Source organism: Balaenoptera musculus, chromosome 10 (assembly GCF_009873245.2).
Source record: "Balaenoptera musculus isolate JJ_BM4_2016_0621 chromosome 10, mBalMus1.pri.v3, whole genome shotgun sequence".
NCBI classification, from domain to species: Eukaryota; Metazoa; Chordata; class Mammalia; order Artiodactyla; family Balaenopteridae; genus Balaenoptera; species Balaenoptera musculus.
In genome coordinates this window covers 87,574,980-87,647,068 of record NC_045794.1, presented here as the reverse complement: position 1 = coordinate 87,647,068, position 72,089 = coordinate 87,574,980, and the positions used below count along the sequence as shown (strand labels likewise).

At 41.6% G+C, this 72,089-nt stretch overlaps 1 protein-coding gene and 1 long non-coding RNA gene across 2 annotated transcripts; one reads left to right on the top strand and one right to left on the bottom strand.

Annotated features, from left to right (window-relative positions):
- Nucleotides 1-22,514: 22,514 nt before the first annotated feature.
- LOC118902676 (growth hormone-inducible transmembrane protein) lies at nt 22,515-23,873 on the top strand. The gene has a single exon (XM_036867292.1). The coding sequence runs from the start codon at nt 22,632-22,634 to the stop codon at nt 23,667-23,669; it is 1,038 nt and encodes a 345-aa protein (XP_036723187.1). The 5' UTR covers nt 22,515-22,631; the 3' UTR covers nt 23,670-23,873.
- Nucleotides 23,874-29,372: 5,499 nt separating this feature from the next.
- On the bottom strand, nt 29,373-68,005 carry LOC118902303. The gene is made up of 6 exons (XR_005021544.1): nt 67,742-68,005; nt 53,057-53,081; nt 35,208-35,243; nt 34,307-34,386; nt 32,923-32,958; nt 29,373-30,238 (listed from the first exon to the last, which is right to left on the bottom strand). It is a non-coding gene; the product is annotated as an uncharacterized LOC118902303 (long non-coding RNA).
- Nucleotides 68,006-72,089: the final 4,084 nt, after the last annotated feature.

Here is a 72,089-nt window from a genome sequence, read left to right as displayed (position 1 = left end):
CACACCGATTTGCCAAAAGTTCAGGAAGTGGCAATGGCGGGGATGAACATCCAGCTTCTGCTTCCTGAGCCTATGCCCTCAACCACTCTGCGACTCTTATGCAGATGAGGAAATGGGGCTCAAAGGAGATTATGCAGCCCCAAGAAATTGGAGGAGAAGGGAACCCCTGCACTGAGTGAAAGCCAGAGAGTGTGACTTGTGGCCCGAAAGTCTGGCCCCGGTTCCTCTGAGGCCCAAGCATCTTAGTTTTCTGATGAAATAACGGTCGTAGCCCTTGAGTGAGCCCCCCTCATTTTTTTTAAACTAAAGTCTACACTTTATTCAAATTTCCTTTGTTTTTAGGTAATGCCCTCTTTCTACTCCTAGATCCCATCCAGGATACCACATACTTTTAGTTGTCATGTGTCCTTAAGGCTCCTCTTGACTGTGACAGTTTCTCAGACTTTTACTGATTTTGATGATTTTACAGTTGTGAGTACTAGCCAGGTATTTGTAGAATGCCTGTCCATTGGGATTTGTGTGGTGTTTTTCTCTTGGTTAAACAGTGCTTATGGGTGTGGGGAGGAAGATCACAGGATAAAGTGCTATTTCATCACATCATATCAAGGTTACATGCTATCGATGTGATTTATGACCATTGATGTTGACCTTGACATGGTGCTTTTTATTTATTATTTAATGCTGTTCTAAGTAAAGGAAAGTTGAAAATTTTAACTATTAGCATAAATTATAGTCCATCTTTATATTGTACAAAGATGTACAATCTAAAGAGCAAGTATAAGAGCACTTGACTCATGCAGAATTACTAAAATTGCGTAATTCATATTTTGTAGCTCATACATGCATGTGTATTTATTTCTTCCCAGAACAGTGGAAATGCTGCACAAAGCCGACTCAACTGTTTTTATTTTACTTCTTGGTACGTGCACATGTGCACATTCTGCACGTGTAGAATGGAACTGGAACTGTGGGTTGTTCTATCTTTCCTTCTTTGTCATCATTTTCAACATAAGTGGTTGGCAACTACAAGGAAGTAACACATATCAGAAAGGATATGATTGGGTTTCTTGGTCATTTGTGTTTCTTGGAATGTGCCTATGGGTTGGAAGTTCCAAGTGGAACAAAAAGGGTGGCCTCTCCCGAGCCCCCGCTCAGTTGAGTGAAGTGTTCTGTTCTGCGTTCTGACTAAAACAACAGGAATCTCGATGTGCTTCAGTCACCCACAGGAGAATCCTCTGTACTAATCTGCTGCTTAAGGGGTCCCAGTGCCAGGAAAAACATCGTGTCATGGGTTTAATCACTCAAATGTCTGGCTATTCTAAGGGAGGTTCATTCCATCCCTACCCCATCTAACGGTTGCTCCTATATGGCATCCCGTTCACCAGAGTGAAGCCTCCGCTGCCCCGCACAGAGAGGGCCTTGACTGAGAGACAGGGGGCAGTACATGGCCAGAACAAGATGTAGTGTGGGGCATTCTCTTTTGAGAACATGTCCCCTCAGGCACGAGTCACAAAATAAACTGAGACAGGGCAAAACCACTAACAAGAGAAAAGTTGGAAAGCCAAAACGTTGAAGAGAGTGCAAAAAGAGCTTTTTAAATGAGACCAGACTCAAAAATAAAGACTTTCTCCTCTACCCTGCCTGTTTTTCCACCCATCACCTCCAACCTCAAATTTTGTAAAAAGCCATTTTAAAAAAACTATAAATTTTTCCATCTGAGACAAAAGTTGTTAAATGGAAAGAGAAAATGTGGCAGAGAATACCAGCTGTCAAACATCTGAAGCTGACGGGTAGACCTTAGCCATCTCCAATTTCATCAGAAGGGAAACTGCCAGCACCACAGCCAGACCCGAGAATCAACAACTGGGAAACTATATAATTGCCCATAAAACTTGAAAAGCCAACATGGACTTTAAAAGACAAAAGAAAAGTGGATGATCCTCTTTAAATAAGGCAATAGCTAAGAGTAACGAAGGCATGCTGGTTGCGTGTGGAGAGAGAAGCACAGCAACTCCAAAATCAGAGTGCTCTGGGTCCATATCTGGACACCGCCACCAAGCAGCTAGTGACCTTGAGCAAATCCTTAGCTTCTCAATGCCTCGGCCTCTTCATCTGCATAAGGAGGGTGATAAAGATAGACCCTACCTCAGGGGGCTGCTGTGAAGATTCATGCACGGTGCCATAGTGGACACATGCCATAGGTGCCTATTACTCTTTATAATAAATGTAATTATAAAAAGAATGAAATGATGCCATTTGCAGCAACATGGGTGGACCTACAGATTATCATACTAAGTGAAGTAAGTCAGAGAAAGACAAATATCATATGATATCACTTATATGTGGCATCTAAAAAAATGAACTTATTTATCAAAACAGAAATAGACTCACAGACATAGAAAACACTTGTGGTTACCAAGGAGGGGAGGGATAAATTAGGAGTTTGGGGATTAACAGATACACACTACTATATATAAAATATATAAACAACAAGGACCTATGTATAGCACAGGGAACTACAGTCATATCTTCTAATAACCTATAAGGGAAAAGAATCTGAAAAAGAATATATATATATATATATATATATATATATATATAGACAGAGTTTTATATACATATATCTGAATCACTTTGCTAGAACACCTAAAACTAACACAACACTGTAAATCAACTATACTTCAATTTTAAAAAACGTAATTATACAATTTTTGCAATTATTATGACATAATTATAATAAGGAAAACCAAAGTTGTCCCAAGCTTATGCAGCAATATGTGACCATGGGAAACCTGAAAACAAAATGAGGGTAATTCCCAGGTCCTCAAATTCCAGAATCATGGGCATCGTGAAGGGGAAGGAGTGGGGCTCTGCTACAGCTCCCCTGGGTGCTGTGAGGTACGCTCCCAGCAAGGGCGCTGAATAGATGAAGAAAAGTGAAGGGAATTAGGGCAGAGGGCAAGCGTTAGAACTGGTCGAGCACTGCCTCGGTTGCCAGGCTCTGGACTGAGCGATGCACACACACACACAACCTCATTTAATCCTCATGACTCCACGAGGAGTCAGGCACTACTGTCATTCCCATTTTACAGAGACGAAGTCGAGATTTAAGAGCACCCCATGATTTACTCAGGGTCACAGAGTGAAGGAACCGGATTTGAACCTGAGTCGGCTTCCTGACCAGCCTGCATTGTCTTCCTGTAACACACAGCCATCTCCCTTCTCCCGGCCCTCGTTTTCCTCCTCTGTAAAATGGACTTTGCACTGCAGGCCTTTGTAGCGCTCACTTTCCATGGTTCTCAAGACTGTGAAAATCTCTTTCAGCCAGGATCACCCGTTTCCAGCAAGGGAAAGAGGAGATGGGCCCTTTCACAGGCACGATCTTGTCTCTCAGGTCATTACAAGTGAACTACTGCTTGAGGATGATAATGTCGCCAGCACAGCACAGGGGCCCCACGAGGGGTCATGTCGGTGTCACACACTCGTCTCCGAGGCGCGGAGCTGAACGGGGAGGGCGGGGGCGGTCTCACCAGGAGGATGAAGGCCGGTGTTGAGCCCACTGAGTCCTCAGTGCTGACTCAGACCCTGAAGCCCGTGAAGGAAGTGAGAAACCGAAAGGGAAGCACCTGTGAAACAGCACGTAAAACACTGACCAGCTAAAATGAGTTTTGCCTCCTTAATAGGATGATTGATTAGTCAAACTCTGAGTTATTTTACCGAGACAGCACTGCACATGTGCAAGACGGGAGGCCCGGTCTCCAGGATGACCCGGGAATCTTCAGTCTACGGAGCTCAAAGAATAGAAACGCTGCCACCAGAGCCTTTTACGAAGCAAGAAGTGCTTCAGTGAGGAAAATCTGGCTCCAGCAGCCCGAGTAGCTAATACGGACGGATTGGAGACTAGCCAATCAGCCTCCAAGTTTGAAATTCCCCTGACCCTGTAAATTTCTCCTGGACCCTGGATCCGGGAGGTAGATTGGTGAGCCTTGCCTCCTGTCTCTTCGTCAGTCGATCTCACAATACAACTCCTTTTCTCAAAGCTGGCTCCGTCACGTTGGCTTCTCTGAGGTGTCAGGCAGTGAGCCCTTGCTGGGTAACACCCGGGTTCACCTGAAGCCACAGCCTGTCCACAGTCTATGAGAACCGAGAGCCCTGAGGACCCTGAGCTGCTGGAACATATTCCCACTGACTTCAAGATATGATAGCGATAAAGAAATGATGATGTTTGAATTAAGGAAAACATAAAAAGGCCTCCGTTTCCTAGATGATGCTATCTACTAGCGCTTACGTACATCATCTCAGTTACTCTTCACTGCTAGCAACGGGATGGGTACCATGATCTCTACTTCACAGATGGGGAAGCTAAAGTTCAGAGGGGTTAACCAACGTGCCTGAGGACACACAGGGAGCAGGGAGTCAAGCCAGGAGAGCAACCATGGCAGCCTGACCCATAGACCCTTGCTGAGCACCACACCATCCTGGCTCTGGAAGAGGGGCATTCACGCTCTCCAAAGGCTGGTAACTGCTAGAGGAGCTCAGCAGAGACATAGATATGAGGGGTCCCCCTCAAAGCTTTAAAGGAGAATGCCCTGTGCTGCAGAGTGAGTGAAGGTATTGGCAACATCCAATGGGAGTGGCCGGCGTACTCAGGCTGCAGAGCACTATTGCAGGTGGAAATGATGGTGTCCAGGACGTGCCAGGGACAGGGCCGGGAGAAAGGAGAGCTAGCTGGGATATTTGAGACAAGGCCTCATATATGCACCCTCACACTCAGACACACACACACACACTCTCCAAGATGATGCAGTGCATCAAGTCTCCTCGATACAGACTTCCCCGAAGGAAGATAGAATTTGCTGAAAGACCTTTGTTGTTGTCATTGCAGTCATGGGTGTACTGATCAGTTTTTAAGTCCTTCCAGGTGGGAAAACAATGCTTGGTGTCGGGTGACCTGCTAAACCCCCTGGGTGAGGGTCTGGGCCAGCAGGTAGCCTCTGCTCTGTTCCCCTCAGCTTTTCCAGATGCCATCCAGGCAGAAGGCTTCCTGGCATAGCAGGGGTGGCCTCCTGGTGCTGTGTCAAACAAACCAGCTTTAGGATCCCACTGGCCTGGGGTCAGTTCTCTTCCCTTGCACTGACTACACGACCTCAGACAAATCACTTCACCTGTCAGTGTCAGCTGCCCCGTCTACAGCACAGCAGTGGTGGTCCTCACCACACAGCTTTGTGGTGGGTTCGATAAGATAATACAAACACACCACTGAGCATAGTGCCTGATTTGTGCCTGACCCAGAGTGACCACTAAGGAAAGGGCGACTCTTATTTTTATTGGAAGACACAGAGCATTTTAGCATAGAAACTATCAAGCCCATCACACCCCCCCTAAAACAAGAATATCAAAAGTAGAGACTTTGAGATCAGTTGGAGATTAGAACCTGCACTCTCCTCACATAAAAAAAAAGTCCAGATGTTGAGGCTAGGGTGGGACAAAATGCTGATCCAATGAACATAATATTCCCAACCATCAAAAAGGAACAACTTAGACAAGGATTTCTGGGTGTCCAGTAGAACTCAACAGGGGACAGCCTAAAATTCAAGAGGAAGGACACAAGTTCATTAGAATGTCCTCAAGTCGCCAAAAGCCTCTTCTAACAGCTTGACTCTCAACCACACATCCTTAGTCAAAAGAACATCATTTAAAAAGCCATCTGAGGGCTTCCCTGGTGGCGCAGTGGTTGAGAATCTGCCTGCCAATGCAGGGGACACGGGTTCGAGCCCTGGTCTGGGAAGATCCCACATGCCGCGGAGCAACTAGGCCCGTGAGCCACAACTACTGAGCCTGCGCGTCTGGAGCCTGTGCTCCGCAACAAGAGAGGCCGCGATAGTGAGAGGCCCGTGCACCACTATGAAGAGCGGCCCCCGCTTGCCGCAACTAGAGAAAGCCCTCGCACAGAAACGAAGACCCAACACAGCCAAAAATAAATAAATTAATTAATTAATTAATTTTAAAAAAATTGTTCTGCCGTAAAAATGTTCACCATAACACATATCTGATAGCAGCAAACACAAAACCTTAAAAAAAAAAAAACTGAATTTCACATCAAAAAAAAAAAAAAAAAAAAACACCATCTGAGGAGACACAGGCCAGGAAAGGAAAGTCACTGTGCACGGGTCGGCAGAGAAGAATCTCCTCTCTGCAGCCAAAGCCTCCCCGCTACTCCTTTCCCCAATTAGTGGAAAGTGCCTTGATCTTAAAGCCAAAATGAGCTGCTTCCATTCGCGTGGCTTTCACCAGTGATCGAGCAAGACCAACACGTCAGTCTCCTCAGGTACACCCTCCCAAGGGATGGGCTCCCAGGCCACCTTTAACTCTGCACGTTAAACTCCCTGTGCTGTATCTTGGGAGAAGAATGAACCAGTAGTTTAAAAGGATCTTTCTGTACTGAATCCTTCCCTGAAACAGGCAATGGCAGAAAGGGCTCAATAAAGGCCAAGAAATGTCAGCCGGGGAAAGGATTCAACTACACGCATGCGCACCTGAGAGCCATATGAAGGCAAAGGGGGGAAAGAACTTAGGAACTGAAACAAGGATAGAGAACAGTGTATTTACATCTATTGCAGCATAACAAATGACTCCAAAATTTAGCAGCTTAAGATGATAACAGATGTTTGTTATCTCACAGTTTCCGTGGCTCAGGAACTCTGGGGCACCTTAGCCGGTAGTTTTAATTTATCTGAGCATGTGGTCCTCTGCCCCAGGATACAGCAACCTCCACCTCCACCTTCCCCCCTTCCCCACCCAAACCTACAGTTCAAAGCAGCTGTCCATCTCCCAAGAGCTTTGGGTTGGATGATTGCTGTTGTTTTGTTTGGGGTTTTATTTTTCATTTATTTCCTGTATTCCGTGTTTTCCTCTAAAATTTTTTCTGAATTGATTGGGGTCTGGGTTACAGGTAGAGCTTTTGAAACCTGTGCTAATTCACTATCTTGGAAGGATCTGGAAATCTCTTGTAGAACTTTATATTTACAGTAAAGACCCTACGACCTGAATGACTCCAGAGACTGTCAACCAAAAAAGATGGCTAAAGCAGGGAATCTTTTTTTTTTAATGATACATACATACCTTGAGTATTTTATTTTAACTTAAAAACCAAAAAAAAAACACACAAAAATTCCTGAAATATTCTGTTATTGCTACTGAGAGGAAATCAGTTCATTTCTTTTTATCATTAGAAAAGAAGGAAGGAAGGGAGGGAGGGAGGGAGGGAGGGAGGGAGGAAGGGAAAGGAAGAAAGGAAACAAACTAGTGCAATGTTAAGATGTTTGGGCCAAGGGTTTTTCTTTGAATATGGATGGGCTGATTGGAGTTCCAATCTTTCTTTCTGGCATAAATCACCACCGTTTTGCATTAGCTAAGATATCCTATTTCTGTTTCTTTAAAATGGAATAAGAACTTAAAGGTGCTTGTAAGTAATCTGATTGAAGAGTCCTTCTAAATTTTTGATAAATTTTTTCATCCCACAACTATTTTAATGAGTTTTTTTTTAGTATTTTTTAAAATTTATTTTGGCTGTGTTGGGTCTTCATTGCTGCACACGGGCTTTCTCTAGTTGTGGTGAGCGGGGGCTACTCTTCGTTGTGGTGCGTGGGCTTCTCATTGCGGTGGCTTCTCTTGTTGTGGAGCATGGGCTCTAGGGCTCATGGGCTTCAGCAGTTGTGGCACACGGGCTCAGTAGTTGGGGCATGTGGGCTCAGTAGTTGTGGCACACAGGCTGATAGGCTTAGTTGCTCTGTGGCATGTGGGATCTTCCTGGACCAGGGATCGAATCCGTGTCCCCTGCATTGGTGGAGGATTCTTAACCATTGCGCCACCAGGGAAGTCCCTTAATGAGTTTTTTAAGCATCTCATTTTTACGTTTTGAAACAGTCTAATTTTCATAAAACAACCCTTTTTCTACACTCATGTTTCATCTATTTTTAACATTTAAAAAATATTTTATTGGTAAAGAATTGCATTAAGTATAATTGGCGGGATAGTTCTGGAAACAAACACAATTCCCTCTTGGTAAGAACACAATAAGTTGGGAGAAAAAGTGCGGGGTTCTGTAGAGTAGCCCAGTAGCCACAGCTATTTAACACACCTTGAGCCTCATTCAGTAAGTTTTAGAGAGAGAAAGGAGAGTGTGGATGTACTCACATCCTCTGGCATGGTCAGAGGATGGCAAGACCATTAAATGGACATCAGTTAGGAGAGGGTCTACGCTACCTCTACCAAGGTATGATTTGGTAATCAGTTAATAAGTTAGAGACCTCAGTGCAAGACAGCCACTCCTGTAATTGAAATACTTATCCCCTATTACAATTCAAGCATTTCTGGGGAAAATGATACATTAGGTGACTATCATCCAGAAACAACTTAAGTCAAACATCAGGGACTGGCCACAGGTGAGTTCTGAAAGCCAACCTCATCTCCTTTACAACGATGCCGCTTCCACTCTGTCCACTCCAGTCCTGCAGATGCCCATCAATTGGTACAGGATTCTCACCCTAGTTACTCAAATACAATGCCGCTTTAACTACACTGGACACGGTTGCTCCCCTGTCCAAGACGGCATCAACAGAGGCAGCCTGGAAAGTAGGTTTCCCTCCTGGGAGGCAAAGTAATAAGAACATGGATTCCAACACTGGCTACACTGGTTGCTAGCTATGCAATCTTGAGCAAGATACTTAGCCTCTCTGAGCTTTCATTTCTCCATATTAAATGAGGATTTATTTGTTCAACAAGTGTTTCCTAAGTGCCTGCTACATGTCAGGTACTGGGTTAGGGCTGCACATCCATAATTAATAGACATAGTTCCTGCCCTGGTTAAGATTACATTCCAGTGGGGGAGACATAAATAAGTATAATTTATATTATATAAAATTGAGGTAAGTGCTCTGAGGGAAAGTTACAGAACATCATACTAGAGTATGGGAGAGGCAAATTCAGCCTGGAGAGGTCATGAGCGATAACTGTATTTACCTCATGGATTCCTGTGAGGATGAAATGAGATTGAGAACCTGAGTAGTGCCGGGCATGTGGCCAGAGATCTATAAATGGTCACTACTTCCGTTATTCAGCCACGGAAGATGTCAGCCTTGGGGGGGGGGGGTGACGAGGGTACAGATGCCACGTTTCCTGCTCAACATGCCATTTCCGTCCTGTGGGTCTGTGGTTCATTCTACCTCAGAGCTGATGGGGGATGGAAAACCAACTGCTCTCCAGAGAGAGCAAGTAGAAAGAACAGCAAGTAGAAAGGCGTCCTGGTGTTTAAATGGAGCCAATAAAGGAAGGCTTCAGAAATATCCTGCTCATGAGAGGAAACCAGTTCATTTCTCTTTATCATTTAAAAAAAGAAAGAAAGGAAGGAAGGAAGGAAGGAAGGAAGGAAGGAAGGAAGGAAGAAAGAAAGAAAGAAAGAAAGAAAGAAAGAAAGAAAGAAAGAAAGAAAGAAAGAAAGAAAGAAAGAGAAAGAAAAGAAAGAAAGAAAGAAAAGAAAACTAGTGCTGAACAAATGAGCACACCTGTCCTTAACCAAACAACTCTTGCCAAGAAGAGAGCTCTGAGCAACTTGGGTAAGAAGTAATATAAAGGGGAGCATCTCAAAAATCTCCATTTACATCCTTCCAAAAGTTCTTCTGGCCATTTTCCCTGAGGATCCATCCCCACCTCAGGCTCCAATGAATCCACGTATTCCCCTAAGGGGGCCTCTTCCCTGGCTGCACAGCCCAGCTGAGGACCAACGCAGACTGGTTAGTTCAGAAAAAAAACTAAAGGAGACTAACATTCCTTCTCCATGAGATTTTTCTCCCTTTTCTCTCTTCCATTCAATCTAGAGAAGGATATTTGAATCTCAAAATCTCAAGGCTAGGAGAGCTGTGAGGAATGACCCAATATAGTCATTTTCAAATCATTTCTAGCAAGAGAACACTTTTTTTTTTTTTTTTTTTAATGGCTGTGTTGGGTCTTCGTTTCTGTGCGAGGGCTTTCTCCAGTTGCGGCAAGCGGGGGCCACTCTTCATCGCGGTGCGCAGGCCTCTCGCTATCGCGGCCTCTCTTGTTGCCGAGCACAGGCTCCAGATGCGCAGGCTCAGTAGTTGTGGCTCACGGGCCCAGCCGCTCAGCGGCATGCGGGATCCTCCCAGACCAGGGCTCGAACCCGTGTCCCCTGCATTGGCAGGCAGATTCTCAACCACTGCGCCACCAGGGAAGCCCAAGAGAACACTTTTGTCCAATGAAATTTTATCCAAAACCATAATGCAGAAAATGGGTAAAGTAGTATTTTTTACATAAATGTATTATTTTATGTTTTTCTTCCAGTTTTATTGAGATATAATTGACATTCAGCATGGTATAAGTTTAAGGTGTACAGCATAATGACTTGACTTACATACATCAGGAAATGATCACCACAGTACATTTAGCAAACATCCATCTCATATAGATACAAAATTAGAGAAATAGAAAAAAATATTTTTTCCTTGTGTTGAGAACTCGAGGATTTGCTCTCTTAACTTTCGAATATAACATACAGCAGTGTGAATTATATTTATCATGTTGTTAAAGGTATCATTTTAATTTCAAGTTATCTGCCATTGAATTTGATTGAGGTTCTTTGGATGAATCCAACAAATTATACTGTGGGATTCTGCATAATGTAGGAGAGTTCGGTCCTATATTAGCTTCAGCATCTAATTTGTGTTATTGCTGTTGCACAGTTCCAAGAAGATCTTGATTTTCACAGTTAGGCAAGGTGCCAGTAATTATAATTACAATTCGCCATCTTTACGTTGCACATGACAGAAACACAGTTCAACTCAGATTAAGGAAAACAAAATAGAGGGAGCATTTATCAGTTCCCATAAGAAAGAGTCAAGGACTTACAGAGCTTCAGCCCTGGCAATCTTTTCATCTCCCCCTCTCTCCACCTCTCAACCCTGCTCTCCCTCAAGGTGGCTTTATTCTCAGAGAGCATCCCTGTATTGGAAGGAAAGTTGGCCTCAATAGCTGTAGGCTTACATTATAGTTAAAGCTATGATCATAAAGGGAAAAAATTTTCCCTAAAGTTCTGGAGAAAATTTCAGGGCAGATGCACATGCTCTTCTCAGAAGGGATGACTACAGATAATGACAATAGGGAACTCTTCTTGACCAGGTTAGGGTCACATTGTCATCTCGGGATGAGGGAGGGTGTGAGATCAGCCCTTCCCATCCATGAAGAATGGGTTTCCAAGGGGGAGGAGGGCTTCTGTTAGCAGAACAAGGGGAAAAGGAAAGTGTGCTAGACAGACAAAACCCATAGTACCACGGCTCACTTAATTTACATAAGTAGCTACACAGGTAAAAGCTTTCATAGCTCACCTTCCAATCTCAGTTTACTGGAACAGACTCAGAGCTTGAGAGATAGTAGGAATTAATTGGTCTAACAATGAATCACTAACATGAACAATTATTCACATACCTTAACTACTAACTGTTGTCTTAGGAGGGATTTGACGAACACGTCTTCAGCCAATTTTGATTTTCCTTGTTTCGAAAAACCAGAACACTTTTCAAACATACCTTGAAACATTCGATGACAACATTTTTAATTACTAGAAATCTCAATTCCTGTCCTGTCAGATTGTTACAGAATACTTCAAAACTAATTTATTTTGTTTTGAATGTTCAGTCCACAATTGTGTTATAAGAATTTATCCACTAGTAGTTTCAGGCAAGCAGATGAGTGCTGGCCTAAATTGTTTCTAAATTTTAGTGTAACACTCCAGCCCCGTCAGTTAACGAGACTTCCACCAGAATTTTAAATATGTGCAGAGCTCTGGTCCAAAGTTGCATAAACCATGCAACATACGTTAAAAAGCAAAATGGTGGTGATCCCCCCCTTCGCTACATGGTAGGATATGATACATTTGAGTCTTCCTGTTCTTTTTAATCAATTTTATTGAGGGATAGTTAACATGCAATAAAATGAACCCATTTCAAGAGTGTATTTCAGTGAGTTTCCTAGATAATTAAAATTAACTTTAATAATGGTATTCTATATTATAATCTTTAGCATTTACATGAGATCTAAACTTTCCCATCTTAAAAATAAGAACCCTGGGATTAACATGACCAGATATTTTTAAATATTATAAAGCTATAATAATCAAAACAGTCTGAGACATTGAAGCACTGTATTAGCTTGCTAGGGCTGCTATAACAAAGTACCACAAACTGGGAGAAATGTATTGTCTCACAGTCCTGGAAGCTAGAAGTCCAAAATCAAGGTGTTGGCAGGGCCATGCTCCCTCTGAGACATTCTGGGGAAGGATCCTCACCTCTTACTGACTTCTGGTGGTTCACAGGTACTCTTTGGCATTCCTTGGCTTATAGGTACATCAACCCGGTTCTTCTTCTTCATACGACTGCCTTCCCTCTGTGAAGGGAGACATCTATCTCTGTGTCCCAACGTCCCCTTTTTATAAGGACAGAAATTATATTGGATTAAGGCCCACCCTAATGAACTCATGTTAACTTGATTACCTATGTAAAGACCCACTTTCCAAATAAGGCCACATTCTGAGGTCCTGGGGGTTAGGACTTCCACATGTCTCTTTCGTGGGATACACTTCAACCCATAATAACCAGGAATAGCAGAGGAGGTAGAATTTTACCAGAATTGACCCAAACACCAAAAAATTAGAATGTGATAAAGGTGCCATTTCAAACCTGTTGAGAAAAGATGGATTATTCAATACATGATGCTTGAACAACGAGGCAGCCTTCCAGTTCTATCAACAACTAAGTTGTATACTTTGCACTGTGTACCTGATCACTTCCCAGTTCCTGGCTCTAGTCCCTGGGGAAGCCTCACTGGCCTTGGGTTCTATGAAATACTCCATTGTCCCTCCAAATAAATTCACATTTTTACAAGGACTGGCTTGAGTTGGGTTCTGTAGCTTGCAACCATTTCAGAGGCTGATGGCCTCCTAACTGGGCCTTCCTTCTCACAATGAAAAGTTTATATGTCCTTCATTAAAAAAAAAAAAAAAAACAACCTTTCCTTTCTGTCACCCTGCCTCCTTCCCAATTCCATCTGGCTTCTCGCCTCCACCTGGAAGTAGGCTATTTGAAGTCAGTTGGTTCCTTCTGCGTCTTCCATCATTCCAGGCCTCCCAGGAGAAGTGATCAGTCCCAGCAGAAGCTGTCCTTTGAGGGCCACTAGGAAGTCTGCAAAGCCAGCTAAGATCGCAACTATTTTAAAACCCAGACATCAAAGTATTTGGATGGGATCCAGAGTTTCCTGCCTCCCCAAGACCTCCTTCCAGAAGAGAATCAAACTGTCGAGGAGGAGGAAAAAAACACCTTAATTGGACCTCTGATTCCCAAAACTGCTATTGGACTTCTTACTACAGAAAGGAGCTCCTTGGTAGCTGGCTTATTAAAATATTTTTCTGAAAATTGGTGAGACGAGGGCAGCCCTAAAACCAGACAAAGCACACTTCACGTCAGAGGCTTTCTCTCTGTGAGGTTTCCTCTTACAATGTCCGGTTTTGCTTTTCAAACAGCAGCAAGAGACCCCATCTGTTGGGCACTTACGATGTGTCTGGCATGTGTAAGACTCACATGATTATATTCTTGAATCCTCTCCATGGCCCCATAAGGTAGGTTCTATTTTTATTCCCACTTTACATATGAGGAAACTGAGGCTCAAGGAGGTGAAGTAAATTGCCCAAGCCCACACATTTAGGAAGTAAGGAGCACAAATTTGAACCCAGGGTTTGTCTGACTTGAGTCTGCTCTCAACCACTAATCTGAGAATCCTAAGCCAAAATGTCGAAAGGCGCCAAGTGGGAGCAGAGAGGATGGTGTGGACCAGGGGTAAGACACGGGGAGTGGCAGGCAGAATGGGGAGCCGGAGGGCCCCCATCTGAAGAAGGCACCAACTGGCAGCAGCAGCCAGTCCTAGCCCCGTGGGAAAGTGGCCCAGTGTGGCCAGATTTTCCATTTTCCAAGAGAAGCTTGAAATCTGGATTTTATATGAAATCTCCCAACTTTTATGGGAACTGATTCAAATATTTTTAGAAAAAACATGGTGCAGCCTGGAAAACTGGCATCCGCAGTCCACTGTTAGGCAGGAACTCTTATTCCCCACTCCTCGTGTTTCCTGTGGGAAGAACTTTACCTGGACTACCCCCAACCCCCCATCCTTCCCCTCTGATTGGTCAGTTTCCAGGAAGGAATGGGGCTTGCTCAGCTAATCTCCATCCTCCTCCTGAGCCAGCCTGCCCTGGGGTAAAGCTTCAAAGAAAGGCTGGGTGGGAAAGTCCATCTATTCAGGGATGCGGCACTCACAAACCCACTTCCTTGAGAGCAGAAAGTCGTGTTCTCCAAACTGCTTTTGTGGTGTTTTAATTTCCTGTGGCTGCCATAACGAAGTACTACAGACTGGTACTTAACAGAAATGTAGTCTCTCACAGTTCTGGAGGCCAGAAATCCAAAACTAAGGTGTCAGCAGGGCCATACTTCCTCTGAAGATTTTAGGGAAGAATCTTTTCTTGCCCTTGCTAGCTTCTGGTGCCTTAAATGGATTTAAGGCCCATTTAATCCGGTATGACCTCATCTTAACTAATTACATCTGCAAGGACCCTATTTCCAAATCAGGTCACATTCTGAGGTGCTGAGTGGACATGAATTTTGGAGGGGGATGCTATTCAACTCAACAGATTTTTTTTAAGAGTGATATTTTAAGCTCTACCTGTCTGATTCCTGTGTCTATCTCTACACTGGTTCCAACTGGGAGAGGAAGAAAAGACTGTTGTTTCTTTATCTCCTAAAAGTCCAGCTGTCATATCTAACACGAATGTTGCCTATTTGCAATCTCTAAACCAGCGGTCCCCAACCTTTTTGGCACCAGGGACCGGTTTCGTGGAAGACAATTTTTCCATGGATGCGGGGCGGGGGGGAGTTAGGGGGTGATGGTTCAGGCAGTAATGCGAGCAATGGAGAGTGGCTGATGAAGCTTTGCCTGCCTCTCACCTCCTGCTGTGCGGCCCGGTTCCTAACAGGCCGCGGATCGGTACCAGTCCGTGGCCCGGGGGTTGGGGACCCCTGCTCTAAACCACACAGTAATGAGGTCATTTCTCTCCTGCATACTTTTTTCTTTTCTTCCCTGTCATTTCCTCTTATCTCTCTTTCTTTTTGCTTTTTAACCACTCTTTTGTTAGTTAAGTCTGTGACAAATATTGCCATGCTGTAGTAGAAAGTCTTTGAGGTTGTACAAACCTAGACTCAAGCCCCACCTTGCCATCTACCAGCCCTTCGGGCCTGACTCCTCGTGGAGTCAGGGAAGGCTTCCTGGAAGAGGTGGCTGAAGACAGGCAGCAGTGGCAGGACTTCCGGTATCCAGTCTCAACAGCATGAGTGTCCAGTTCCATCACCATCAGTGTCTGCACTGAGCAGCAGTGGCAGCGGTGGGATCATCACTGGGGCAGCCCCCATGGGATGGCCTGGGCGTTGCTTCTGGCTGAAATAGCCTCAGAGCCTGACACTCTCTGCCTTCCTTCTTCTCCCTCACCCCGGATTCTTGCACTCCTAATATCCTTTCATTAATTCATTTTATGCTAAAATTAGTTAAGGCAGACTCTGCTGTTTCAACAAAAGCCCTGACTGTTATAGTAAATAGTGTCAGAGGTGGTCACCAGCCACAGACACTCGAGGACAGGGGCATCAAGGATGGATTTCTGGCTCGACTGGCTCTGGAGTTGGGAGATTACAGCTAAAATTGTAAGATGGGACTCTAGTAGTGCATGGCATTTCATCGGTAAATCCAGCAATTAAATTATCACCTGTGATCTCTGGAAACAAAATGTCCTTGAAAAGTGAAGCTTAAGCGGGGGGCCAGGGGTCACATGGCCATTATCCTGAGCAGTGCGATGGGCTTGAGGGATTCAAGGGCTGTGGGTGGTAGAATGGATCATGGTCTCCACTTCTGTGTTCCTGTCTAAAAGGATTCCCCATCCTGGCAACAATAAGAAAGAAAGGATGGAGGGATGGAGGGATGGAGGGATGGAGGGCAGGAGGGAGGGAGGGAGGAAGGAAGAAAGGAAGGAAGGAGGAAAGAAAGAAAAAGAAAGAAAGAAAGGAAGGGGGGAGGGAGGGAGGGGGAAGGAACGAAGGAAGGGAAGGAAGGAAGAAAGGGAGGGAGGGAGGAAAGGAGGGGGGAGGGAGGGAGAGGGGGAAGAAGGAAGGAAAGAAGGAAGGGACTTAGATTCTAAAGTCTTCAGGTTAAGTTGAAAGACCATGGATGAGACTTCACTCTATGCTGGGTAGAAAGCTGGACAGATTCAGTATGTACTTTCCCAGCAACAGTATTGGTAAGAACTGGCAGTTTTAGGTAACAGGCATTGCAGGGCAGCTGCCTGTTTCCCACAAAGCAGCCATTCTGTCATTATACCACTCATCTTCAAAGTGAAATGGGCACCAAGCCCATCTTTCCCTGGAACGTCCTACGTGCTGGTCATTCCCTAGCACATTCTCTTAATACTCCCTCAGCTTTCTATGTGCTGTCCTCTAGTGCTCTATTTGTTTTTTAAAAAATCAAGTTCCAAAATGTACTCTCTCCCACCTTCAATTATCTGCCTCCATTAATATTGGACTTTATTTAAATTGTCAGAAGTTCAATTTTTAATTTTGCATGAGCAGCCCTTTGATCAAGAATCAAATGTGGGACTTCCCTGGTGGTCCAGTGGCTAAGACTCCAAGCTCCCAATGCAGGGGGCCCAGGTTCAATCCCTGGTCAGGGAACTAGATCCCACATGCCACAACTAAAGATCCCTCACGCTGCAACTAAAAAGATCCTGCAAGCGGCAACGAAGATCCCACATGCCGCCACTAAGACCTGGTGCAGCCAAATAAATAAATAAAATATTTTTTAAAAAAGAATCAAATGTAATGTCAGTTGTTGAATGTTCAAATGTTCACAGTACATATATTGAATTTCTTGACACAATACCTATTTTTTCTTTTTAAGATGCAATGTAAAAAAATTTGTCTGGAACTTCCCTGGTGGCACAGTGGTTAAGAATCCGCCTGCCAATGCAGAGGGCACCGGTTTGATCCCTGGTCCAGGAAGATACCACATGCCGCAGAGCAACTAAGCCTATCAGCCTGTGTGCCACAACTGCTGAGCCTGCGCTCTAGAGCCTGTGAGCCACAACTATTGAGCCCGCAGCCACAACTACTGAAGCCCATGCGCCCTAGGGCCCCCGTGCCGCAACTACTGAGCCCACGTGCTGTGACTACTGAAGGCCATGTGCCTAGAGCCCGTGCTCCACAAGAGAAGCCACTGCAATGAGAAGCCCACACACCGCAATGAAGAGAAACCCTCACTCGCCGCAACTGGAGAAAGCCAGGGCACAGCAATGAAGACCCAACGCAGCCAAATATATATATAAATAAATAAAACTTAAAAAAAATTTTGTCTATGAGAAAATCCATATGTTGGCTGTGTTCTCAACTTGATCTGTGTCCCCAGGTCTTTAATTTCTGTTGGTATCAGCAGCACGATGAATTTCGCAAAGGAGAATTGAGGGAGAGGCCAGTGCTTAGAACAATACAAGACATGAGGGGACTCAGTACGTATTTTTTGAGTAGATGAATAAAGCAATGGGCAGCATAAGGAGCTACATGAATAGCTTTGGGCACCATCCTGGTTCCCTCATTCTCACTCCCCATTCTCAGACCTGGGAAAATATGTGGAGATCCCGTTTACCTGCAGACAATCACAAACTAATATAAATACTACATCTGCCCTTTTATCCTTTCTTCCCCTCCCCTGAATTTCCCAGGGCAGTCAGCAGTGAAATAGGCTGACCTCACATCAGCCCCTGGAGAAATAAGAAGGAGTTATGTCCTGACTTAAGAAAAGTGTCTAGAAAAATATGTATAAATAAACAGTTTACTCTTTGATATAGTGTATGTTTCATTATGCAAGTGATTGGCATGTGTTACAAATGGGAGTAATCCAAACATAAATAAGGATCCATGTGGTCCATGGCAATGTCTTTGGCACAGATCCAGTCTTGTAATCCTCATAATGTTGATGACGTTACTGAACACTTACTCCAGTCAGGCCATCTTCAAATCACTTTACATATATTAACTCACTTGATTCTCACACCTCTGAGAGGTAGAAACTATTTTTCTCTGGGCCTTTGGTTTCCTTGTTTTGTAAAACGGAAATAACATTTGTTCCTATTATGATAGGATTATTGTGGAAACTCAATGAGTTAATGCATGGCATGTAGGAAACACTTGATACCTATTGCTTTTTAATATTTTATCATAGTTACTTGTCTCCATTTTACAGATTAGGAAACTGAGACACAGAGAAGTTAAGTAAATTGCCCAAGATACATAGCTAGTAAGTGGCAAAGCCAGGGTATAAACTCTTGGCCATTATGAAGAAACTGATGAATCCTTGAATCCATGAATATATTAAGGAAAGTAAGATAAGGATTACTTCCCACCAGCAATAAAGGGGAAAAAATTAAGCTGCTATTAGAATTTGATTCCACCAGAGGGCAGTAAATGTATGCATTACATAGGCATGATCCTAGCCCATGGAGTTTGTCTTTTTTTTTAAGACGTTAAACTCTGAAAGTTATCGCAGATTTTATGCCGATCGTTAAGGAAGAAATCAATTCAAACTATGTTCCTATCACCTTAAAGTGTAGAAGATTGCTGTGAGGGTTAAATATAATATAGTTAAAAATGTCTTATAAACTGTCAAGATCTGGTAAACTGATGAAAGGACTTCATCCATCAATATTCACTTCATTTTTTATTCACGCCTGTGAGCCTAACACTGCACTAGTGCTAGGGGTCAGGGTGTACCCGGCATAAAGGTCACTGAACAGTGAGAGACAAGGACCCTCCCCACCACTGCACTACCCCCCACTCACCCTTATTCTGTGTGTACACACACACACACACACACACACACACACACACACACGGGATAATTCTGTATATAATTTTAATCTCTGCTTTCTGAAATATACTATGCATATTTTCCCATTGAATTACATATTCTTCAAAAGCATGATTTTTCTGACTACGTAATATTCCTGTGTAGCTGACTCATAATTTTTATGTATTCCTTTATTGTTGAACACAGCAAAGGAAACAATCGAGTGAAGAGAAACTTATGAAATGGGTGAAAATATTTGCGAACCATATATCTTTCTGATAAGGGGTTAAAATCCAAAAAATATAAACTCAACTCAAGAGCAAGAAAACAAATAACCCAATTAAAAAATGGGCAAAGAACCTGAATAGACATTTCTCAAAAGGAGACATACAAAAGGAGACATACAAAGTACGTGAAAAGTGTTCAACGTGACTCATCATCAGAAAAATGTAAATCAAAACCACAATGAAGTATCACCTCACACCTGTTAGAATGGCCATCATCAAAAAGACAAACAGTAAGTCCTGGAGAGGATGTGGGGAAAAGGAAATCCTTGTACTCTGTTGATGGGAATGTAAATTGGTGCAGTCACTATGGAAAACAGTAAAGAGTTCCTCAAAAAATTAAAAATAGAACTACCATAGGATCCAGCAATTCTCCTTCTGGGTATATAGCTAAAAGAAATGAAATCACTAGCTCAAAGAGGTATCTGCACCCCCATATTTACTGCAGTATTATTCACAATAGTCAAGACATGGAAACAATCTCGGTGTCTGTTGATGGAGGAATGGATAAAGAAACGTGGTGTACATATACAATGGAATACTACTCAGCCATAAAAAAGAAGGAAATCCTGCCATTTGCAACAACATAGATGAACCTGGAGGACATTATGCTAAGTAAAATAAACCAAAGAGAAATGCTGTCTGATCTCACTTGTAAGTGGAATCTTAAAAAAAAAAAAAAAAAATGAACTCATAAAAACAGAGAGTAGAACAGTGGGTACCAGGGTCTGGGAGAGTGGGGGAAATGGGGAGATGTTGGTTAAAGGGTAAAAAGTTGCCATTATGGAGGATAAATAAGTCTGGACATCTCATGTACAGCATGATGACTATAGTTAATAATAATGTATTGAATACCTGAAATACGTTAAGAAAGTAGATTTCAAGGGATCTCATCACACACAAAAAAATGTATGGGAGATAATGTGTTAGTTTGACAGTAGTAATCATTTCACTGTGTATATCAAATCATGTTGAACACCATAAATATATACAAATTTTATTTTAAAATACATTTTAAAAAATTAAAAAGCGAATGGTGGGCTTCCCTGGTGGCGCAGTGGTTGAGAATCTGCCTGCCAATGCAGGAGACACGGGTTCGAGCCCTGGTCTGGGAAGATCCCACATGCCACGGAGCAACTGGGCCCGTGAGCCACAACTACTGAGCCTGCGCGTCTGGAGCCTGTGCCCCGTAACAAGAGAGGCCGCGATAGTCAGAGGCCCGCGCACCGCGATGAAGAGTGGCCCCCGCTTGCCGCAACTAGAGAAAGCCCTCGCACAGAAACGAAGACCCAACACAGCCAAAAATAAATAAATAAATAAATAAATAAATAAATAATTTAAAAAAAAAAAAAAAGCGAATGGTCTGTAATAGTCTTGATCTTCCTCCAAAATCCCCCTTCCCAGCAGCCCTCTAACCTCTACTATGACTCTCCTATTTGCCATCCTTTTCCAGCCACACTGAGTTCTTTACTCTTCTTCAAATATTCCAGACACACTTTTGCATGGGGCATTTTAACTTGCCAATTCTCCTTAAAATGTCCTTCTGCTGGAACCCACACGGGTAGTTACTTCTCCGTCATTTCTTTGCCTTCAAATGTCATCTTTTCGGTGAGTAATTCCCTGATTGTCCTATTTAAGATTAAAATTGCAATACCCACCTTCCCAACTAGCTCTCTATTCCCTCTTATCTGGTTTAGTTTTCCCCATAGAACTTATTACTCTGACAACTACATATATATTTATTCACTTAGTGCATCTCCCCTCTGTAAAACCTAAAACACATGATATCAGGGACCTTTGTCTGATTTGTTCACCACTGCATCTCCAATGCCTAAAACAATGCCAGGTCTAGAGTAGACACTCAGAAAATAATAGTTTGATGAATGAATCAATGAATTAATTAATTCTGCTGATAATCCTAGAGGAAAATTAGAATAGATTTTATACCATTCATTGAAAATTTCCAAGGCACAGAAAAGCCAAATGATTTACCAAAGGCCTTAAATCTGTTCCAAAGATACTACTGCTCTAGAGAAGACACCACAGTCTGTCCCTGTCTGAGAGTCACAAATTATCTTGCTTTCACACCATTTCAGGCCATTTCTTCATAGTACGTTCCTGGGACCCAATTCTAAGAAGAATGGAAAAGAATATACAAGGCACCTGCATTCTAGGAAGTCTGCAGTACTTTGCTATTAAATATTTAGGGGATAAGCAAAATAGGTAATCGAGTGCTACATTATCTAAGTGTTACAGACTCTACTGGTGGGGAAAGAAGTTTGTCTTCATTTAAGGGATTGCTTTAGTGGAGAGAGAAGTGCGAGAGCAATGTGAAGAAATAGGATGGCTTCAACATTATCAAAAACCCAATTACTAAGCACCTGGTTATACCTGGTGCTAGGATAGGCATGGCCCTGCCCTATGGAATGTTTCTGACCTTCCTAATGGAATGTTTTGTTTGGAATATACACTTCTGTTTCTTCATTTTCCTTGACTCTCTGTGTTGGTTTCTATGCATTAGATTAAACAGCCAGCCACCTCTCCAGTCTGGAAGGAGTGTCTCGTACAGGAGATGGACCTCATTGTTTGTCTAACAAACGTTTCTACAAATTGCGCTGTGTCTGAAAACTCCAAGTCTTTTGTATTATGGATTAAATGGGAAAGGCCCACCTTCACAAAACAGAACTGCAAATATTGGTCATGCTTCCTACAGAGAGAGACTCACAAACCAGGAGTTGGAAGAGACCATAAGACAAAGCCTTCTGATGGCCCCCAGGTGACAGGTGAATGGGGGGACCCAGCAGGTAAACCTCACAGTTGCTTCTCTCCACAGTGGTTTCGCACAGGCTTCAGGAGAAGCTCCAGCACGGCCCATGATGCTCCCCGCAGCTCACCTTGCCCACCTCTCCCACCCCATTCCCACCTCCTCCCACCCACCCAGGTTGAACACCCAGCAGTTCCCCGACCACGCTGAGGGTCCTCAGGGCTCTGCGTCTTTGCACCTATGGTTCTCTGCCCAAACTTTTCTTCTTCTCCTGCCTATAGTTGGCTACCTGGTGCTCCCCCTTGTGGCTCTGCAGGGGACTGCTCTCTGGGTAGTCTTTCCTAAGCCATGAGTCTGACATAGGTGCCCCTACGCTGTGCTCCCAAAGTCATCATGGTCCCCTGGGCGTTGCTCTGTGTTTATTACAGGTTAACCAGTGTAACCCCACTATTCTAAAGAGCCCCGAGAGAGGTGAGCGGAGGGCGCGAGAGCTGGTGGTCGTTGCTCGCCGGCCCGGAAGGGGAACTGCGCGCTTGGGTTGACCAGGGACTGAGCATTTCAGATCTGCTTGGTAAACCTGGTGCACCACCATGCTGGCCGCAAGACTTGTGTGTCTCCGGACACTACCTTCCAGGGTTTTCCACCCAGCGCTCACCAAGGCCTCCCCTGTTGTGAAGAATTCCATCACGAAAAATCAGTGGCTCTTACCACCCAGCAGGGAATATGCCACCAAGACAAGAATTGGAATTCGACGTGGGAAAACTAGCCAAGAACTCAAGGAGGCAGCTTTGGAACCATCATTGGAAAAAATATTTAAAATTGATCAGATGGGAAGATGGTTTATTGCTGGAGGGGCTGCTGTTGGTCTTGGAGCTTTGTGCTACTATGGCTTGGGAATGTCTAATGAGATTGGAGCTATTGAAAAAGCCATAATTTGGCCTCAGTATGTGAAGGATAGAATTCATACCACCTATATGTACTTAGCAGGAAGTATCGGCATAACAGCTTTGTCTGCCCTGGCAGTGAGCAGAACTCCTGCCCTCATGAACTTCATGATGAGAGGCTCTTGGGTGACAATTGGTGCAACCTTTGCAGCCATGATTGGAGCTGGAATGCTGGTCCAGTCTATATCATATGACCAGAGCCCAGGCCGAAAGCATCTTGCTTGGTTACTACATTCTGGTGTGATGGGTGCAGTGGTGGCTCCTCTGACAATATTAGGGGGGCCTCTTCTCATCAGAGCTGCATGGTACACGGCTGGTGTTGTGGGAGGCCTCTCCACTGTGGCCATGTGCGCACCCAGTGAGAAGTTTTTGAACATGGGAGCACCCCTGGGCGTGGGCCTGGGTGTCGTCTTTGTTTCCTCACTAGGATCTATGTTTCTTCCACCTACCACTGTGGCTGGGGCCACTCTGTACTCAGTGGCAATTTATGGTGGATTAGTTCTTTTCAGCATGTTTCTTCTGTATGATACACAGAAAGTAATCAAGCGTGCAGAAGTAGTACCAGTGTATGGAGTTCAAAAGTATGATCCCATCAATTCGATGCTGGGAATCTACATGGATACATTAAACATATTTATGCGAATTGCCAGTATTCTAGCAACTGGAGGCAACAGAAAGAAATGAAGTGACTCAGCTTCTGACTTCCTTAATACATCAGATATCTGGCTTGTTTATTAGGGGCAGATATTCTTTAAATAGTTTGTGCAAGCAGCTTTCGTTGAAGTTTAGAAGATAAGAACTTGTCAACATGTTTCAGGTGTTCCAGTAATGTGATGCTTCAGGTCTGCTTTTTCTTCTGGAGAATAAATTCAGTAGTTCTCTTCCAAATAGCACACACATTTTCAATTCTTGTGTTTGAGTAATTCTAAAATGTTCAAATGAATATGAAAACCAAGTTTTGTGTTGCAGGAATTTAAGTTATTTTATCTATTTTTAAATTTATTTGGTTAAGTGAAATTTAGCAAACTTGTGTACCTGCATTTTTCATTTTGGATTGCAGAATATTAACAAGTAATGTCATAAGTGATGTAGGGGTTTGGTAAAGGGACCAGAGAGGAGTAAAGCGACACCTGCAGTCTTTCTGTGAATACTTAGAACTTAGCACTCGTGTAATTGTGGTGAGCCAGTGAGGGGGTCTGGATGTTTGGAAACAAGTCATGGCTGTACGTCTGCTGAACTTATCAGAAGCACTGAGCAGAAAACAAAGACATAGGTGATTCTCCAGGCTCTCCTTATGATATGGATGTGATCATGTTTGGCTTCTCATTGTTTGACACTGTTAGGAGAGTCCACAATGCTAATCATGCGGAGAATTCCTGTTATGTGTATTATGTGTGTAAGTCTTACTTTTGAATCGTCTAGTAGAACAAAATATCCGTAAAACACTCAGGAAAAAAATATTCGAAGCATGAAAATTGTTGCATTTTAAGTATACAAACAATATGTGCATAGTTGCTGAATATTTTTGCAAATTAATTGAAATGTTTAAAGGAATACATGCTTGCCTTTCTTATCTCTTCAGGCTTTAACTTTTATCAGAAAAGCCTATTCGTGGTTTACACTTGAGATTATGAAAGCAGTTTTCCCCCTCAGATTTAGTTTCTTGCATTCCCTCTCAGAGGAATCACTAAAAAAAGGAAGGCAGGGCTTCCCTGGTGGCGCAGTGGTCAGGAATCCGCCTGCCAATGCAGGGGACACAGGGTCGAGCCCTGGTCTGGGAAGATCCCACATGCCATGGAGCAACTAAGCCCATGTGCCGCAACTACTGAGGCTGCGCTCTAGAGCCCGTGAGCCACAACTACTGAGCCCACGTGCCTAGAGCCCTTGCTCCACAACAAGAGAAGCCACCACAATGAGAAGCCTGCGCACCTCGACAAAGAGTGGCCCCCGCTCGCTGCAACTAGAGAAAGCCCGCGCACAGCAACGAAGACCCAACGCAACCAAAAATAAATTAAATAAATAAATTTATTTAAAAAAATAAATAAATAAAAATAAATAAATAATAAAGAGCCCCGAATGCAGGGGGTGGGTCTTCCAGCAGTACCCTTGGTAACTAGTGTGCCCCAAGTGGGGCACAGCAAGAACTCAAGTGGTGACGATCGATAAACAACTAAAAATCAGAATGGGGTATCAGAACCCAATCTATGGAAAAGCACATCATTTTGTACTGCTGGGATTTATCATGTGCATTAAGTAAAAGTAATGTAAAGAAAATGTAAAATGAAATGTAAGAAAATGTAAACTATCTTCCTGGGAATGAGTTCCTTACATAACTTTTCCCTGCTGAAATTCTTCACAACTTTGGGCATAGATATAACATGACTACATAAAGCTCCCATTTGCAAAATGGAACCTGTTTTCTCCTCCTCTTCAAGCTCTTCCCAATTCAAAAGCCCAGAGAGATAACTTCCCAGTTGTACTAACTTAGCCCCTTCTATCATTCTGTTCCTCTCCCCAAAGCCTAGTCCAGATCACTTTTGAGAACTCACTTCATCAAGCCAGCCACTTTTCCATAAAATCCCAGAAGTTAGTTGTACTTGCCAAAACCAGATTTCTACATTCCAGAGACTGAAACAGTTCTTCCAAAACTAAATTCTAGCAGTCTCCTTTAACCAAGTCTAGGAATAAATGTCTCCTGATTTAGATTTCTTAAGAAAACCTTTTCTAATCAAAACAAACAATTTTATTAATCAGAAATTCTCTGAAACTCATCTCTCCAGTACACATACATTTCAATAACAATCTTACAAAGAACAAGAATATAGTTTGAAAAGCTATTAACTCTTAAATTTCAGGCTTTTTTTTTTAAATAAATTTATTTATTTATTTTTGGCTGTGTTGGGTCTTCGTTTCTGTGCGAGGGCTTTCTCCAGTTGCGGCGAGCGGGGGCCACTCTTCATCGCGGTGCGCGGGCCTCTCACTGTCGTGGCCTCTCTTGTTGCGGAGCACAGGCTCCAGACGCACAGGCTCAGTAGTTGTGGCTCACGGGCCCAGCTGCTCCGCGGCATGTGGGACCCTCCCAGACCAGGGCTCGAACCCGTGTCCCCTGCACTGGCAGGCAGACCCCCAACCACTGCGCCACCAGGGAAGCCCAAATTTCAGGCATTTTAAAGGCTTCTCCAATCTCTCACTTTTCTTTTGAAAGCTCCTAATGTTAGTAATTATTCTTTTCTAAGACTTTCACTCAAAATCTTTGTAATACTTAATAAAAATTATAATCATTAACCTTAAGACATAGGTAAGTGGGTGGTAAGTATTATTAACTGGTAAGAATCACGAGGTTCTAAATTTAAATGATGTCTAGTTGAAGGAAAATGGTAAGACTTGTCATAATATGGAAAACACTATTCATTTATAATAAAATTTGATGAAGTTTTAGGAATGCGTTTTAACTAACTTTTGAATTGGATTTTTATTCTGCTTGCTATTAAAAGTCAACCTAAGAAGAAAAAAAGGATGGGGTTTGTCAAGAACCAACATGAAAAAACTACCAATGGGCAAAGCTTGAACAATTTGAGCAATAAAATAATGACTATAGTGTTGGATTATAACCTAAAGAAATTAATATCTGAGTCCATATGGATATAAATAAATGATTGAATAAAAAGTAAATTGGGGAGATAAGACAAATATTCCTTAGAGAAGAATTCCAAGTAACACATGTAAAGGAACAAGGGAAGTAGAAAATCAGCATTGGAACACCACAGTATATGCTACAGGCAAGGTCCAAAGGTGAATGCTAAAATTAGTGGACAAATCTTTAAGGAGAAACAGGACATGTGCAGAGTCTCAAAGTATCTCCCCCAAAATAATTAATAATTACTGTGGTGCTTGGGTTTTCCCCTTTCCCTCTTGCTTTGAAGTATAACTGACCTACAACATTTTGTTAATTCCAGGTGCACAACATAGTGACTTGATATTTCTATACATTTCGAAATGATCACGAGTCTAGTTACCATCTGTCACCGTACAAAGATGCTACATTATTATTGACTATATTCCCCACAATGTACATTTCATCCCCGTGACTCCTGTTTTTGTAACTGGAAGTTTGTACTTCTTAATCTCCTTCAGCGATTTCACTCCTCCCCCCACCCCCTCCCCTCTGGCAAACAGCTGTTTATGTCTATGACTCTGTTTCTGTTTTGTTATGCTTGTTCATTTGTTTTGTTTTTTAGATTCCACATATAAGCGAAATCATACAGTATTTGTCTTTCTTTGTCTGACTTATTTCATTTAGCATAATATCCTCTAAGTCCATCCATGTTGTCACAAATGGCAAGATTTTCATTCTTTTTTATGACTGAATAATATTTCATTATATACATAATATATAATGCTTATATATATAAGCGTGCGCACACATACGCACACACACACATATAAAAAATGCTTTTAACAAATTCCAGGGACTTCCCTGGTGGCACAGTGGTTAAGAATCCGCCTGCCAATGCAGGGGACACGGGTTCGAGCCCTGGTCCGGGACGATCCCACATGACACAGAGCAACTAAGCCCGTGCGCCACAACTACGGAGCCTGCGCCCTAGAGCCCGCAAGCCACAACTATTGAGCCCGTGTGCCACAACTACTGAAGCCCGCTCGCCTAGAGCCCATGCTCCGCAACAAGAGAAGCCACCGCAATGAGAAGCCCGTGCAACGAAGAGTAGCTCCCACTCGCCACAACTAGAGAAAGCCCGCGTGCAGCAACAAAGACCCAACGCAGCCAAAAATAAGTAAATAAATATTTTTAAAAACGGCTAAGATAGTAAATTTTTTAAAAAAAAAGACAAATTCCAGAAATTTCTTGATACTCTTTCTTCCAGGAGGTTGAGCTTAATTCCCCTCTCCTTTGAGTGTGGTCTAAACTTATGATTCACTTATAAGGAACAGAGGATGGAAACAGTAAACAAGAAACCTTACAGTGGAAAAACCTGACAGACACCCCTATCCAAGTGATCGTGGTTAATATCACCAACAACAAGTTATGTTGAAATCATGAGATATTATGATATGATGTGATGAGGGGGGCACTTCACCTCTTGGTGAAAAACAAAGAAAGACTGAGAAAAATGCCAGGAAGAGGAGACTCAGGAGACAGGATGACTAAATGCAGCAGAATGCAGTGCGATCCTGGGTTGGATCCTGGAAGAGAAAAAGGACATTAATAGAAAAACTAATCGAATCCAATGAGAGGCTGCAATTTAGTTTATAGCATTGTACCAAAGTTCAATTTCTCAGTTCTGACAAATGTGCTATGTTTTGTAAGATGTTATTTAACATTAGGGGAAGCTGGTCAGACATAGAAAGACAAAGAAGGACAAATATCATATGACATTGCTTATATGTGGAATCTAAAAAAAAATGGTACCTATTTACAAACAAAAATGAACCTATTTACAAAAAATGAACCTATTTACAAAACAGAAATAGAGTCACAGACGTAGAAAACAAACTTATGGATACCACGGGGGAAGAAGAGAGAGGGATAAATTGGGAAATTGGGGTTGACATATACACACGACTATATATAAAATAGATAACTAATAAGAACCTGCTGTACAGCACAGGGAACTCTACTCAATACTCTGTAATGACCTATATGGGAATAGAATCTAAAAACAAGTGGATATATATGTATATGTATAACTGATTCACTTTGCTGTACAGCAGAAACTAACACAACAACATTGTAAATCAACTAAACTCCAATAAAAATTAATTTTTTAAAAATGAAGGGCATATAGGAACTCTCTGTACCATCCTTACACTCCTCTGTAAATCTAAAGTTATTTCAAAATTAAAAGTTTTCAAAAAGTTAATCTGTTATCTCTAATGGGATAAACTGCTGATGCTTCACCTAAATTCCATTATGGACACGTGGATATGGGACAGGAGTAGGTGTATCGTAATCATTTCTCGGTGACTCTAATCTCCAGCTTTATTTTTCAGATCAATTGGATGTCCCTCTAGAGGGTTGGGATAGGGAGGATGGGAAGGAGGCTCAAGAGGGAGGGGATATGGGGATATACGTTTACATATAGCTGATTCACTTTGTTGTACAGCAGAAACTAACACAACATTGTAAAGCGATTATACTCCAGTAAAGATATAAAAAAAAAAATTTGATGTCCCTATGATAGTTGTATGGACCAAATATATAAGATAATGCTTTCCTTCTTGTGAAAAATTTTAGTTTTTCATAGTAATCTATTTATACATTATTATTTTTATACTGATTTATTATATCTATATATCACAATGTGTGACTTATTTGAAAGTGTTCTTTTGAAAAATAATGAAGAAATCCAGGTAAAGAGGGATAAAAATGTTTTAATTGTTGAAATACACTGGTAAATTGAGTGATTTACATTTCAGTACTAAGTGGATACACATGATCACTATCAAATTAAGAACTTTCCAAATATCCGACTAACCATCAGTGACAAGTCCTTGAAAACAGTGTAGAATTAACATGATGAGATGTTCTGATCACACACAGGTAGAATGGGAGAATCAATGGCTATTAAGTATTTGTGGTTACATAAGCCTTTGACTAAAGAAAATAGGAAATTAATCAAAATGTACATACGGCATGCAAATCTCAACAGTTTAAGTATTGCCATGTAGTACATTGCTCCCAATAAAGAAACTCCTCTGATATTTAAATAAAGCTGAAAACCAAATAGTAAAAAAGGAAAGAGATAACAGTAAGAATCAATTTAACAATTTTACAGCTAAACATTAACATGAAGTAGAAATAGTGAAAGATAACAGACAAATATATTACTTTGGGTAATTCATCGATAGTGCCTTATTATTGTAAGTTATAAATAGATGAAGGATTTTGCTATATAAAAACTATCAAAAAAGTATCAGTGAAAAGACATGATCTTCATGAGCTGTGGGGATGGCCAGGGTGAGAACGCAGCTGGGGCACAGCAGCCAGCTGGGCAAGAACCCTTTGTAAGCTTGCCTTCCCCGCAGGTGGACCAAATATAGTTCCATATACGTGTGTTGTTTAACCAATTCCTTTCTAGTACCACAACATTCAATATGTACCCATGGTTTTAACTATAAACTAAGAATTTGGGGCTGGGGGGGGGGCGGCGAATGCTTAGAATTTCCTTGGAAATGTCTGTGCACGTTACAAAATCCCACGAAGCAAAAATTCCATCCAGATCTTGATGAGGAGGCTATGACGGCAGCAAACAAAAAAGGGAAAAGAGTTAACAAGCGTGAAAAGGCGCCACTTAGATGAAAACATATCAGCGTTAAGCCTGCAAATTATTTACTGATTTTCTTTTCAGTAAAACACACGTTCAACATCCGTCCAGTATTGATTTGAGACTGAACACGTGGCCAGCACAGTGTGAAGCACTGATGACACTTACATGAAGAGACAAAGTCAGGTGGAGAGAGAGACTTCTAAACTTAGAACCAAAATACAACAGGAGGATGCCTGAACCAAGCTACACGGCAACAGCACAAAGATACCAACTGCCCAGCCACAATCTGTCCCTTCCTTGTTTGGTCAGACCCTCTTGGGAAGAGGGGCGAGCCACCCACTTCACCTCGAGCTCCCCCAGGGGATCTGATGCAGCGAGCCCATCCACTGGCATTGGACAAGCATCACTGCGCTGGCAGCACTCCGTATACCTAAATGGGCGTAACTTTCACCCTTGGGTCACCTAGAGAAGAAACTACACATCTGTATCGTGATATAAGTAACTTCGATTCTGAAATCATTCCTCAATTTGCTTCAAAAAGTAACCAAGTCAACTTTGAAGTTGGGTCACTGAGTGAGTTCGGTGGCTTTATTTCTAGAGAGGTTTTATATGTTAGGTCAAAAAAAAAAAGTGTCTCCAATCTTTTCCATAAAATGTCTCCTCTCATCGGGGTTTCTGCCCGATAATTTAAGCTCAGATGCCATGCATCCAGATAAGTACCACAATGGATGCTTAGCAATTGAGTAAATGGACAGCCTATCAACTTAGAAAACTTTTCAGATAATTCAAAAGAGGCAAATGGATTGTTTAGCAACAGAGGTAAAGAATGGCGGAAATTGAGAAGAGAGAGGGATGGCAATAAAATAGTTTTTATTTTTACATTGATAGCCATGAGCAGTAGGGAAATATTCTACCTAGCTGTCTAATGTCATGCGGGCTGACTAACCAGCAATAGTGCTCAACTGTTATCAGGAAATTTTAGATCCATATACAAAGCTGGACAATCATCTTGTCTAACTCTGTCATGTAAAAACTGAAACTGGGTGAAGCTGGGAGAAGGTAAGGGATTCATCTAAGGTCCTGTGTTAACAGCAGAGCTACCGAGTCTCCAGATATCTATCTACACAGCACTTCTTCCCACTCTATTCAGATGCTTTTTGAAATACACCCTGTTTTCAGGAGGGTAAACACTAATATATGCTTACTTTCAACTAGATTATCTTTTCTATTTGATGCAAATAATAAAACTACTGTTGCATCAGGGAAAACTGGCAGGGAACTTAGAAATCTACATGAGAGTTAGAACTCTGTTAAAAATACTAGAAATAGAAAATCTCCAGCAAGTTCCTAAAGAGAAGCTCAACACCTTAATGTGGTTATGGGCACTAGGGAATAATGCTCCATAATGCTGTAGCCTTGATGAGAGGGTCTTTGAAGAAGCAGCTGCCCAATATTGTTGTATTTCTTGTCCAGAAGAAACCAGTTACAGCTTCCATGTCCTTCTTCTCCAGTAGGAAAGCTTATTGGTCTCCACCTGTGAGCTTATTCTGCAACCCATCCCATCCCAGACACCAGCATCAGTACTGGTCCTCAGCCAGAAGCTGGTTCAATATCAAATCAGTCTTGCTTCTGATCTACCAATGGCTGGATTCTGGTTACAAAAAAGGATGATGGTACAGTGATGATGATATTGATGGTGATGATGACAATGACAATTATAGCAGAAGCTACCATTTACTTCACATTTAGTCCTAACAAGAACCCTTCAATAAGCATCGGGGGAAGAAACTTGCCCAGCTAGTAAGTGAAAGAGCCTGAATTCAAATCCAGGGTTGTTTGACTCCCAAAAGAGAATGGGCTATCTCAGGCGACAGAGCATTCCTGATCACTGGATGTTCAAAAGAGGTGGGATGTCATTCAGCAAGACTGAAAGACAGTGGGGATCTAAGTATTGCATGCATGTTGGTCCAGGTAAACAGAAACTCTCTTCCTCAATGGAAATGCTGCTCAGTATCTTTTAGAGACTAGTACCCAGACAGTAGTTAATAAATGAAAGCTATTTTTCTTCTGTCCTTGTTCTTGTTTGTCTTATAATTTTAACTCCAAGCTCTTCACCAGGTCCACAGTGCTTCATCTTTTAAACCTGGTCTATGATTTTACTATTCCTTCCTGAAAAACTGCATTTTTGCACACTGATGATTGCCGATCTCTACTGGAGTTTTGGTACTGGTACATCTTCTCTCTGTATATCAACTACCCCTGACTATTGCCAAACATTTAATATTGATCCTAATCTAATTCCAAACCTCTCTAGTCTCTCCTTGTCTGTCACTTCCAAGGTCCTAGCTCCTCAAAGACTTTGGCAATGAAGAGTGAAACCCTGGTAGTCTAGGCAAACAGCTTGTTCTTATTAAATGAATTAAGTTACATTCGAAAAATTATTAATGAAAAAAAAGTAACTGCAAAGAAAATTGATCTAATCATTAAAGACCTCTTTACAATAAAATATATTGGATTCCATAGATTTAACCACAAGATGAGACCCCTCCTCATACTCAAGTTCGAGATTTCTTAGAAATATAGAGCATTAATATCTACAGTTCATTCATCCAGGCTAAATATATAGAATTATTTAGAAAAATATACAGTACCTCTTGATTATTGTCATGATATTACTTTCTTCTAATCTTAAAAAAGAGAAAATTAAGAAAAGTTAAATGTTCAGTTATAAAGAATATATTCTAGTTTCCTACAAAACTATAAATAGTTGTGACATATATGTATTTGCTAGTCTAAATCACCGAGTAGAGAAAAACCAATGAGGAACAAATAACCATAGTATGTTAAGAAATAATAAAGGCTTGTGTACAAATTAAATCAAATATTACATATATATAATTGTATGTGTACATATTAATAGTTCTTTAAAACCACATTATCAGACAACTGTACAGTGATTAGTAAATCAGCATTCTTCACCACGAGCCACACTTAAAAATTTACTTAAGGGACTTCCCTGGTGGCGGAGGGGTTAGGAATCCGCCTGCCAATGCAGGGGACACAGGTTCGAGCCCTGGTTCAGGAAGATCCCACATGCCACGGAGCAACCAAGCCCATGTGCCACAACTACTGAGCCTGTGCTCTAGAGCCCAAGAGCCACAACTACTGAGCCAATGTGCCACAACTACTGAAGTCCATGCACCTAGAGCCCATGCTCCACAACAAGAGAAGCCACCGCAACGAGAAGCCCGAGCACCGCAATGAAGAGTGGCCCCCACTCGCCGCAACTAGAGAAAGCCCGTGCGCAGCAACGAGGACCCAACACAGCCAAAAATAAATAATATAAATAAAAATAAATTTTAAAAAAAATTTACTTAAGCAAGAAGCTATCTACAAGGCTGCAATCGTGCCTATTATCAAAAGAACCTCATTAGCCCTGCAATTACTAACTACTAAAACTCAGAAAAAGGAGCCTCCACTTCACATCATTATACAAAAGACAGTTAATTTTCTTCTAATCACCAGACTACTTATCAGTCACATTTATAATATATTATAGGAATGTACCTTTATGTTCTACAAAAACTCCATAAACTTACTGAAATGTTTGCTTTCATTTTCACACTGATCATCACTGAAATTAACAAGAAATTTAAAATCTCCACGGAGAATAACCAGGAACAGAAGGTAACTTTTGCTCTGGAATTACTGTCATCATGTGGGTGGCAATGTCAACAAATGATTACAATGAGCAGATATGGTTTTTCTGGGTTTTTTTTTTAAGGCCGCTCCGAGCGGCATGCGGAATCTTAGTTCCCCGACCAGGGATCAAACCTACGCCCCCTGCAGTGGAAGCACGGAGTCTTAACCACTGGACCACCAGGGAAGTCCCAGCTATGGCTCTTATACACAGTTCACTGCAAGTCAGTAATATGTAGGGTGAGTCAGGCAAGCTGAAATATGCATTTCATACTTTTTTCACAAAACAAAGAAATAAACATGTAGACAGAGTAAACATCACATGGTTCTACTTACTTTTTCGCACAGTCTTTGTTTGATTGGACACCATATTGACAGCTTCAGATGGTAGACCAACATACACCCCTCCATAGTTTCTTGATGAAAAGAAGCAGAGATAGAAAAATCAGACCAAACTACATGGTTACTAAACATTTGCAGAAAATGATGAGAGCATGGGGCCCTTCAAACAATTATAGAATTATTAAAATAACTCATGACTTTTCAAAAGTAGAATTCAGAATATTATTGTCCTTGGAGAGATCATTGTTTTTCTATGTTAAAAAAAGAAGCAATATATAAAAAAAAGAAAGCTGTGTAGTAGAATTTTTAGATATTTTACTTGCAATGAGAAAGAAGAGAAGTTGGGATTTTTAGAATTTAGTAGAGTAATAAATATCAGTAGCGTGACATGTTACAGTTAATCAGTCAACATTTATCAAGAATTCAGAGTGGTCAATGTGGTATGAGGTGCTATGGACACACAAAAACACTTTACCTCTAGGTAGATATAAAGTGAGGAGGAAGAGAGAGAGATAAGGAGTAATGAGAGTGGAGTGCTGCTAATCAGAGGATGGAAGGACGGAGAAGGCGGAAGGAAGGAAGAGATGTCATCCAATTTGAGAGACCAGCACATCCAAAGGCCAGAAGATGGAAACTAGCACAAGCCGTGTGCACAGGACAAACCAAGCTTGTTTGGAAGAAGCAAAGATTATGGTCCCTGGGCAAGATATTTATCACACTGCATGCTCCTCCCTGTATTCTCTGTGCCAAAAGTTTTCCTGGTGGAATCTGTATTACTGGCAATGTGCTACAGTGGTCGATTAAATGCATGAGTTAAATTAATTCATGTTAAATTAAATCCATGAGGTGGGACCAAAGTTATTCAAATTAAAGGTAGCTTCAACACCAAACATACCTCCTCTTGTCATCTTCTGTTATTGATTCTTCTGTTCTAAAAGGTCAAAAACATTTGCTATGAGCCGTTTGGTTACACAGTCAGAGACGTCATTTTTGGCTCTGAGAAAAGAGGAACTGATGAGTTAAAGCCAATTTTGTTTATTTCAAGTTCTTCCATCAAGTATTTCTGTAACACAGGATTCTCTCTTCACCTCAATCATTTATACACTAAGAAATTGGCAGTTTTCTACTTACCAAAAAGCGCAAATCCATCAAATGCCAACAAGTCCAATTGCTGAACAAAATCAAAAACTGAGGTAACCATAATGGAAAAGAATATAAAGAAAAGAATGTCCATATGTGTATAACTGAGTCACTTTGCTGTACAGCAGAGATAGGCACAACACTGTAAATCAACTATACTTCAATTAAAAAATGTTTAATTAAAAAAAAACAGAAAACACTCATTCAAGGGACAAAAAACAAAAAAAAACAAAAAACCTGAGGGCAGCCAAGACTGGAAAGAGCACATAAATTGGGTGTCAGGAAGCCTGGGTTCTTGTCTGGCTGTGCCACCGCTCCCTGTGTGACAGGCTGTGGGCAAGTTGCTGGCCTGTATCTCATCTGTAAAATAACGGGGTCGACCAGATGACGCCCAAGGTCCCTTCTAGTCCTAACACACTATGAGTTTGTGTCTCTTATGCCAGTTCAGCAGCACAATTCTAGGTATGAAAGATTTCCTTAGTGCAAAAAGAGTTAAAGTCAATTTAACTTTCTTTTATCTAAAAAAACAGCCGTTTTATACATGATCTACTGCAAACAGAAGAGGGAAATGTTCAAAAGAAATTTCTAGAGGGAATCACTACTTTAAAATGCAGTCTCTTTCCTTGAATAAGAGGACTCCATATTCTACTAGAATTCCTTGGCATATTTTTAGGAGGATCAGGAAGCTTACCTTCAAGTACTAGCTAGCATACATTAGTTATTTTTCTGAAAGAAAAAAAAAAAAGACTCAAATGTATCTCGCTGAACTCAACATGTAATTATAAGGGGCTTCAGTTAAGAAGAAAGCAGACTGAAAACATCTAAACAGCTTCACTGAATATTTTAATTGCAGGGATTGTCATATCATGGTTTCACACATTTAAAAGCTGTGAATGTATATATGTACATGAGATTTTGCTTCATTGCAACAGCCCGTAAATCCGAAATCTATAGAGAAAGGAAGTGGAGATTTGGAAATTATCTGTTAAACACTGGCCATGCACACAGAAAATACTCCAATAGAGGGCAAAAACCACCCTGCAATCTAATTTGTCCAAATTGAGCCCATAACCTACTTTTAATTATCAACTTCATTTATCTCTTGCTAAAGTTGGATCGTTTTTTAATTCAAAGGTGTCAAAGTCATATTGTATTAAAACTGGTGCTATGCTTATTGAAGTGGTATAACACTTTCAGGTGCTGTTTACCAGTTTTAATTAAAATGGATTTATAACCCGTTAGTACAGATACTAGAAAAAATGATGGTGACAAACTCATTCAAGATTATCAGAACTGTTTACTCTGGTTCTGAATGGCCAACATTATAATGAAATTGTTTGTGAAGCTGTAACTGGCAGATTTGGACATATACAATGTCTCATTTTTTGTCACAGATATTCTTTTCATATCCAATGACATATCTGTGTATTTTAAATCTTTCCCCTTTTGCCTAATCCAGCTTAAGGATTTATTCAGTGTTTTAAAATATATTTAACTTCCCTAAATGTAAAACAATAGTGAATTATTTTTAATCTATTATCTCTCATAAATTATTCAATGCCCTAAAACCCAACTGTGTTCTCCTTGATAAAATTAATCAACAATCCTACGCATCTAATTTGCAGGAAATGATAATGTGGCTGACATATTTATTGGATAACAAATTAAACTTCAGAGATATTACTAAATCTTTAAAAATACCATTTATAAGGACTTTTCAGATGTCCGTTCTTTTAAACCTTTAAGTGAGTTATAATGCCTGTCTTTGTCTACATGCTCCGTTCCTTCCACAAACAATTATTCTACGATACGAAGACTGGAGACTAAAGACTACATGGGTAAAAACTGCATCATCACTGAGTCCTTCCTGTGTGTCAGGTACAGTGCCAGACACTTCACATGCATCAGTGCTACTCCTCTCAACCGTTCTGAGAGTTTACAACTGAGGAAATAGGTTCAGAGAGCCAGGTAATTAACAAATATGCAAGACCAACATTGAAACCCCATCTATCTGACATGAAAAACATGCTCCACATTCTAATTCACCACTCTGCCTCTCAAATAGGAAGATGTGAAAGTCAAAAACACTTCCAGTGACAAACCAACATGTTGGTTTCCCCTAGAGTGGGCACTGTCTCTGTACCACTCTTGCAAAAGCTTTGAGCCTCACCCCTGTCTCACAACCTGCTTGTGTAACTGCACCAGGCACTTTGCTTGTAGGATTCTACTGTTTCCTTTAATCCTCATCACAATCCTGCAAGATGGGTATTAGCCACATTTAAAGATGAAACACTGAGGCTCTGAAAGGTGGAGCAGCATGACCAAGGTTACAAGGTCAGGTAATAGAGCCAGAATTCAAAACCAAGGTTGTGTGATTCTAGCTCCTGCTTCATAAACTGTGAGCCCATGCTAATTTGTATCAGAGAAATACCCCCATCTCCCAAGCTGGATCTCTCTGATTTTTACCATCCCACTTGTAAGAGGGAAACAAGATGGCAGAAGAGTCTTAGTCAATGTTTCAATAGCATTAGACCTAAACCTCTATGCTGCCAGGGACAATCAATCTTTGCAGAACTTGTTGAATGGCTACATAAATCATTTTTATCCCAATAGAAAACCTCTCCAGATCAGCAGTTACATTAGACTCTATTCATCTGGACAACCAGTTTCAAATTGAGGTGAAATCAGAAAACCGCGGTTGGTCTAAACCAAACCTCCTTGCGGACAGAGAGGTCCAAGCCACTGTGTTTAGCTGCCTGAGAGCCAAGTGCTGCCCTGTCCTGTCCAGGAAGACAGCATCCTCCCAGCCAGGGTGATGTGGTCCTGCCCCGACTGAACAGGCTGTAGCATTCGAAGAAGAAATGGTTCATCAAGCAGCAATAAAGAGTCCTGGTAAAAGGAAGGCCCAGAGATGTTAAGCCACAGGCCCTGAAAAGCTGGCAAAATTGTCTCATGATTACTAGTGATTCCAGATGGGCATCCAAAAAATATACCTTCTGGTGTGGGGACCAACTTCTCTTGAAAGGGTGTTTCTTGTCGATAAAAAGTGGACATTATCTCGGGACAGTTCAAAACTGGGGTGATAAATTTATCTGACAGCTAAGCAACTTAGCAAGAAGCTTCAGTCTTTAGGATTCTAACCCCTGGGGAGATTTTCAAGTTTTGAATAATGGCCTGGCTGTCCAAACACCTGGGCTGCCCCACCTGTACACCACTTTAAAGAATCACTGTACTTGTTTCACCTCACGAAACATATTTTGAAAGATTTTGTTATCAACTGGCCTTACTATCTCACTTGCTGATAATTTTCTTAGACATACAAGTGCCAAAGGGAGCCTCTGATGTGCATGGGATGGTTCCCACAGGGTGTTTGTGTAATGTGAATCCAAGGCAAATAAATCTTATATTTTGCTAATGTAGAGCCTGTGCAGCCTCGTTGTAGATTTCCGTTCAGTTTCTAAAGTAATGAAAATAGCCTGTGGTCCTCCTTCGACCCTGCCAATCCAGAGCATCGGGCTAGGAATTGCGCTCGGGCCAGATCACCCCCCCCCCCCACCACGGAGCCCTTGGATGAGCCACTGTTTTTCATGAGGGACTTGATTATTTTTCTTTTCTGGTCACTACAGCTTTAGTGGAAGGGCAGTGGCTATTGTGCAGCCTGCAGCTGTGACTGCTGACGGATCACAAGATTTGTTCCTAAAGCAGGGAAGGAAGTGGGGAGGAAGCGCAGGACAGAAGGCCACACGGACTCCGCCTTGGCGAGAACAGCAGCCGCTGACAGAGTCTAGAGGGCCCTCGGTCACGGACATCATGGCCCTATTTTCTGCTGGTACTAAAGACAAAGAATGAGATGACTTCACCCTGGAGTCTTCCCTTAGAAAACAGAGACTGAAGATTGCATTAGTCCATGCTGGAGACGACAAAGTGAAAAGGAGGCCGATTCACAGTAGAGGAGCTGGAACAGGCCAGACCGCACTGCTCGGGAGTTAATTGGTCCAGATATCTCCACAAACTCGGCCTACCCGTACTCTTGCTCCTTTAGACAAGAAGCAAGTGGACATACCTCAACCAGGAGAAATCTCCTAGTGTAGCGATCCACTTCTAAATAATAGTTCTGAAGCCCAGTGCAGGAGTCAATGCCCAGGTGCCTACAGGCAGAGGCACTGAAAATGGGAAGTGTGAATGAAGGGATTCAGGGACGAGAACACCCCTGAATCTACCATAAATAGGGAAGAAACCTTGAGAATAAGGCTTCTACCAAGGGAACCAAAACACGGGGTTATAGGAGGGAAGGGACCAGATACCATCAATCAAATCACCTAAAAACAAAAAGTGAAAGGTAACTTTCACCAGTTTCCCTCCCCGCTTCCCCGGCTCCGGTCCCAATTTCACCACCATGCAGGCTGATGTCAATAAGGGGAAGGAAAACGAGCACAAATTACCAAGGGGTCGACAACTGGAAGCAACTGCGTGGCCTATCAGGACAAAACCTGCTCCGGCCAGGGAAGCTGTGCTGGACTCGCCCTGCCCACGTTCTGCAACGCAGGGGCGAGGACTCTGAGAAACATCCCCCTTTGCCACCCGGCTCCCTGTGAGGTTCTACCAAATGGGATGCTCAAGAGACATAAAATGCAAAAAGAGGGGAAAGGGCTGCTCTTTCCAGCTCTGCGTACTGCTCCAGCCTACAGCACCCCAGCAGCTGGTTCCAGTTTCCAGGACAGGCCCTGTTAACCCTCCTTTTCTGGTCACTACAGCTCAAGTGGGTGGGCAGTGGCTACTATGTGGCCCCCAGCTGTGGTTACTGCTGGATTACAGCATTCAGCTGTGATTACGCCAGGCTGGCAGTGCCCTCTCCCCAGAAGGCAGCGTCCCAGCCCCAGAGAACCGCTCCTCTTCCAGCTCCTAGATTCCAATAACCCCAACTTCCTTCCTTTGTCACTCCTGCCCTAGGAACGGTAGCCACTTCCTGTTATAACTCTCCCTACGATCTCAGTCTTCCTTTCTTACATCCTCAATCCTCCATGACCTGTTTAACCAATTCCTAATAGTAATTTCTCTCTGCTGAAATATTTAATGTGGTTTCCTTTACCCTGACTGGACACGAACTGACACATGACTTGGTAGCAAGAGTGGGGTTTATCTCCCAGGCCTGGATTGAACGTGTCTCACTAAAGCATTTAAAGTACCTGTTATTTCCTGTTTATCAGGCCCAATTACTATGTCATCAGTGTATTGGACCAGTATGACGTGCTGTGGGACATCAGTAACATCAAGATACTGCAGAATAGAGGATGAACGGCAAGACTGTGATGGTATACTGTTGGCCTTGCCAGGTAAAAGCAAACTGCTTCTGTTATCCTCGCAAACCGGTTCAGAGGTAAAGTACTCGCCAAAGGTTGCATAACAGGAGCTAGGGGCTATGTTGAGTGTTTTCAATAAAGATACCACACCTTGAACAGCAGCTGAAATTGGAACCACCATTTCATCAAGTTTACAAGAATCCAAAATCACTCTCTAAAATAAATCTGCCTTCCACATGGGCCAAAGAGGCAAGTTAAAAGAAGACATGAGAAGCGTCTTCATTTTTTCAAGTCTTTGGTGAGGGCACCAATTTCTGCAACTCCACCAGGAATGCAGTATTCCTTTTTGTATATTATTCTGGTATAGAAGGGAAATCCCATAGACTTCTACTTGACCCTTCCTACCAAGATAGCCCTTCCTTCACAGGTCAGAGAGCCAATGTGGAGATTCTTCCAGTTGCCAAATACATCTACTCTGATTATGAACTCAAAACTGAGGAAATAACCAGAGTATGGGATCTGCAGACTACTGGACTCACTGCAATTTTTAGGTTAGCCAAAATTCCAGTTTTTACCTGACCACTATAAGCCCACACATGGACTGATCGCCCATAGTGGCATTTTGGGTCCTCAGGTGTTAACAGCAACTCAGAGCCAGTGCCTAGAAATCTCTAAAAGGTCCAGGTACTTCCTTTTGTTCTGGACACAGTTGCTCTAGTAAATGAACACAAATCCTTTGGGGAAGACATGAAAGAATACCTACCATACATACATGTGGCCGTGTTTAAAATTCCCTCAAGGGAATGTGGCCTTAATTACTCTGAGTCTGACTTGGGTCTGGAAACTGGGTTAAGAGGCTATGCCTTTCCATTGTGATGACTCAGCTTAGCTTTCTGGCTCACAGACCAGAAGTCTTCCTCTTATAAAATATACAGAGGGAGAAAATGAACCCTTAGATGGCCATCCTTCTCATCTATCCCTAGGGAGATTGTGATCAACTAGCTCTCATCAAGATTCCTTCCAGGATGAAACATTCTGCCTCTTCATCCCTGCTGTCTGTTATGGCGAGTGTGCCCACCTTGTCTTAGGTGGTTCAGTTCTTGGCCTCTGCTTCTCTGGGATCCCGTCACACCCAAGGAAACAAAGAACCCATCTCAAGGGCAGCATCTCCCAACTATCATAGCCATGTTATAGAGGACAATCATCTTGGATACTCCCTTCACTATGTGTTTCTCAATTTGCTCAGTCTCCTAGGGAAGGGGGTCTCCTCTGCAGTGGGGAGCAGCTCACACTTGAGAAAGTCACACCAGCTTTCCTCTCTCTTCAAGCCTTTGGATTCCTTCCTCTCCATCACACCAGAAAAGTTCTGACATACTGCTCCCCTGGTGAGAGCATAAGTTCCTTCTGTTTAGTTTCATCAACCAAGTTGACTAAACTGTTAAGAGTCCTAGCTATGCACCTAAATTAGATCTGAAATCTCTGTTAAATACAACAATATCAATAAATTCAGTCTCAGCATACACTGCTTCTCCTTGGTCTCACACCCTTAGAAGCCATTTCCATACATATTTCTGAGGATTCTGGTAGAAGAAAATGCACAAGCCTGCAATTACTTTGCAGTATAAGCTCTTTCCTCCCAGGTCAGACATTGTGCTTGTCCCGTGGGAGCACCCTGAGATCTGATTCTATTTGTGGGTCCCGTAGCAATAAGGGGTGGTTGCAGTAGGTCCTGCAGAGGACAAGCACCCCCTAGCAAGGCAATCACCCAGGCGAGGGGACCCAATTCCATGCCTCTTACCCAGCTGGTCTACCCTATTCTCAAAGGCCCTGCCAGGAAAACAGAAAGTTTCTGGCTGGCAAAGATGGGGAGAGAAAGTCAGCTCTTCATCATTAGCTTCACCTCAATTTTAATTTAGCCCAGTCTAGTGCTCTTGAAAGAGGAAATGGGAAATAGACGAGGCTACAACAGCTGTCTCTAATCTAACCAGGGACCAAATGGCCACAGACTACTCCCTGCAATATGTACCTGAATCTAACAGCTAACAGAGAAAGCCCGGCCACTTAACACAGTCTTAATGCCTTAATATCACGGCAAATGCAACAAGATGAGAAAGTCACGGCCCCCCTTGATTTCTGGAATCCCCAACTAGGTGAAGAGGAGGGGGGTGGGGTGTAGTGTAAAGAGGAAGGTAGGCTGGCTTTTTTTATTCAGTGGTGCAAGCAACCACCCATTTGAATAATTTTAAGGGTCTGGAAAGGCTAAGATTTAAATATAGTTTAATTTTACCTGTTGGCTAAAGTTACAAATTCAGGTTCTCTATTATCCATCATGTGTGCCTCAGTGTCAATTAAGGCAGAGGCATGTGAAAGAGGGGGCCGGACCCCAGGGGAGGGGCTGGAACTAAGAGCTGGGGTTCAGGTATAAACAGCGTCCGTTTCACAGTTGTGCCCAGGACACATTTTAGAAGGAAGACTTACTTCTCAGGTCCAAAGAGTAAAGGAGCGAAGAGGTACTAAAAGACCTAGATTAAGTTTAGCAAGTAGTTCCTCCATTTTTAAATCCCCATGAGCCACTACTCTACAGAGTAAACTTGTGTAATAAACTTGTTTTTTTCCAGAGAGAGCATGACCGAAAGCCTCTTGGTAAATTGCTTTCTCTGGTCTCAAGACACTGTCTTATTTCTGGGCATATACAGCATCTGAAAATTTGTGGAAAGTGATGTCACATTTAGAAAGAAAATGTAATAGTGCGATAATTGTTTAATCAAAAGGTCACATCACATCTTTTGAAAAAAAACTTTTAAACCACAAGAACATTTCCTAAGAACCATGGAGCATATGTTAACAATTTGGGACCAGGGTTAAAAAATACACTGGGCATTTAATTACCATCGGGTCTCTTTTCGTTAACAAAGACTTAGCTTCTTTTATCAAAGGACAGGTGTTGGAGGAGAAAGAATGTGTCAAAGTTAAAGCCACCCATTGAGTCTCATGATAATCTCCTAGAGTGAGATCACATGCTCCCAGTCTCTGACTCAGATTTTCGGCCACTGCATTCATAAAAATGTTTGCAGAGCCAAGTGTGATTGAGGGTAGACCACAAGTCCATCCTTTCCTCCCACTTTGGGGATTGCTGAAAAGCTAAATCCTCAGTTGATAGTTTAAAAATGACACATCTTGTTATAAAGCAGAAACTAACACACCATTGTAAAGCAATTATACTCCAATAAAGATGTTAAAAAAAAAAAATGACACACCTTTGCAGAGGGATATAGTGTTTAGTGATCCCTATCTTACCAAAGTTGCCCCAATTTGGGGCGATGTCAGAAAAAGAAAAAAAAAAAAAAGCAACCGTTGGTTTCAAAACTGCTTTCTTATATCTCAGAGTTTCCACCAAATACTTCTAGCCTACTTCCTGTGAAGCCAGCATGGTGCTCTCCTCACACTTCTCACATTGAGTATCTATACTGATCCAGATTCTCTAGGTCACTGCACACCCATCTGCTTCCTACTAGCTTTGCAGACCTTCTCCTAAGTGAACCAGAGACACTGAATTTCTCTCTAACCATAAAGCTCTGACTTCTTTTAAGTCAAGGTTCCAGAAGGTGAGCCACTTCCAAACCAGCTCCATGTCTGTGGTTGCTCTTTGGGGCTGGCTGGCTTTCCTCTGCCTGTCCTTTCTTCATTAATGTATTTTGTGCATATACCTCTTTAAAACTAACTATCCACACAGAACACATAAACCTTTCAATCAATTTATACCACTATGGTTACCATCCTATCAATAACGATCACTTCAATGAAGCGAGACCTTATTCAGAGTTACTATAGTAAATATAAACCACAACTTTTTTCTTCCTCAGTAGCACATGGTAATCAAAATATTTTCGTCGCAATATTTGCTTAGTTTCTGGGTTGTATAAAATAGCTGTCCCAGGTGACCTACAAAAAAGGTTTCAAAGGTAAAATAATGGAAGCACGGCATGGATACATTATGTGCATATGATAAACATCAGGCAGCCACTAGTCACTCTAATTAGTATCTCCTCAGGCATGGTGGCTACAGGTGCCTTAAAATTCAGAACGTTCTCACTGCCCTAGACTTCCAGAACGACATAGTTCTGTGGCAAAGAAAGGATTTATTTTTCACTTATTCATCAACAAAAATGTTCTAAATATAGAGCTATTCTTATTAGCGATGATCTAAGAAGCAGAAAAACAGGCTGCAGCCTTTTCTTTTTCCATATTTGCAGTGTCACTACAGAGGCCAAATTTATTTTGATTTGTAAACGGTACAATTTCAATATGGAAACCTCAGGAGATCATGCGTGTAGCTCCAATGATCTATTTTTAGTTACCATTCATGATCATCTTTTGGAATAAGCTTATTAATTGACAATGTTTACTTCCATTGACACTACCATCCTCCAGATAAAGTGGAATCATTTAATTTTCTCTATAATATGTTTTTATGATGACCCCTCCTTTTCACGGAGGTTCCAATCGATTCTACCAAGCATTTAATTACATATGATATTGGACAGAATTAACATTTTATCATTGACTGTTAGGGCCTATATGTAATCTCATCCATGTCTTCACAATTTCAAAACTTCTTAGGACAGTTAGCTTTAAGTCTCTCTCCTTGGATGGGCCCCTTTCTTTCTTCCAGAATGTACTACCAGAGAACATGAGTGACATTTGCTCTTTGTATGGGGTAATAGATCAAGAATTAAATTGCAATTTCCCTACCCCTCTTCTGTTCTCCTTCTAAGAAGCACACAGTGCTGGATTACTTCCACATTGGCTGTAGAAGTATCCTTTGCTACAAAGCAGGCAGGAGTGTTCTCTCCCCTTTAAGAAACCTTGTTTTTCCCAGTTGTATCACTTTTCTCAAAACCTTGAGAATAAGCAGCTTGTTTTCCCTTGTCCCAGGGTCTTCAAACAGGAGACAGAGCCAGAATGCTCCCAACCTCCCCAAAGCACTCTTTCAGATGGGGCCAATTTCATTTTCACTCAAAAACTCTCCTCTTTGGCATCAGCCCTGCCATAACAGCCCCGGACGCACTAAGCATTTTGGCCCTGACTCAAAGGTTTTCTTCCTAACCATCATTACCTTGGACAATTTTAAATCCCAGGAAAACCACCTAAATGACCTCTTGCTTCACATTTTGCTGACTTTCTCTATCCCAGCAACTTTTACTGCTGCTCTAAGAACTTAATCCCAGGGGTGCTCCATGGAGCTTAGTTCCTGCAATTATTTCACCTCTGATATTTTAGGGTAGACAATCCCACTCCTTAGGGAAAAAAAAAAATCCTTCTTTCTCCCCTCCCCACTATTCCCAAGAAGCCTCCAGCCCATCCATGCTCCCAGCTCTCCCCATTCATCAGCCCCTTCGGGCTTCCCCTCCCCCTCTCTCCAGCATGTGCCTTGCAGTCAAGCATTTCAACCATACCTGCAGGTCACCACCAACCCCTCTCTATCCCTGAATGAACCCACTCAATTGCTTCTCTGCCTGCTTTTATTCCACTGGGTCCCACCAAGGAAAATCTGACCATGTGTTGATGGGCAACCAATGGGAATGTGAGATTTCTAACCACAGCAAGGCCCTCAATGCACTGGGTCTTCTGCCATCAGGGGTTCATAACAGAGGCACTGCCAAATCTTTTCAACAACCCTTAAACTACCTAATAATTCTAGCTACCATTTACGGGCAGGGGGGGCAGGATGGGGAAGCAGGATAGCAACACGTAATACCAAGTATTATCCTAGGAACTGAATATACTGTACTAATAACCATCACAACCATTAAGCAGTTACTTAACCTCTCTGTGTCCCATCTCCTCATCTGTAAAATGAAAGAGCACTACTGTCTTCATCAGCCTGTTGGGGGTACTGAATGAGATAATGTACTTAAAGTGCTGGAAATCACTCTATGGTATGCAGTTCTCAATAAAGATGAGCTATTAAAATTGAGAATGATGATGATAATGATGAAGATGGTTACCCTGAACGGTTATTATTATCCCAATTTTACGGATAAGAAGATTAAAGACACAATATCACACAGCCAGTAAAGGATGGAGAGCAGTTTAAACACAGGTCTGTCTGCTTCCAAAATGCATGCTTTTTCAATGCTACTTCCACCCCAGAAGATGGGTAGAATTTTTCAATGCTACCTCACTTCAGAAGACAGCCTTGCCTGCCATGTCACAGAGGAGAAACAAGGCCATCAGATACCCTCAGGCTTGTAATTAGGAGAGGGCTCAGCTGACACGGGTGTATATGACACGAGAAATTTATAAAGAATTCCAAGGAACCTCAAGATTAGAGATACATAATTTCATGTTTTAAAAAAGACAGAGCTTCAGTATGTTTTTGTTGTTGTTGTTGTTTTTAAAGATTCTTTTTTTTTGATGTGGACCATTTTTAAAGTCTTCATTGAATTTGTTACCATATTGCTTCTGCTTTATATTTTGGGTTTTTTTGGCCTCGGGGCATGCGGGATCTCAGCTCCCCGACGAGGGATTGAACCCGCACCCCCTGCCTTGGAAGGCAAAGTCTCAACCACTGGACTGACAGGGAAGTCCCTTCAGCGTGTTTTATGATAACTCATTCCAAGATATTTTTCTCTATAGCTGTTACCTTCCATAACAATAAAATTACTTTGCTCAGAAAAAAATCTTAATGAAATATCACTTTACAAGTTTTAAGTGAAAGAAGTATTTGAATTACCTTGTTTAAATTGAGTGGCCATGAGCTTTTATGTTCAACAGCAGACATTAAATTTGAGTCAACTTGTTATTCAACATATATTTGGAAATTTCATATACATAGAATATATGTATTCTTAAAAATCAAGAGATTTTTCTGAAATAACATGGAAGGTGACCTACATGGAGAAGCTGCTTCTCTTCTGCCTGCCCAGTTATAATTCTCTCCTATTCTGGTAACAGCATCACCACTCTCCCACTGTTTAGCCATGTGGTTAGGTGAGGTTAATGACACCGATTGGCTGCAGCAGTGGGCACGTGACCCAGGCCCGGCCAATGAGAGCCCACAGTTCCCCTGACCCACTGACTGGTTCAGGGAGAGGCACCTGACCCCACGTCCTAGCCAGGGAAAGCCTAGCCCTAGGACTTTTGATCAAACTACGGGGAAAGAGAAGCTCTTTTTCTACAGGAATTATTAAGCTGATGAGATAGAAACTGGCCATCTCCATCACGACTGGGGGAAAGCTGCCTCAGCATGGAGCCAAAAACAGGAAAGGAGAGATGAGAGAGTTTCTTCCTGTCATTCAATCACCTGGATCCAGCTGTGACTAAGGCCTAACCCCTGGAAGTTTTCCATTACACATGCCAATAAATTCCTTTATGTTTGTTTGTTTAGGCCAGTTTAAGCTGGGCTTCTGCCATTTCCAACCAAAAATATCCCAACACGACCTATTTGTGCCAAGTAGCTAAGATAATTCGCTGAAATAAAATAAAAGCATGGTTGATTCGCAGGTTTGTGAAAATAGCCAAATGTCATCACATTGAATTCACTTCTGTTTTGTTCTGCATGTTAGTGTACTGTGATTTATTTTTGAAAAGAGAGGGAGAGAAAAAAGAAAGTCTCACTCCCTGATATACATATGGGTCTGTCTTATGATGATTAAATTTCTATATATCTTCACCCATGCTTTCCTCCTTATCTCAAGTTGCTAAGGGAACCCTTCTATGTTTTTAATCCTTCTTGCATGTCCTAGGATCTATGTACATTGATTATTCCCTCAGTCACACAGATAACCCCTCCCCAAACTACCCTCAGCTCTTCTTACTCAACTTACTTCTACCCTTTTGCCTATGGGTACACCTACCTCTCCTCCATGTAAAAAATAAATAGAAAAAGAAAAACAGACTTCAATATACAAAATCATCCATACACATAACTAGGCAGAAATAATCACAAAGAAACGGAAGAAAACAGTGTAAAATATTAATGATGATTGTCTCTGGTGGGAGGATAATAGCTGATTTTTTCTTTTTAAAAAAAAAATGCTTTTCCATACTTTCTGAATTTCCTTAGTATTCCTTTTATAACAGATATATTTCTTGGGACTTCCCTGGAGGTCCAGTGGTTAAGACTCTGCGCTTCCACTGCAGGGGGCATGGGTTTCAATCCCTGGTTGGAGAACTAAGATCCCACAAGCCACATGGAGTGGCCAGAAAAAAAAAAAAAGAAGAAATGTATTTCTTAAAATATGCTTCCTCTTTAAGCTACTAACATCCTTCCATCACTACTGCCTTTTTGTTGTAAAACACTCCTAAGTTCACTTTCACCCTGACTCCATCAGAGAACTCACATCACCCAACTGAAACCACAGTCCCCCAAGTGACCAGTGTGGCTGTCACGCTACGTGCACTGGCTTCTCTTCTCCCTTTAGCCCATGTGATCTCTTTGGATCATCAGCCATCCCTTCCCTTGGCTCAAGTTTGAAACCACAGGGTCATCTTCGCCTCAGATGTTCCTTTCCTTTACTTCCCCATTCAGTCATTCAACGGGTCTTATCAATTGTATTTCCGAGTGCACCTTGAACACACCACCTCTGCTCCTTTCCGGTGTCCTGTCTGCTGTCTAACCCTCTCGTGGCCTCAGCGCCATTAATCCCCTGTGCCTCCACCCCTCCCCCATCTCACATATCCCACTGCCTTGGGAGTCATCACCCTAAAGCTCAAACACAGTCATGTAATTCCCCACCTTAAAATTCTGAATGGCTCTTGAATGCATATAAAAATCAAGTACAATGAACGGCCTGGCACCAAAGGCCCTCCACAAGCCGGCTCCAGCCCACCAGCCTCACCTTCCACCTCTGCTGAGCCTACACCACAGGCTCAGGGCAGACTGGGTGACTTCCCAGAAGAGCTGGGGCTCTCCGGTACCCATGTGCCTCTTTTCGTGCTCTTTCTCCTGCCCTGGGTTGCCATTCTTCTCCTTCCTACACAAACTCTTGCTCACCATTCACGACCTAGACAAGCATTAAATTTTGACTATTTTAATAATTAACACTTAAAATCACACTGTATTTTGGTCCCCAGTAGCCACTGACCTACTTCAGGGCAGAAATATCATTTTATTTGTTATTAAATCCTGGCTTCTTGCCTATAGAAAACAGGCAAATAAACAGGTAAGTGGAGACATAGTAAAAAATCCCAAACCTTCCCTAGAGAACTGATTTTTATTATATATTAAGGGAGTAATCATAACGTTTCTGACTTCTAAAAAACAATTGTAATTCCCCCCCAAAGAATTTTATGTGGTCTGTACATTATGGTGGTTGCCCTATTTGAAGTTCTGTACTCTTAGCATCCATTATGTGAGTTTGGCCACTTCTTTTGCCTTGAAATCAGTGTCTTCAAATTTAAAGCAAGAAGAAAAAATTTAAATCTTCATAATATAAGTTTAAATTGTCTTAATTTCTTAGCTCCTTTCATGGCACCCCCTAATTTCATAGCACCCCCCTAATGGTACGGTCAAGATTTATAAATCTATAGCTTCTGATTTTTTCTTAAAAAAGGGTTTGAATATACCTTTTGTGCAAGGAAAAATAATACTATAATATTCTTCAACTTTTTCCAATTAAATTTACCATATTTATTTTTTAAAGGGTCATTTATTGAGTAAAATTACGTCTTTTTAGTTATAGAACCTATGAGGTACACAAAGTCACAGAAAGTTTAAATTCTAGAGAATTCAGGATTTTAGAAAGTAGTTAAATGGCATCTCATGTCCTGGAGTAGTTAATGTTGACAAAATGTCCACAAAGGTATCACTAAATCTTCTTAGGAATTTCCATGCTTCTGAAAGGAAGAGGAAGTCATGAAATCAATCTCTCCTTAAAGAGAAATGATGGAATTCATTTGTTAAAACACTATGTCCACAGCACGATACTATTAACTAGAGGGGACTTCTCTCAATTCCCAAGGGAGAAAAGACAAGGAGATAAATAACATTATAAGCCCAATATGACATATCATAAGACAGGTCCAAGCTGCTGTAAAAGTTCAGAAGAGGAAGACATATCCAGTAGAGAGATCCAGGAAGTTCTTCTCGTAAAGGATAAGATATAAACCCAGGAGAATAGATAGAATTTTCACAGACAGAATTGGAGAAAATGCCATTCCAGGCAGAGGGAACAGCAAAAAAAAACAAGGAATCAAGACAGGAAACAGGAGGTCAGTTTGAGACCCTGAGAGTGGTCTCAGAGCAGGACTTCAGCTCACCTCTGGGTCCTTGGCCTCATTCACTCTCTAACTGCAGGCTGAAAGGCTAAAGGCTGAAACCTAAAGGGCCTTCCTATTCCCAAAGGATTCTGGGCTCAATCCCGTGGGCAGTGGAGACTAATCAAAAGTTGGGAGTGGGGCTTCCTTGGTGGCGCAGTGGTTAAGAATCCGTCTGCCAATGCAGGGGACACGGGTTCGAGCCCTGGTCCGGGAAGATCCCACATGCCGCGGAGCAACTAAGCCCGTGCGCCACAACTACTGAGCCTGAGCTCTAGAGCCCGCGAGCCACGACTACTGAGCCCACGTGCCACAACTACTGAAGCCCGCGTGCCTAGAGCCCGTGCTCCGCAACAAGAGAAGCCACCGCAATGAGAAGCCCGTGGACCGCAACAAAGAGTAGCCCCCGCTCGCCGCAACTAGAGAAAGCCCGCACGCAGCAACGAAGACCCAACTCAGCCAATGAATAAATAAATAACATAAATAAATTAAAAAAAAAAAAAAGTTGGGAGTAGAGGGCCTAAAAGGGCAGGGGATTAATCTGGCAACAACATATAGAAAGGGGAGGGAGAGACCGAAGAGAGACCCAGATACTGCAATAACAGGAACAGGTAAGGATGCTGAACACATTGTTGCTAAACGTTTTGGTGATAAACTCAACCACTGCAACCAGGACACTGAAGCATTCTACACTGCCTCCTTTGTACCTAAAGTCCCATATAAAAAGCTTATTTAATTCCCAAAAAACTTTACAACCCTATTCTAATCTTCTCCGGATTCCTTTTTATAATTAAAAAAAAAAAGTCCGACTCTGCTTTTGACGAAAGCTTTTAAGGCCCACCCCTCCGTTTGCCCCACAGCTGCGAAAGCCTTTAAGAAATCTGGGAACTCGTACATGTGCGCTGGCAGGGAAGATACAGACAGGCACTCCTCTGCCCATGCGCAGAAGCCCTCACCCCAGTCCCAGTCCCAATAAAAACCAAAGCTGCTCACCCCCTCCTTCACTCAGACTGAATGGACCAGTTCGGGAGCCACTCTGCTCTCCCCAGAAAGCCTCATTATGTGAGCAATACATCTTTTCCTACCCTCTTGGTGTGTGTGTGGCACCATCAGTCTTGACATCCAAACCAACTGGGGTGGCTTGGGCAGAGGTTGATTCCACAATCCATGGAGTGACCGCAAACACTCTTTTTGTTGTTGTCGTTCTTGGGGTTCTCCATCCCCACCTTCTCCCTCCCCCAATCCCAATGTCCAGCTCCCTAATGGCACTTTATTTTTTTTTCCAGAACTGCTGATTTTTATTTTTATTTATTTTTTTCATTGAAGTATAGTTGATTTACAATGTTGTGTTAGTTTGTGGTATACAGCAAAGTGATTCAGTTATATATTTTTTTCATATTCTTTTCCATTATGGTTTATTACAGAATACTGAATACAGTTTCCTGTGCCACAAACACTCTTAAATAGTGAACTACTGCAATGTCCTTACTATACCTAGATTTGAGGTAGGAAGATGCAAAGAAGGGGCATGATGGAAACACAGAAAGGGTCCTGTGGTCTGAAGTTCAACTCAATGTTGATTACCTTGAATGGTCATATACATTCACTCAAACGCCTAATTATCGACTTTAAAACGATTCAGTGTGCATTTGGTAAATGCTTGGCTCCAGGCCCTCCTCACGGGCTAAACTCTAAAATGTTGCATAGTCATAGGAGCTAGGTGCTTAATTCTCCCATAAACACTTGCTTGCAATTAGAAGAAATCTCTACACAAGCTGGTATAGAAACAGAGTTAAACATTTCCCTTTCTTAAAGTTCTGAGTTAAAATGCTAGGGCAAATGAAATGCTAAAATGAAAAGTCACAAATAAACCCATTCTTCAAATAGCCCTTTAGTTATAAACCAAATGATAATCTTAATTTGTGCTCAGTACAGAAAGTACTTCCATGTCTTTTCAGCCAAACCTACATATCTAAAGGTCATAACCATGAAAACAGTGTCTTCCTTAGAAAGAGTTTAGAAAATCATAATATTAAGTACTTACACATCTTTAGCTGCTCCTGCAGGGCCTAGAAAAAAAGAAAAAGATAACTTTCCATTATCTTGATAGTATTGCTATAAAAATCTTAAGCCCAATACCCAACTAAAATAATATTTTATAAGAGATGAGTTGAGAATATGATTTTTTGAAAGATCATCTTAAAAAAAGAAAAGGAGAGCAGGAAAATCATAAAATCTAAATCTTCGGTTTAGAATTTATTCTGCCCATTTTTAACAATTCCTATAAATTATAAGGTGTTGTTTCTGAAAGGGATTTTACAGACCGCCCAAACTAATCTGCTCATTTTACAGATGAGCAGATTAGGAAACTGACAGATTTGAGAAGTATTTTCTTTTCTAAGCCACACACCTTCTAAGCTAGTACCTACATGGAACTGTTATAAGTCACACTATGTACTAATCATAAAGTAAAGCTAAGTCACAAGACAAAATGGAGGTGATATCCTAAATGAATTAGCAAGACTTAAGGATGCCAGCCCAGCTCCAAAAGGAGTAACATACATTTCTAACTCTGCTCCTATTTGCTACTGAACCCTCTCATTTCTGCTTCCCACTCACGTGCCAAAAACAACCCATCTCTTTTGGACCCCAGTCCTATCACTTAACACAGATTCTCTGCCCACAGCACAGTTCCATCTGCACTTCCTCCCCCTAATATCTTTACCTGAACAACACAGAACTTGGTTCCAGCTTTACAAGCCACATGGCATTCAGTATCCTTTAATCTCTTAAAACCTCACTTCCCTCTTGTGTCAAATGAGGAAAATAAGAATACCTTTCTCAAAGGTTATTGTGAAGTTCTTTAAAAGATGTATATCCCTATCAAAATACTAATGACATTTTTCAAAGAAATAGAACAAATAATCCTAAAATTTCTATGGAACCACAAGAGACCCTGAATCGCCAAAGCAATCTTGAGAAAGAACAAATCTGGAGGCATCATGCTCCCTGATTTCAAACTATATGACAAAGCTATAGTAATCAAAACAGTATGGTACTGGCAAAAAACAGGTACACAGATTAATGGAACAGACTAGAGAACCGAAAAATAAACCCATGCATACATGGTCAATTAATTTACGACAAATGAGGCAAGAATATACAATAGGGAAAGGACAGTCTCTTCAATAAATGGTGTCAGGAAAACTGGACAGTCATATGCAAAAGAATGAAACTAAACTATTATCTTACATCATACGCAAAAATTAACACAAAATGGATTAAAGACTTAAATGTAAGACCTGATACCATAAAAAATCCTGGAGGAAAACATAGGTGGTAAGGTACTTGACACCAGTCTTGGAAATTAATGCTTGGATCTGATTCCAAAAGCAAAGGCAACAGAAGCAAAAGTAAACAAGTGGGACTACATCAAATTTTAAAAACTTCTGCACAGCAAAGGAAACCATCAACAAAATAAAAAGACAACCTACTGAATGGGAAAAAATATTTCTAAATCACATATCTGATTGGGGTTCATATTCTAAATATATAAAGAACTCATGAAACTCAACAGCAAAAAAGAGAGAGAGAGAGAGAAACCAACCTGATTCTAAAATGCGCAAACATCTGAATAGACATTTTTCCAAAGAAGATATACAGATGGTCAACAGGCACATGAAAATATGCTCAATATCACTAATCATAAGAGAAATGCAAATCAAAACCACAAGATATCACCTCACACCTGTTAGAATGGCTACTATCAAAAAGACAACAAATAACAAGTATTGGTAAGTGATCTGGAAAAAAGGGGACACCAGTGCACACTGTTGGTGGGAATGTAAACTGGTGCAGCCACTACGGAAAACGGTATGGAAGTTCCTCAGAAAATTAAAAATAGAACTACCATATGATCCAGCAATCCTACTCCTGGGTATTTATCCAAAGAAAACAAAAACACTAATTCAAAAAGATATATACACCCCTATGTTCATTGCAGCATTATCGACAATAGCCAAGATTGAAAACAAGTGTCCGTAGCTGGGTAAATGGATAAAGGAGATGTGAGATATATATAGATATACCTATATATAAAAGAGGCTAGAATAATAGAATTCTACTCAGCCATAAAAAAAAAAGAAGGAAATCTTGCCATTTGCGAAAACATGGACGGACCTTGAGAGAATTATGCTAAGCAAAATAAGTCAGAGAAAGACACATACCATGTGGTTTCACTTATATGTGGAATCTAAAAAACAAACCAAATGAAAACAAAACAAAACAAAACAAAAATCAAAGATACAGAGAAAGGAATGGTGGTTGCCAGAGGGGAGGTGGGTTAGGGAATGGGCAAAACAAGTGACAGGGGTCAAGAGATATAAACTTCCAGTTCTAAAATAAATAAGTCATGGGGATGTCATGTACAGCACAGTGACTACAGTCAATAATACTGTAGAGCATACTTGAAAGTTGCCACGACAGTAAATCCTAAAAGTTAACTATGCATGGTGACAGATGGTAACTAGACTTATTGTGGTGATGATCTCACTGTGTATACAAATACGGAATCATTTCATTGTACACCTGAAACCAATACAATGTTATATGTCAATGACACCTCAGTAAAAAAAATTTAATAAATTTTAAAAATTAGAAAAAGATGTAAACAGCACAAAGTCTGGCACATTAAAATAGCTCACTAAGTTGTTATTATTAGCAGTCACATTTTCCTTAATATCTCAATTTCCATATCTATGAAATGGGAATTAAATTAACTTCTGCACAAGTCACAGAGGTGTGAAAATAAAGGAAAATGTGCTACAAAATAAACAAATAAGTCTGCAAAAACGTTATTGCCAAAATTGTAAAAACTGTACCCCAGTGATATTAATCTATGATCTATAATTCTGCAAATTCAAAGCAGAGCATAAAGGTAATCAAGACTATGTCTCAGATAAATTCTTCTAAGGCTTTGACCAAACTTGAACTTTGTAACAAACTTGAGTCTTTACTCAGGGAAGAGTAACATTTCTGTTCCACAACTCTCATTAAAATTATATAAATAAAAACTGCTTTGGAATCTGAGATCATAAAACCAAAAAAAAAAAAAAAAATCCTAAAATTTTAAAAACCTTAACATAAGAACAGTGGAGTGTTTTGATAGGTAAAAATAAAGGATTAGTGCCACCAAAAACCCATAAAAATGAATATTTTATTTCAGAGTCAAAACAAGCATGAGAATCTGGAAGAAAGTCTAAAAAGAAAATAAATATCCTCATTTTCTTATTTTCATTTTCATGGAAAAGGACAGGGAATGACTGGGGGTTGCTGCACTCAGGGGAAGGGAGAGCCGGAGGTGTTGGGAACTGATTCCGTGAAGTCTTACAGAGAGAAGAAAGCGATCATGATGGCTCATGAGTGCTGGGCCTTTAGAGATGAAGGGCCATCAAGCACAATCCACGGGGAGGGCACAGCAGACAGAAGCCGCCCCACTGTGTCTCAGGGAATGGCAGCAGGGTGGCAGGGAAAGAACAGCGTGGAACTGGAAGGCAGAAGACCCAAGTAAAATTCCTGCTCCAGTATTTGTTTGACAGTCACTAGTTCACCCTGCTTCAGTTTCTAATACTGGCCGGACAAAGGCAGCTGAGAAGACAAAGTACAATAAATGGCTGTGAAATTTGCTTCAAAACAGCCACGTGTTGTCTCCTCAGTACCTATTTTAATCAGCCACCAGGAACCCTGCATCCACTTCACCTTGACTGCACCAGGCTGCAGGCACCCTTACGGCCTCTTCCCTGCTGGGTTCACCATCTAACATCCCAGCAGGCTCAAGGCAAATGCCAGGTATTACCTTCCAGAAGGAAGTCAGCAGGCCATTTCTTCTGTTCTCAAATGTCCCTCATTTAAAGGGCACCGTCTATTTAATAACTGCAAAGTGAAGGAGGCCAAGAAGTCAGAAACACTAAATCCAGTATATACATATGATTGTAATGTACACTCCATCTTTATTAAAGGGAAGAAGATGTGCATCTTCTTAGGAGCAAGGTAGCAGGGGGTTAATGATAAGCTTATAACCAGGGCAAGTAGAACACGACTCCCTGACACACAGCTTCACAGAGAAAAAGGGAAAAAAAAAAAAATGACTGTAATTGTTGAAACCCTCAGCAAAACTATCAGAATATCTAGGCATATAAAATGTGAAATATCTCTTTGTTCTGCAAAAGTATAAAATTATTAGAAATAGAAGAAAAATTCTGATTACCCTCAGTGCAACATTTTAATCACACTTCACCTATGTATTGATTATAATTAACCAGACGGAGAGTTCTTCTCTAGATAATTCATGCAAAAGATCCTTTGACTACAACTATTCAGATAGTGCCAAAATCCCATTTGCTTTAAGTTATGTTTATGGTTCATGTGATTCATCATTTATTGAACAAATATTTATAGTGGTGTAGCTACTTCTTTCAAGCCGTCTGGGATAGAACATTTGTTCCTGTTAGTACCACTTCATTTCCTGCCAAAATGACTCTTTACTATTTGAACATAGCCGTGGTACCTTAATATAAGGGAGGCAAGGTAAAAATGTTTCTTGGGGGATAAAAGCACCACAAAATATATAGACCATTAGAATTTTTGTCAGTCAAAAGATTTAATGACTATTTTCTTAAATTGTAGTACTGATAATTATAATTTTAAATATCTTCCTAAAAAGTAGAAGGGGGGAAGGTCTGCTCTCAGAAAAGTATCATATACAGTTCCAGTGACAAAAGTTGTAAATGGTTAGGGTATGTAAAGAAGAACATTTCCTTCTGAATGTAACTGTTTCTTTAACACTTAAAGATTATTGCTTTGTTCACAATATCACTTCACTTCACCGTGATTATGTATACCGTTGTTTTTGTTTTTTGGCCGCTCCACATGGCACGCGGGATTCGCCGACCAGGGATCGAACCCGTGCTCCCTGCAGTGGGAGCGTGGAGTCTTAACCACTGGACCGCCAGGAAAGTCCATACCTTTTATCAATAGTTTCATCAAAAGATTTTAAAATTGTATTCATGATTCTCCAAGTCAAACGCCTCAGTCACTTAAAAATGCATAGCAAATTCAATTTAAACATTTAAAAAACTTAATCTGATATTGAGGAGTCATAGAAAGATATTTGATCTTTGTTCCCCATTCCTGGCACAGAGCTTCTAGAACCCTTGGAATTTCCTGAGAGATAGGGGTGATAGGAGCCTCTTTCATTCCAATGAGGAGACTCTTGGCAGCCCCTAGACAGCTTCAGGACGGGAGCTGGTCGCCAGAAAAGGCAAGGCTTGATTAGAAGCTTGGAACTTTCAGCCCCATTCCCCGTCCTCCTGGGAAAAGAGAGGGGCTGGAGATTCAGTTAATCAGCAATGGCCAATGATTCGATCAGTCATGCCTATGTAGTGAAACCTCCATAAAAACCCCTATAAGGACAGGGTTCAGAGAGCTTCTGAGTTGACCACATCCATGTGCCACGAGGGGGCGGCCCCCAACTCCATGGAGACAGAGACCCCTGCACCTGGGACCCTTAACATGTCCTCTGTACCTCTTCATCTGGCTGTTCATTTGTGTCCTTTATAAGAAATTGGTATGTTTAAGCCAGTAAGGAAAGTGCCTTCCTGAACTCTGTGAGGCATTCTAGCAAATTGTCAAATCTGAGGCGGGGGGCTGTGAGAACCCCCAAATTTGCTGCCAAGTCAGATGGCAATGCAAGTAAGCTGGGGACCTGATCCTTGCTACTGGCATCTGAGGTGAGACCATCTCGGGGGACTGAGCCCTCAAACCCGTGGTGATAGACACTAACTCCGGGTAGGATCCTCAGAATTGAACTGGACGGTAGGACAGCCCAGTTGGTGTCCGAGAACTGGAGAAGTGGATAGCATCCAGAGGGAATAAACCTCTCAGATATTCTTCATGTTTTATAAAAATCTGGTACCCCCATAAAAATCGGGTACCCCCTGAACAACCTTGAAATGCTTTATGAATCACACCAAGATTAAATCGTGCTGTACTTGCTTCAGCAAATAATTATTTACACTCCAGGTATAGTTTGTAAACTATATTTTCTTATTTTATCCCATTCCCAGAACAAGTGCAGAAAAAGGCTTGTGTATTAGTTCCACAGGGCTGCTGTAACAAATCACCACTAGTTGGGTGGCTTAAATCAACAGAAATACGTGCTCTCAGAATTCTGAAGGCCAGAAGTACAAAATCAAGGTGTCAGGAGTTCCCAACTCCCTACAGAGGCTCCGGGGAGGAATCCGTTCCAGGTCTCTTAGCATCTGGTGGCAGTAGGCCCTCCTTGGCATTCTTTGGCTTGTGGCCACAGAGTGCGTTCTCTGTTCTACACCTGTCCTCACACCACCTTCTCTCTGTATCTCTGTCTTCTCCTCGTCTGTCTCTTATAAGGAAACTTATCACTGGATTTAGGGCCTACCCAGACAATCTAGGATGATGTCCTCATCTCAAAATTCTTCATTTAATTATACCTGCAAAGACCCTTTTTCCAAACAAGATAACATTCACACATTCCAGGGATTAGGATGTGAACGTATCTTTTTAGAGGTCACCATTCAACCCACTACACCTTCTCATCCCTGGCCTCCTCCACCTCTCCAAAAACAGAAATTCCCTTTTGAAGAGAAATACATAGCAAAATTAACCTTGGGGGAGAATTAAGTTTAATATGACATATCATACATTCTGCAAACGCAGACAAAATTTTATTCCTTGTGCGTGAGAAAGCCAGTTGCAAGATACTACATCAGTTCAGTGATATTAAGTAGCTATTTGTAACATCTTGGTTCCTATAGACAGATGTTCCTTTGCAATCTAATCAGTCTTATCAGTTAGAAAGATTGAGCTAGGGCTTCCCTGGTGGCGCAGTGGTTGAGAGTCTGCCTGCCAATGCAGGGGACACGGGTTCGAGCCCTGGTCTGGGAAGGTCCCACATGCCGCGGAGCAACTGGGCCCGTGAGCCACGATTGCTGAGCCTGCACGTCTGAAGCCTGTGCTCCGCAACAAGAGAGGCCGCGATAGTGAGAGGTCCGCGCACCGCGATGAAGAGTGGCCCCCGCTTGCCACAACTAGAGAAAGCCCTTGCACAGAAACGAAGACCCAACACAGCCATAAATAAATAAATAAATAGATAGATAGATAGATAGATAGATAGATAAATAAATAAATAAATAAATAAATAAATAAGGATAAGCCCAAGTTTTAAAAAAAAAAAAAAAAAAGATTGAGCTGTACTGCCCAGTATGTTTTCAATATTGTTCAGAGTCATACATTTATTGTTATGAGTTTCCTTACATGTGCCAAATTCTAATACAAAGAAAATATTTATCTCTTTTAAAAGGTCACATACATCTGTACATGAGAGAATATAGTCTATTAATGCCTTTTTCATCACTGTTCTCTATGCACTTTATAGCTTTCATGTAACGTACTGGAAATATTCACAAGTACATGAATTGCTAAATTACATATTAAATCATGTCTCCTTGTTCAGACTGAGTCGTGATAATTTAAACACACACACCAAAAAATAAAATTATGTATATGAAGAATTTCTAAAAGGTACTAAAGATTTACAAATCACTCTTCTTTCAGCATAAATCATCAGAAATATAAATGATTATGGCTCTCATGGGAAATAATAAAAAATATGCAGAACATTTACTCTTTATTTGTTTTATAAAAGAAAAACATCCCTCTGAGAACTGTATAAACATAACTACAGAAAAATAAACAGAGTTCCCTCTAATTTTGACAGCTCGCTACATCTCCTCTGACCCATAATAGTTCTAAAACTATGTCATAGTCTCAATTTGGCCCAAAGAAGGAGAACAACAGCTCTTTAGTTCATCTAAAGCAGTGTCTATTTTTTAATAAGCCAATAAGAGATACAGATTCATAAGTCATTTCTTCAGTAATGGAGAAAAAAATTAATTCAGGTCAACGTGTCCTAGAAATATCATTTTTTTAAAGTGTAGTTGCCTTACAATATTATATTTCAGGTGTAGAACATAGGATTCAATATTTTTATAGATTATGCACCAAACTTATTAAAATATTATTGACTATATTCCTTGTGCTGTACCTTACATCCCTGTGACTTACTTATTTTATAATTGGTAGTTCATACCTCTTAATCCCCTTCATCTATTTCACCCGTAACTCCACCCCCAACCCCTGGCAGCCACTAGTTTGTTTTCTGTATCTGTGAATCTGTTTCTGTTTTGTTATAGTTATTCATTTGTTTCATTTTTTTAGATTCAACATGTAAGTGATAACATGGAGTATTTGTCATTTTCTGTCTGACTTATTTTACTTAGCATAATACCCTCTAGGTCCATCCATGTTACTGCAAATAAAATTATGTTAATGAACGTGGAAGCTCTTACAGAAAATCTCTTTGCTTACAGGTTGTCCTTGCTGAGTAGCTATGCTTTCAGCAGGTAAAAATGAATAAATAAAGGTAGCCATATAAGTACAGACATAAAGTAACACATTGACAGTTAGCTGCTATAATTTAAGCCACGTCTAGATTGAGCTGTAAGTGGCTCATGGCAGAACTTGGGTAATTCACTTGGGTCACCTTCGCGAACCATTCACATGGTTGCAACGTCGATTCTGGGGAGTTGGAACAAGTGAACCTCCTGATTCTGCTGCATCAGTGGTAACTGTCTGAGCAGAGGCGTTTCCACACCCCTCATCATTCACATCACGTCAAACGCGGCACACCCAAGAGTATATGGCTTGCCTGCAACCTCTTACCTTCCTTTAGAGGAAGTAGCATCTCCTTCCAGTCGCCCAGGCTTTAACAGTTTGGGTTCATTTTTCCTTCTCCCTTCCCCTTCCTCCCTCACATGCAGCCCATCCTCAGCCTGGCTGGCTTCCAGGGGTCCCTGACATCAATACCTCCATCACTCACCGACGGCCCTCTCACTTCACTCACTCCTGACAACAGCGTTAAATTATGTCACTCTACATGCTCGCTCCTTCCTTCTATACCAGTCATGAATGTCTTTCCCTATGTTAATAATAAATAGCATACTGAGTACTTATATGAAGCACTGCTCTAAGCACTTTACATATATTAACTCATTTAATCCTGAGTAGGTTCTATAACTACTCTCCCATTTTACAGCTGAGGAAACTAAGGTACAGACAGTTTAAGCAAGTGGCCCAGGGTCATGCAGCTGATAAATGATGAAAGCAGGATTCAAACTAGGATTTTTTGGCTCCAGTGACTCCTCTCAATTCTGAGGCCTTCCTGCCTCTCTTTCCTCCTCACCCCCATCCTAACTCTTCTTACTTCCAACACCCTGCAACCAACATGAACTACTAACCCAGTCAGGCCAGACTTCTCACTGCCCTGAAATGCACCGAACCCATTTCTGTCCCTATGTTTTCATACTGCTCTAAAAATGCCCTCCCTTCCGATTTCTGCTTATTCAAATCCTACCTATTCTTCAAAGTCAAATCGAGTCCCACCTCCTCCAAGCAGGCTTCCCTGATTGCTTAAGGTTTTATTTCATTCCCTCTAGTGTTACATCAGTCACAGGGTACATGATGAAAATTTAGGACTCAATTTTACACCTTCTTTGTTTCCCCAATATAGTTATTCATTCAACGAAAGAAAAAATTTTAAGACCCTAAAAATTCCACTGAAAGTTTGGATATTGGTCTAGAGGCTGAGTGTCCAGCTGTGAACAAGATGTGCGAGGCTCTCATGAGGCCTAACTTTGGGGAAGGGGAACAAAAAAGACAATAAATAAATTAACAAAATATCAGCTCTCCAGCAAAGAGTGTTTCAAACAGATAGAAAACAAGAATGAGTTCAGCATAAAGAACAGAAAGAAGGATGGTGGGGCTGGGACCTAAGTGAGCTGGGGGGAAGTAGCACAAGATATTAATGACTTCTTTGATGATATCAGCAAAATTTTATATTATTTCCCCTCCACATGGCCTGGACTAACGCTGAGCACGGTGGAAGAATTTTAATACTACCAAACCATTTACAGATGTAGATTAAGGCCGGACCATACCGCTACAGCAAAAGAAGAGAATGCAATTACCTATCTAATTGAGGATAAGGAGATAACTAACCTAAGTAATTGGACCCAAAAGAATTAGAGTAACTCCCTGGGTACACTGATAAAATAGGATAAAGAATTGTTAAATTCCTCCTCCATGCCTCCTCAGACTATTAGTATATAAATAACAGAAGAACCATTATAGAAACATTCTAGTAATAAGCTAAGTTATGGTCAGATAGCTGCCAGTTACACATCTCTGGTAGAAAACCTACAACTCACCAATTCAATCAACTACCATGAGCAGAACACTTCTGAAATGACTCTGCTCTGCAAAAAGCTTCTACAGCCTGCAAAATAGCCTGCATCAAAATAGGCTCTTGTAGATATTTGGAACCGTCCAAACTTTGAAGAGATTTCCTGGTTCACATAAAATAGGATTTTCTGGTTTACATTACAGACTTGCTCAACAATCTACATGTATGACTGTATACAGGAAACTGACCTGTTGTGGATCATCAGTTCAAACGCAAGGGTGTTCATGTCTCGGCCTAATTAGAGAATACATTTCAAGGAAAAACAAACGGATAGAGAATCTGATTGCTGAGTGAGAGAGTGGTGGGGACGGAGAGCAGAGAAAAACACACAGAAAGCAAAAGTTCCCTGCCCTATAGCAAATGCAACTCCTTAAAAATGGACTCTTTATAAGTCTGAAAGAGAAAGATAAATACCATATGATATCACTTATATGTGGAATCTAAAATATGACACAAATGAACCTACCTATGAAACAGACTCACAGACATAGAGAACAGACTTGTGGTTGCCAAGGGGGAGGGAGGGTGAGAGAGGGATGGAGTGGGCATCTGGGGTTAGCAGATGCAAACTATTATATATAGGATGGATAAACAACAAGGTCCTACTGTATAGCACAAAGAACTATATTCAATATCCTGAGATAAACCATAATGGAAAAGAATATAAAAAAGTATATATATGTATAACTGAATCACTTTGCTGTACAGCAGAAATTAACAAAATGTTATAAATCTACTGTACTTCAATTTTTAAAAATGGACTCTTTAACCCAGATGTTTCTCTACAGTTTAGGGTCTAGACTCTACACTATGCAGGAAAAATGTACTGAATCTTCAATGAATGGAAAATACAAGAAGTCCTTGTATAATTCTAGGTTGGGAAAAATCAAATTCCTACATTGAGAGGGTGATCTTATTAAAACATTAGAATGGAGAGAGCGCTTGTGTAAGCAGAATGGTTCTCATGATCCCATCTACACTGAAGCACTGATAGCTTGACTCCTCCCCAAAGACTTCTCCGATTAAACTAGCATCTTACTCAACATCTCCTGGGCATTTGGATGTTCGATGTATATTCTACTACACTTTGCTTTGCAACTGTTCTCAAATGGTTAATCTTCCTACCTAGACAATCAGCTTCTTAGGAGGTGGAAAGCTTGATTTCATTCTACAGTCATCCCTTGCCGGCTGCGCGCTACCCTTGCCCTAAACTTTCCTAAAAGAGTACAAAGCTTTGCACATAGAGGTGGACTCTGTACACGCTTAGAGTTAGAAATCTACTACAAAGGAAATCTAACCTGAATTATCTAGGGACTGAATGATCTGATTCTTTCCAGTCATTTGACCATTGTACTGCATTTTAGCTTTTCCACATGTTGGACATACAGAATCAAATTTACTCAAGTACACTACTAAATATCAATTTGTCATAGAAACCAATTTCACCAGACAAAAGCCAAGAAAAGCAGTTGTCCAAATAGCTCAGGGAAAAGAGAAACAATTATCTGGTTTTACCTGAACTACTTAGGTAGTAAAACAGGGCTTACAATGGAGATTTCAGGTTGGGGGCATTATTATAAAGTGCAAATGCATCCTCTGAAAGTAGATTTGTCATGTTCTTATAGAAAAATATTCAAGGAAAACCGTTTCACCTTCAAAGTGGTATTTTCCACTACTATATAATAATTACAGTACAGAGTACTGTAATATAATAATTACAGTACAAAAAAGTAAAATGAAATGCCCACAGTAACGCAGCCAGCACAGTGCCAATGTCAAGCTTGAGCCTCACTCTCCAGACTCAAGTTCAGCACCTGTCCACCACCTTTCTCTGAACTTTTTTCCTAACCTTCCATCTCTCCTCCTTTCTGAAACAGAAGTCCTACCACCAGCTGATAGAAAATTTCAAAATAACAATGAACAAATCCCAAAGCTAGCCAGCTGGACTCACTAGCAGAGAAATGTTTGGGGGGTGACTTCTCAGAGACAAGGGCAGAGCCATCAAAGAGGTGATGCAACAACTCCCAACTCAAATGTTTTCTCCTCCTTCATGTTTTACAGTCTGCCCTCGGTATCTTGCTCTTCTCTGAACATACAGTAATTTTTAGCAAAGAGCGAGCTTGAGGAGAGAACAGCACGCTCTTACAGCTGTCCTTCGTGAACAAAAGTGAGGCTACTCATCAAGAAGACATGCATTTGGAGTGGTTTTTTTCAATATAACTGTATCTCCCTTTACATAATAAGGGATGTGCTCCTGGGGTGGGGGGGAAGGTCAACCAAATATTTGTAAAGAGAATTATATTTTCTCTATTTCTTACATTACCATTGCAGCTCCCTTATCATCATTCTGGTTTAGCAGTGGAACTCCTCCCTCTATCCCCAAACCTGACAAGCAGTTCATTAATAAACAAAAATGTAAATGAAGTAAACTAGCTCCACTTTAAAGGAAATCTGTTACAAATCCTTCCTATGATTTCCTTTTTTCTGTATTGTGGTTAATGGTTCTTAACATTTTTAAAAGTAGGGTGAACATGCAGTGGAAGGCATAGGGCCACAGTGCATGTTAGATTGAGAGATATACACTTGACCCTTGAACGGCGCAGGGGTTAGGGGCCTCAACCCTCCACAGAGTTGAAAATCTGAGTATAACTTATGGTCAGCCCTCCATATCTGCAGTTCCACATCCTCGGATTCAAACGACCAAAGATCGTGTAGTACTATAGTATTTACTATTGAAAACTATCTTGTGTATAAGTGGACCTGTACAGTTCAACCTCATGTTGTTCAAGAGTCAATTGTAATTCCTGGTGCAGGGTATGGCCTTGACACTGTTCCAGGTTTCCACGCAGAGCTCTCTGGCCACTCTCAAGTAGAATCCTGCCCTTGCCTTAAGGCACTAACTAAGCTAACTAACCTACGTCACTGTTACAGGAATTGAAAAATGTGTTCCCCAGTGGCTCTCTGCCTAACACAAGATTGAGAATTTAATTCACGATGGTAAAGGTTACCTGCAAGAGATAAACTTTTCAATGAATTATTACCTGCGTTCATTCAAAGCTCTAGGACTAGAATCCCACATACTTTAGCACCTTTTCTTAAAATATTCCATTTGTAAAAAAAAAAAAAAAAAAAAATATTCCATTCGTGTGGTCACTGACAGCCAAAGAGGAATAACAAACTTGGCCAATTAAATGAGCAGATTTCCATATCTGATCCCATACGTGAACATCAAAATAAACTTTAAATAAATGAAAAAGGCTTAAATTTTAAACTTCCAGGAGGTCTGGGTTAAGGGAAGTGACAGACCCAAGGTCACAAAGTCATTGACAGGGCATCCACGCCCGCCTAGGAAATACTGCAGCATCAGAACGCTGTTCCCATTTGCTGGCTAGGATGGAATGTGGCATCTGATTGATCTCAACTGGATGAGATATGAGTTCTTTATCCAAAAGACACCAAAATAGGTCAGCAGATATTACTCAAAACAGATCCAGACTCGTAAATCAGTAGACACTAGCTGGGTCAAAGAGAACGGTTGAGTTTTGGAATAAGTCACTTGATACAAAGCCTGGCTGACTGCAGAAATCTATAGAAGACTTCCCCTGCCAATCAACAAAATGAAGAGGTGTAAACAGAACTTTCAATATTTTTTATTTTTTAAATGAAAAATATACGAACACATCACTGCTAATACTAAAGCTCTGTCACACATATTCTAAAGCATCCTCAATACTGCAGGTTCTCAGAGAAATCCTACAAGCAGCCCAGCGGGTCTTAAGCATCAAGACAGACTCGGATGAATTTTTAGAGCCCTGTTTGCAGTTCTTCCCAACGCACTAGCACCTCCCTCCCCCCAAAAAAGTCCTGAATTGTTCTGCTGCACTTTTCCAGGTGCAGCCTCTGGGTTCCGAGGGGCTGGGGGCGAGGCCTGCGGGAGCGACTGCTGGACGAGGGGGAGCGGACGCTGGCCAAGAGTAGGAACCCTCTCTCCCAGGAGGGTGCCGGGTCTACGTGCTGCAGGGTAGCCCCGCCGCCAGGACTCCCCGCGCTCCCTCCGCAGGATCCCTCTGCAAGCTAGCCTCGTCCCGGCGCGACCGCCTCCCGCACAGGGGGGACATGCCCTGCTTTCGGTCTTTCCAAAACCAGACGGTCTGCTCCTGTCCCGAAAATGGGGACGGGGAGAGGGGGCTGCACGCCCTCCATGCCCGAGGTCCCTGCATCCTTCCTTCTCGCCGCCTCTCTCCTGGCCTCTCCCGCAGAGGCGGCCCGCCCTGCAGAGCTCCCCACAGCCCCCGAGTCGCCGTCACCGCACCCCCAGCCGCCCGCCGCGCTCACCTTGGCCCGCGCCCGCGCTGGTGGCGGTGGAGTTCCCGCAGCCCATCGCGCCGCCGTCCGGGGAAGCCGCGCTCGGAAGCTGGCAGCCGCAGATCCTGGGGGCGGAGATGGAGGCGGAGGGCGTCGCGCCCCTAGCGGGAGGGCGGCGGGAAACGCGCTGGGCGGAGGGGCGCGCGGGGACCGCCCCCTCTAGCTACCGACAGGCGCAAACCTGGGCGCCGCAGGCTTGGCGGGCCGGGACGGAAACCACCGGGCAACCCTCGCCCCCGCCCCGCCCGGCTCTGGGACCCAGCAGGACCCACCCGTCACCTGGGCAACCGCGGCGCCGGCCAATCCGCAGCCTCCTGCGGGCTCCCCGGCTGGGCATCGGTCGTCGTTAAGAGGGGGCGGGAGTTTAAAGTAGGTTTGGGGCGAGGGCGGGGCCGAGGGGCGTGGCCGGTGCGGGCTGGAGGGTGAGGCTGGGCGGCGGAGGATGCCCACCTGCCTGCCTTCCACATCCTCTTTGCCTTTTCTTCCTTTTCGCGACTTCCCCTCCCTGCTCCAGGATGTGGGGAGGAGAGGAAGTGTCAGGGAACAGCTGTTTTGAGCACAGTGGGCGCCCAAAATATGTTACAGACCGGCCAACACCGAAATCCATTTCTACTCTAACAGAAAACCAATGCAACTCTGTTCCCCCATCCACAGTTGCAACATAAGTCTTCCCCATGTTGGTCATATTAACCTACTCGACTTTAAAATGAATATCTGCCACAATTGTGATGACCTGGATCCAGAACCTTGAGGCAGGAGATGGATAGGCCCCAGGCTGAGCAGCTGGAATCTGTCCCCTGTGGACGGATACTCCAAGATAAAGATAATGGCAGGAGCAAAGAGGAGCTGAGTCCTGCTTGGATAGAAGATAAAGAGACCACATATTTCTCTTTTTTTTTTTTTTTTTGAATTTTATTTTATATATTTTTTTATACAGCAGGTTCTTATTAATTATCCATTTTATACATATTAGTGTATATATGTCAATCCCAATCTCCCAATTCATCACACCACCACCCCCACCCCCCGCCGCTTTCCCCCCTTGGTGTCCATACGTTTGTTCTCTACATCTGTGTCTCAATTTCTGCCCTGCAAACCGGTTCATCTGTACCATTTTTCTAGGTTCCACATATATGCGTCAATATACGATATTTGTTTTTCTCTTTCTCACTTCCCTCACTCTGTATGACAGTCTCTAGATCCATCCACGTCTCAACAAATGACCCAATTTCGTTCCGTTTTATGGCTGAGTCATATTCCATTGTATATGTGTACCACATCTTTATCCATTCGTCTGTCGATGGGCATTTAGGTTGCTTCCGTGACCTGGCTATTGTAAATAGTGCTACAATGAACATTGGGGTGCATGTGCCTTTTTGAATTATGGTTTTCTCTGGGTATATGCCCAGTAGTGGGATTCCTGGATCATATGGTAATTCTATTTTTAGTTTTTTAAGGAACCTCCATACTGTTCTCCATAATGGCTGTATCAGTTTACATTCCCACCAACAGTGCAAGAGGGTTCCCTTTTCTCCACACCCTCTCCAGCATTTGTTGTTTGTAGATTTTCTGATGAAGCCCATTCTAACTGGTGTGAGGGGATACCTCATTGTAGTTTTGATTTGCATTTCTCTAATAATTAGTGACGTTGAGCAGCTTTTCATGTGCTTCTTGGCCATCAGTATGTCTTCTTTGGAGAAATGTCTATTTAGGTCCTCTTCCTATTGTTGGATTGGGTTGTTTTTTCTTTTAATATTGAGCTGCATGAGCTGTTTATATATTTTGGAGATTAATCCTTTGTCCATTGATTTGTCAGCAAATATTTTCTCCCATTCTGAGGGCTGTCTTTTCATCTTGTTTATGGTTTCCTTTGCTGTGCAAAAGCTTTGAACTTTCATTAGGTCCCATTTGTTTATTTTTGTTTTTATTTCCATTACTCTAGGAGGTGGATCAAAAAAGATCTTGCTGTGATTTACGTCAAGGAGTGTTCTTCCTATGTTTTCCTCTAAGAGTTTTATAGTGTCCAGTCTTACATTTAGGTCTCTAATCCATTTTGAATTTATTTTTGTGTATGGTGTTAGGGAGTGTTCTAATTTCATTCTTTTACATGTAGCTATCCAGTTTTCCCCGCACCACTTATTGAAGAGACTGCCTTTTCTCCATTATGTATCCTTGCCTACTCTGTCACAGATTAGTTGACAATAGGTGCTTGGGTTTATCTCTGGGCTTTCTATCTTGTTCCATTGATCTATATTTCTGTTTTTGTGCTAGTACCATATTGTCTTGATTACTGTAGCTTTGTAGTATTGTCTGAAGTCAGGGAGTCTGATTCCTCCAGCTCCGTTTTTTTTCCCTCAAGACTGCTTTGGCTATTCGAGGTCTTTTGTGTCTCCATACAAATTTTAAGATTTTTTTGTTCTAGTTCTGTAAAAAATGCCACTGGTAATTTGATAGGTATTGCATTGAATCTGTAGATTGCTTTGGGTAGTATAGTCATTTCCACAATATTGATTCTTCCAATCCAAGAACATGGTATATCTCTCCATCTGTTTGTGTCATCTTTAATTTCTTTCATCAGTGTCTTATAGTTTTCAGCATACAGGTCTTTTGTCTCCCTAGGTAGGTTTATTCCTAGGTATTTTATTCTTTTTGTTGCAGTGGTAAATGGGAGTGTTTCCTTAATTTCTCTTTCAGATTTTTATCCATCAGTGTATAGGAATGCAAGAGATTTCTGTGCATTAATTTTGTATCCTGCTACTTTACCAAATTCATTGATTAGTTCTAGTAGTTTTCTGGGAGAGTCTTTAGGATTCTCTATGTATAGTATCATGTCATCTGCAGTGACAGTTTTACTTCTTATTTTCCCATTTATATTCCTTTTATTTCTTTTTCTTCTCTAATTTCTGTGGCTAGGACTTCCAAAACTATGTTGATAATAGTGGTGAGAGTGGACATCCTTGTCTTGTTCCTGATCTTACAGGAAATGCTTTCAGTTTTTCACCATTGAGAATGATGTTTGCTGTGGGTTTTTCATATATGGCCTTTATTATGTTGAGTTAGGTTCCCTCGGTGCCCACTTTCTGGAGAGTTTTTATCATAAATGGGTGTTGAATTTTGTCAAAAGCTTTTTCTGCATCTATTAAGATGATCATATGGTTTTTATTCTTCAATTTGTTAATATGGTGTATCACATTGATTGATTTGCATATATTGAAGAATCCTTGCATCCTGGGATAAATCCCACTTGATCATGGTGTGTGATCCTTTTAATGTGTAGCTGTATTCTGTTTGCTAGTATTTTCTTGAGGATTTTTGCATCTACATTCATCAGTGATATTGGTCTGTAATTTTCTTTTTTTGTAGTATCTTTGTCTGGTTTTGGTATCAGGGTGATGGTGGCCTCATAGAATGAGTTTGGGAGTGTTCCTTCCTCTGCAATTTTTTGGGAGAGTTTGAGAAGGATTGGTGTTAGCTCTCCTCTAAATGTTTGAAGGAATTCACTTGTGAAGCCATCTGGTCCTGGACTTTTGTTTGTTGGGAGATTTTTAATCACAGTTTCAATTTCATTACTTGTGATTGGTCTGTTCATATTTTCTATTTCTTCCTGGTTCAGTCTTGGAAGGTTATACCTCCCCTAAGAATTTGTCCATTTCTTCCAGGTTGTCCGTTTTATTGGCATAGAGTTGCTTGTAGTAGTCTCTTAGGATGCTTTGTATTTCTGCAGTGTCTGTTGTAACTTCTCCTCTTTCATTTCTAATTTTATTGATTTGAGTCCTCTCCCTCTTTTTCTTGATGAGTCTGGCTAATGGTTTATCAATTTTGTTTATCTTCTCAAAGAACCAGCTTTTAGTTTTATTGATCTTTGCTATTGTTTTCTTTGTTTCTATTTCATTTATTTCTGCTCTGGTCTTTATGATTTCTTTCCTTCTGCTAGCTTTGGGTTTTGTTTGTTCTTCTTTCTCTAGTTCCTTTAGGTGCAATGTTCGATTGTTTATTTGAGATTTTTCTTATTTCTTGAGGTAGGCTTGTATTGCTATAAACTTCCCTCTTAGAACTGCTTTTGCTGCATCCCATAGGTTTTGGATCATCGTGTTTTTGTTGTCATTTGTCTCTAGGTATTTTTTGATTTCTTCAGTGATCTCTTGGTTATTTACTAATGTATTATTTAGCCTCCATGTGTTTGTGTTTTTTACGTTTTTTTCCCTGTAATTGATTTCTAATCTCATAGCATTGTGGTCAGAAAAGATGCTTGATATGATTTCAATATTCTTAAATTTACTGAGGCTTGATTTGTGACCCAAGATGTGATCTATCCTGG

Bases quoted from the DNA above. Each gene is read 5' to 3' on its own strand.
- LOC118902676 (XM_036867292.1), top strand. From the start codon at position 22,632: ATGCTGGCCGCAAGACTTGTGTGTCTCCGGACACTACCTTCCAGGGTT.